This window comes from Narcine bancroftii, chromosome 2, assembly GCF_036971445.1.
Source record: "Narcine bancroftii isolate sNarBan1 chromosome 2, sNarBan1.hap1, whole genome shotgun sequence".
Classification (NCBI taxonomy): domain Eukaryota; kingdom Metazoa; phylum Chordata; class Chondrichthyes; order Torpediniformes; family Narcinidae; genus Narcine; species Narcine bancroftii.
In genome coordinates, this window is record NC_091470.1 from 259,622,241 (window position 1) to 259,694,329 (window position 72,089).

Here is a 72,089-nt window from a genome sequence, read left to right on the forward strand (position 1 = left end):
TCTGATTCCCCATCTATGAATCAACACCTCTGAATCACCACCTCTGATTCCCCATATCTGATTCCCCGCCTCTGTTTCCCCGCCTCAGATTCCCCGCCTCTGATTCCCGGACTCTGAGTCCCCACCTCTGATTCCCGGCCTCTGATTCCCGGCCTCTGATCCCCGGCCTCTGATTCCCGGCCTCTGATTCCCGGCCTCTGATTCCCCGCTTCTGATTCTGATTCCCTGCCTCTGATTCCCATCTCTGATTCCCCACATCTCATTCCATGCCTCTGATTCCCTGCCTCTGATCCCCACCTTTGATTCCCCGCCTCTGATTCCCAACCTCTGATTCCCCGCCTCTGATTCCCCGTGTCTGATTCCTTACCTCTGATTCCCAATCTATGATTCCCCACCTCTGATTCCCTATATCTGATTCTCCGCCTCTGTTTCCCAGCCTCTATTCTCTGACTCTGTTTCCCCATATCTGATTCCCCACCTCTGATTCCCCAACTCTGATTCCCCGCCTCTGATTCCCCAGCTCTGATTCCCCGCCTCTGATACCCCGCATCTGATTCCCTGCCTCTGATTTTCCTCCTCTGATCTCCAGCTCTGATTCCCCACCTCTGATTCCCCACGTCTGATTCCCTGCCTCTGATTCCCCGCCTCTGATTCCCCATTTCTGATTCATCACCTCTGATTCCCCACCTCTGATTCCCCATATCTGATTCCCCGCCTCTGTTTCCCCGACTCTGATTCCCCGCCTCTGATTCCCCATATCTGTTTCTCCGCTTCTGATTCCCCAACTCTGATTCCCCGCCTCTGATTCGCCAGCTATGATTCCCCGCCTCTGATTCCCCGCGTCTGATTCCCTGCCTCTGATTCCCCGCCTCTGAATCCCCATCTCTGATTCACCACCTCTGATTCCCTGCGTCTGATTCCCCGCCTCTGATTCCCCATCTCTGATGCCCCGCCTCTGATTCCCCGCCTCTGATTCCCCGCCTCTGTTTCCCCATATCTGATTCCCGGATTCTGATTCCTCACCTCTGATTCCCCATCTCTGATTCCGCACATCCGATTCCCTGCCTCTGATTCCCCGCCTCTGATTCCCCGTGTCTGATTCCTTACCTCTGATTCCCAATCTATGATTCCCCACCTCTGATTCCCTATATCATATTCTCCGCCTCTGTTTCCCAGCCTCTGATTCTCCGACTCTGTTTCCCCATATCTGATTCCCCACCTCTGATTCCCCAGCTCTTATTCCCCGCCTCTGATACCCCGCGTCTGATTCCCTGCCTCTGATTCCCCGCCTCTGATTCCCCAGCTCTGATTCCCCACCTCTGATTCCCCGCATCTGATTCCCTGCCTCTGATTCCCCGCCTCTGATTCCCCATCTATGAATCACCACCTCTGAATCCCCACCTCTGATTCCCCATATCTGATTCCCCGCCTCTGTTTTCCCATATCTCATTCCCGGACTCTGATTCCCCACATCTGATTCCCCAGCTCTGATTCCGCACATCCGATTCCCTGCCTCTGATACCCCGCCTCTGATTCCCCGCGTCTGATTCCCTACCTCTGATTCACAACCCTCGATTCCCCACCTCTGATTCCCTATATCTGATTCTCCGCCTCTGTTTCCCAGCCTCTGATTCTCTGACTCTGTTTCCCCATATCTGATTCCCCACCTCTGATTCCCCAACTCTGATTCCCCGCCTCTGATTCCCCAGCTCTGATTCCCCGCCTCTGATACCCCGCATCTGATTCCCTGCCTCTGATTCCCCGCCTCTGATCCCCAGCTCTGATTCCCCACCTCTGATTCCCCACGTCTGATTCCCTGCCTCTGATTCCCCGCCTCTGATTCCCCATCTCTGATTCATCACCTCTGATTCCCCACCTCTGATTCCCCATATCTGATTCCCCGCCTCTGTTTCCCCGACTCTGATTCCCCGCCTCTGATTCCCCATCTCTGATTCACCGCCTTTGATTCGCCACCTCTGATTCCCCATATCTGATTCTCCGCTTCTGATTCACCAACTCTGATTCCCCGCCTCTGATTCGCCAGCTATGATTCCCCGCCTCTGATTCCCCGCGTCTGATTCCCTGCCTCTGATTCCCCGCCTCTGAATCCCCATCTCTGATTCACCACCTCTGATTCCCTGCGTCTGATTCCCCGCCTCTGATTCCCCATCTCTGATGCCCCGCCTCTGATTCCCCGCCTCTGATTCCCCGTGTCTGATTCCTTACCTCTGATTCCCAATCTATGATTCCCCACCTCTGATTCCCTATATCATATTCTCCGCCTCTGTTTCCCAGCCTCTGATTCTCCGAATCTGTTTCCAAATATCTGATTCCCCACCTCTGATTCCCCAGCTCTGATTCCCCGCCTCTGTTTCCCCGCGTCTGATTCCCTGCCTCTGATTCCCCGCCTCTGATTCCCCAGCTCTGATTCCCCACCTCTGATTCCCCGCATCTGATTCCCTGCCTCTGATTCCCCGCCTCTGATTCGCCATCTCTGAATCACCACCTCTGATTCACCACCTCTGATTCCCCATATCTGATTCCCCGCCTCTGTTTCCCCATATCTCATTCCCGGACTCTGATTCCCCACCTCTGATTCCCCAGCTCTGATTCCGCACATCCGATTCCCTGCCTCTGATTCCCCGCCTCTGATTCCCCACGTCTGATTCCCTACCTCTGATTCACAACCCTTGATTCCCCACCTCTGATTCCCTATATCTGATTCTCCGCCTCTGTTTCCCAGCCTCTGATTCTCTGACTCTGTTTCCCCATATCTGATTCCCCACCTCTGATTCCCCAACTCTGATTCCCCGCCTCTGATTCCCCAGCTCTGATTCCCCGCCTCTGATACCCCGCATCTGATTCCCTGCCTCTGATTCCCCGCCTCTGATCCCCAGCTCTGATTCCCCACCTCTGATTCCCCACGTCTGATTCCCTGCCTCTGATTCCCCGCCTCTGATTCCCCATCTCTGATTCATCACCTCTGATTCCCCACCTCTGATTCCCCATATCTGATTCCCCGCCTCTGTTTCCCCGACTCTGATTCCCCGCCTCTGATTCCCCATCTCTGATTCACCGCCTTTGATTCGCCACCTCTGATTCCCCATATCTGATTCTCCGCTTCTGATTCACCAACTCTGATTCCCCGCCTCTGATTCGCCAGCTATGATTCCCCGCCTCTGATTCCCCGCGTCTGATTCCCTGCCTCTGATTCCCCGCCTCTGAATCCCCATCTCTGATTCACCACCTCTGATTCCCTGCGTCTGATTCCCCGCCTCTGATTCCCCATCTCTGATGCCCCGCCTCTGATTCCCCGCCTCTGATTCCCCGTGTCTGATTCCTTACCTCTGATTCCCAATCTATGATTCCCCACCTCTGATTCCCTATATCATATTCTCCGCCTCTGTTTCCCAGCCTCTGATTCTCCGAATCTGTTTCCAAATATCTGATTCCCCACCTCTGATTCCCCAGCTCTGATTCCCCGCCTCTGTTTCCCCGCGTCTGATTCCCTGCCTCTGATTCCCCGCCTCTGATTCCCCAGCTCTGATTCCCCACCTCTGATTCCCCGCATCTGATTCCCTGCCTCTGATTCCCCGCCTCTGATTCGCCATCTCTGAATCACCACCTCTGATTCACCACCTCTGATTCCCCATATCTGATTCCCCGCCTCTGTTTCCCCATATCTCATTCCCGGACTCTGATTCCCCACCTCTGATTCCCCAGCTCTGATTCCGCACATCCGATTCCCTGCCTCTGATTCCCCGCCTCTGATTCCCCACGTCTGATTCCCTACCTCTGATTCACAACCCTTGATTCCCCACCTCTGATTCCCTATATCTGATTCTCCGCCTCTGTTTCCCAGCCTCTGATTCTCTGACTCTGTTTCCCCATATCTGATTCGCCGCCTCTGATTCCCCAGCTCTGATTCCCCACCTCTGATTCCCCGCGTCTGATTCCCTGCCTCTGATTCCCCGTCTCTGATTCCCCATCTATGAATCACCACCTCTGAATCACCACCTCTGATTCCCCATATCTGATTCCCCGCCTCTGTTTCCCCGCCTCAGATTCCCCGCCTCTGATTCCCGGACTCTGAGTCCCCACCTCTGATTCCTGGCCTCTGATTCCCGGCCTCTGATCCCCGGCCTCTGATTCCCGGCCTCTGATTCCCGGCCTCTGATTCCCCGCTTCTGATTCTGATTCCCTGCCTCTGATTCCCATCTCTGATTCCCCACATCTCATTCCATGCCTCTGATTCCCTGCCTCTGATCCCCACCTTTGATTCCCCGCCTCTGATTCCCAACCTCTGATTCCCCGCCTCTGATTCCCCGCGTCTGATTCCTTACCTCTGATTCCCAATCTATGATTCCCCACCTCTGATTCCCTATATCTGATTCTCCGCCTCTGTTTCCCAGCCTCTATTCTCTGACTCTGTTTCCCCATATCTGATTCCCCACCTCTGATTCCCCAACTCTGATTCCCCGCCTCTGATTCCCCAGCTCTGATTCCCCGCCTCTGATACCCCGCATCTGATTCCCTGCCTCTGATTTTCCTCCTCTGATCTCCAGCTCTGATTCCCCACCTCTGATTCCCCACGTCTGATTCCCTGCCTCTGATTCCCCGCCTCTGATTCCCCATTTCTGATTCATCACCTCTGATTCCCCACCTCTGATTCCCCATATCTGATTCCCCGCCTCTGTTTCCCCGACTCTGATTCCCCGCCTCTGATTCCCCATATCTGATTCTCCGCTTCTGATTCCCCAACTCTGATTCCCCGCCTCTGATTCGCCAGCTATGATTCCCCGCCTCTGATTCCCCGCGTCTGATTCCCTGCCTCTGATTCCCCGCCTCTGAATCCCCATCTCTGATTCACCACCTCTGATTCCCTGCGTCTGATTCCCCGCCTCTGATTCCCCATCTCTGATGCCCCGCCTCTGATTCCCCGCCTCTGTTTCCCCATATCTGATTCCCGGATTCTGATTCCTCACCTCTGATTCCCCATCTCTGATTCCGCACATCCGATTCCCTGCCTCTGATTCCCCGCCTCTGATTCCCCGTGTCTGATTCCTTACCTCTGATTCCCAATCTATGATTCCCCACCTCTGATTCCCTATATCATATTCTCCGCCTCTGTTTCCCAGCCTCTGATTCTCCGACTCTGTTTCCCCATATCTGATTCCCCACCTCTGATTCCCCAGCTCTTATTCCCCGCCTCTGATACCCCGCGTCTGATTCCCTGCCTCTGATTCCCCGCCTCTGATTCCCCAGCTCTGATTCCCCACCTCTGATTCCCCGCATCTGATTCCCTGCCTCTGATTCCCCGCCTCTGATTCCCCATCTATGAATCACCACCTCTGAATCACCACCTCTGATTCCCCATATCTGATTCCCTGCCTCTGTTTTCCCATATCTCATTCCCGGACTCTGATTCCCCACCTCTGATTCCCTATATCTGATTCTCCGCCTCTGTTTCCCAGCCTCTGATTCTCTGACTCTGTTTCCCCATATCTGATTCCCCACCTCTGATTCCCCAACTCTGATTCCCCGCCTCTGATTCCCCAGCTCTGATTCCCCGCCTCTGATACCCCGCATCTGATTCCCTGCCTCTGATTCCCCGCCTCTGATCCCCAGCTCTGATTCCCCACCTCTGATTCCCCACGTCTGATTCCCTGCCTCTGATTCCCCGCCTCTGATTCCCCATCTCTGATTCATCACCTCTGATTCCCCACCTCTGATTCCCCATATCTGATTCCCCGCCTCTGTTTCCCCGAATCTGATTCCCCGCCTCTGATTCCCCATATCTGATTCTCCGCTTCTGATTCCCCAACTCTGATTCCCCGCCTCTGATTCGCCAGCTATGATTCCCCGCCACTGATTCCCCGCGTCTGATTCCCTGCCTCTGATTCCCCGCCTCTGAATCCCCATCTCTGATTCACCACCTCTGATTCCCTGCGTCTGATTCCCCGCCTCTGATTCCCCATCTCTGATGCCCCGCCTCTGATTCCCCGCCTCTGATTCCCCGCCTCTGTTTCCCCATATCTGATTCCCGGATTCTGATTCCTCACCTCTGATTCCCCATCTCTGATTCCGCACATCCGATTCCCTGCCTCTGATTCCCCGCCTCTGATTCCCCGTGTCTGATTCCTTACCTCTGATTCCCAATCTATGATTCCCCACCTCTGATTCCCTATATCATATTCTCCGCCTCTGTTTCCCAGCCTCTGATTCTCCGAATCTGTTTCCAAATATCTGATTCCCCACCTCTGATTCCCCAGCTCTGATTCCCCGCCTCTGATTCCCCGCGTCTGATTCCCTGCCTCTGATTCCCCGCCTCTGATTCCCCAGCTCTGATTCCCCACCTCTGATTCCCCGCATCTGATTCCCTGCCTCTGATTCCCCGCCTCTGATTCGCCATCTCTGAATCACCACCTCTGATTCACCACCTCTGATTCCCCATATCTGATTCCCCGCCTCTGTTTCCCCATATCTCATTCCCGGACTCTGATTCCCCACCTCTGATTCCCCAGCTCTGATTCGGCACATCCGATTCCCTGCCTCTGATACCCCGCCTCTGATTCCCCGCGTCTGATTCCCTACCTCTGATTCACAACCCTCGATTCCCCACCTCTGATTCCCTATATCTGATTCTCCGCCTCTGTTTCCCAGCCTCTGATTCTCTGACTCTGTTTCCCCATATCTGATTCGCCGCCTCTGATTCCCCAACTCTGATTCCCCGCCTCTGATTCCCCAGCTCTGATTCCCCGCCTCTGATACCCCGCGTCTGATTCCCTGCCTCTGATTCCCTGCCTCTGATTCCCCAGCTCTGATTCCCCACCTCTGATTCCCCGCGTCTGATTCCCTGCCTCTGATTCCCCGCCTCTGATTCCCCATCTATGAATCAACACCTCTGAATCACCACCTCTGATTCCCCATATCTGATTCCCCGCCTCTGTTTCCCCGCCTCAGATTCCCCGCCTCTGATTCCCGGACTCTGAGTCCCCACCTCTGATTCCCGGCCTCTGATTCCCGGCCTCTGATCCCCGGCCTCTGATTCCCGGCCTCTGATTCCCGGCCTCTGATTCCCCGCTTCTGATTCTGATTCCCTGCCTCTGATTCCCATCTCTGATTCCCCACATCTCATTCCATGCCTCTGATTCCCTGCCTCTGATCCCCACCTTTGATTCCCCGCCTCTGATTCCCAACCTCTGATTCCCCGCCTCTGATTCCCCGTGTCTGATTCCTTACCTCTGATTCCCAATCTATGATTCCCCACCTCTGATTCCCTATATCTGATTCTCCGCCTCTGTTTCCCAGCCTCTATTCTCTGACTCTGTTTCCCCATATCTGATTCCCCACCTCTGATTCCCCAACTCTGATTCCCCGCCTCTGATTCCCCAGCTCTGATTCCCCGCCTCTGATACCCCGCATCTGATTCCCTGCCTCTGATTTTCCTCCTCTGATCTCCAGCTCTGATTCCCCACCTCTGATTCCCCACGTCTGATTCCCTGCCTCTGATTCCCCGCCTCTGATTCCCCATTTCTGATTCATCACCTCTGATTCCCCACCTCTGATTCCCCATATCTGATTCCCCGCCTCTGTTTCCCCGACTCTGATTCCCCGCCTCTGATTCCCCATATCTGTTTCTCCGCTTCTGATTCCCCAACTCTGATTCCCCGCCTCTGATTCGCCAGCTATGATTCCCCGCCTCTGATTCCCCGCGTCTGATTCCCTGCCTCTGATTCCCCGCCTCTGAATCCCCATCTCTGATTCACCACCTCTGATTCCCTGCGTCTGATTCCCCGCCTCTGATTCCCCATCTCTGATGCCCCGCCTCTGATTCCCCGCCTCTGATTCCCCGCCTCTGTTTCCCCATATCTGATTCCCGGATTCTGATTCCTCACCTCTGATTCCCCATCTCTGATTCCGCACATCCGATTCCCTGCCTCTGATTCCCCGCCTCTGATTCCCCGTGTCTGATTCCTTACCTCTGATTCCCAATCTATGATTCCCCACCTCTGATTCCCTATATCATATTCTCCGCCTCTGTTTCCCAGCCTCTGATTCTCCGACTCTGTTTCCCCATATCTGATTCCCCACCTCTGATTCCCCAGCTCTTATTCCCCGCCTCTGATACCCCGCGTCTGATTCCCTGCCTCTGATTCCCCGCCTCTGATTCCCCAGCTCTGATTCCCCACCTCTGATTCCCCGCATCTGATTCCCTGCCTCTGATTCCCCGCCTCTGATTCCCCATCTATGAATCACCACCTCTGAATCCCCACCTCTGATTCCCCATATCTGATTCCCCGCCTCTGTTTTCCCATATCTCATTCCCGGACTCTGATTCCCCACATCTGATTCCCCAGCTCTGATTCCGCACATCCGATTCCCTGCCTCTGATACCCCGCCTCTGATTCCCCGCGTCTGATTCCCTACCTCTGATTCACAACCCTCGATTCCCCACCTCTGATTCCCTATATCTGATTCTCCGCCTCTGTTTCCCAGCCTCTGATTCTCTGACTCTGTTTCCCCATATCTGATTCCCCACCTCTGATTCCCCAACTCTGATTCCCCGCCTCTGATTCCCCAGCTCTGATTCCCCGCCTCTGATACCCCGCATCTGATTCCCTGCCTCTGATTCCCCGCCTCTGATCCCCAGCTCTGATTCCCCACCTCTGATTCCCCACGTCTGATTCCCTGCCTCTGATTCCCCGCCTCTGATTCCCCATCTCTGATTCATCACCTCTGATTCCCCACCTCTGATTCCCCATATCTGATTCGCCGCCTCTGTTTCCCCGACTCTGATTCCCCGCCTCTGATTCCCCATCTCTGATTCACCGCCTTTGATTCGCCACCTCTGATTCCCCATATCTGATTCTCCGCTTCTGATTCACCAACTCTGATTCCCCGCCTCTGATTCGCCAGCTATGATTCCCCGCCTCTGATTCCCCGCGTCTGATTCCCTGCCTCTGATTCCCCGCCTCTGAATCCCCATCTCTGATTCACCACCTCTGATTCCCTGCGTCTGATTCCCCGCCTCTGATTCCCCATCTCTGATGCCCCGCCTCTGATTCCCCGCCTCTGATTCCCCGTGTCTGATTCCTTACCTCTGATTCCCAATCTATGATTCCCCACCTCTGATTCCCTATATCATATTCTCCGCCTCTGTTTCCCAGCCTCTGATTCTCCGAATCTGTTTCCAAATATCTGATTCCCCACCTCTGATTCCCCAGCTCTGATTCCCCGCCTCTGTTTCCCCGCGTCTGATTCCCTGCCTCTGATTCCCCGCCTCTGATTCCCCAGCTCTGATTCCCCACCTCTGATTCCCCGCATCTGATTCCCTGCCTCTGATTCCCCGCCTCTGATTCGCCATCTCTGAATCACCACCTCTGATTCACCACCTCTGATTCCCCATATCTGATTCCCCGCCTCTGTTTCCCCATATCTCATTCCCGGACTCTGATTCCCCACCTCTGATTCCCCAGCTCTGATTCCGCACATCCGATTCCCTGCCTCTGATTCCCCGCCTCTGATTCCCCACGTCTGATTCCCTACCTCTGATTCACAACCCTTGATTCCCCACCTCTGATTCCCTATATCTGATTCTCCGCCTCTGTTTCCCAGCCTCTGATTCTCTGACTCTGTTTCCCCATATCTGATTCGCCGCCTCTGATTCCCCAGCTCTGATTCCCCACCTCTGATTCCCCGCGTCTGATTCCCTGCCTCTGATTCCCCGCCTCTGATTCCCCATCTATGAATCACCACCTCTGAATCACCACCTCTGATTCCCCATATCTGATTCCCCGCCTCTGTTTCCCCGCCTCAGATTCCCCGCCTCTGATTCCCGGACTCTGAGTCCCCACCTCTGATTCCTGGCCTCTGATTCCCGGCCTCTGATCCCCGGCCTCTGATTCCCGGCCTCTGATTCCCGGCCTCTGATTCCCCGCTTCTGATTCTGATTCCCTGCCTCTGATTCCCATCTCTGATTCCCCACATCTCATTCCATGCCTCTGATTCCCTGCCTCTGATCCCCACCTTTGATTCCCCGCCTCTGATTCCCAACCTCTGATTCCCCGCGTCTGATTCCTTACCTCTGATTCCCAATCTATGATTCCCCACCTCTGATTCCCTATATCTGATTCTCCGCCTCTGTTTCCCAGCCTCTATTCTCTGACTCTGTTTCCCCATATCTGATTCCCCACCTCTGATTCCCCAACTCTGATTCCCCGCCTCTGATTCCCCAGCTCTGATTCCCCGCCTCTGATACCCCGCATCTGATTCCCTGCCTCTGATTTTCCTCCTCTGATCTCCAGCTCTGATTCCCCACCTCTGATTCCCCACGTCTGATTCCCTGCCTCTGATTCCCCGCCTCTGATTCCCCATTTCTGATTCATCACCTCTGATTCCCCACCTCTGATTCCCCATATCTGATTCCCCGCCTCTGTTTCCCCGACTCTGATTCCCCGCCTCTGATTCCCCATATCTGATTCTCCGCTTCTGATTCCCCAACTCTGATTCCCCGCCTCTGATTCGCCAGCTATGATTCCCCGCCTCTGATTCCCCGCGTCTGATTCCCTGCCTCTGATTCCCCTCCTCTGAATCCCCATCTCTGATTCACCACCTCTGATTCCCTGCGTCTGATTCCCCGCCTCTGATTCCCCATCTCTGATGCCCCGCCTCTGATTCCCCGCCTCTGTTTCCCCATATCTGATTCCCGGATTCTGATTCCTCACCTCTGATTCCCCATCTCTGATTCCGCACATCCGATTCCCTGCCTCTTTTTCCCCGCCTCTGATTCCCCGTGTCTGATTCCTTACCTCTGATTCCCAATCTATGATTCCCCACCTCTGATTCCCTATATCATATTCTCCGCCTCTGTTTCCCAGCCTCTGATTCTCCGACTCTGTTTCCCCATATCTGATTCCCCACCTCTGATTCCCCAGCTCTTATTCCCCGCCTCTGATACCCCGCGTCTGATTCCCTGCCTCTGATTCCCCGCCTCTGATTCCCCAGCTCTGATTCCCCACCTCTGATTCCCCGCATCTGATTCCCTGCCTCTGATTCCCCGCCTCTGATTCCCCATCTATGAATCACCACCTCTGAATCACCACCTCTGATTCCCCATATCTGATTCCCTGCCTCTGTTTTCCCATATCTCATTCCCGGACTCTGATTCCCCACCTCTGATTCCCCAGCTCTGATTCCGCACATCTGATTCCCTGCCTCTGATACCCCGCCTCTGATTCCCCGCGTCTGATTCCCTACCTCTGATTCACAACCCTCGATTCCCCACCTCTGATTCCCTATATCTGATTCTCCGCCTCTGTTTCCCAGCCTCTGATTCTCTGACTCTGTTTCCCCATATCTGATTCCCCACCTCTGATTCCCCAACTCTGATTCCCCGCCTCTGATTCCCCAGCTCTGATTCCCCGCCTCTGATTCCCCAGCTCTGATTCCCCGCCTCTGATACCCCGCATCTGATTCCCTGCCTCTGATTCCCCGCCTCTGATCCCCAGCTCTGATTCCCCACCTCTGATTCCCCACGTCTGATTCCCTGCCTCTGATTCCCCGCCTCTGATTCCCCAGCTCTGATTCCCCACCTCTGATTCCCCGCATCTGATTCCCTGCCTCTGATTCCCCGCCTCTGATTCGCCATCTCTGAATCACCACCTCTGATTCACCACCTCTGATTCCCCATATCTGATTCCCCGCCTCTGTTTCCCCATATCTCATTCCCGGACTCTGATTCCCCACCTCTGATTCCCCAGCTCTGATTCCGCACATCCGATTCCCTGCCTCTGATTCCCCACGTCTGATTCCCTACCTCTGATTCACAACCCTTGATTCCCCACCTCTGATTCCCTATATCTGATTCTCCGCCTCTGTTTCCCAGCCTCTGATTCTCTGACTCTGTTTCCCCATATCTGATTCGCCGCCTCTGATTCCCCAGCTCTGATTCCCCACCTCTGATTCCCCGCGTCTGATTCCCTGCCTCTGATTCCCCGCCTCTGATTCCCCATCTATGAATCACCACCTCTGAATCACCACCTCTGATTCCCCATATCTGATTCCCCGCCTCTGTTTCCCCGCCTCAGATTCCCCGCCTCTGATTCCCGGACTCTGAGTCCCCACCTCTGATTCCCGGCCTCTGATTCCCGGCCTCTGATCCCCGGCCTCTGATTCCCGGCCTCTGATTCCCGGCCTCTGATTCCCCGCTTCTGATTCTGATTCCCTGCCTCTGATTCCCATCTCTGATTCCCCACATCTCATTCCATGCCTCTGATTCCCTGCCTCTGATCCCCACCTTTGATTCCCCGCCTCTGATTCCCAACCTCTGATTCCCCGCCTCTGATTCCCCGCGTCTGATTCCTTACCTCTGATTCCCAATCTATGATTCCCCACCTCTGATTCCCTATATCTGATTCTCTGCCTCTGTTTCCCAGCCTCTATTCTCTGACTCTGTTTCCCCATATCTGATTCCCCACCTCTGATTCCCCAACTCTGATTCCCCGCCTCTGATTCCCCAGCTCTGATTCCCCGCCTCTGATACCCCGCATCTGATTCCCTGCCTCTGATTTTCCTCCTCTGATCTCCAGCTCTGATTCCCCACCTCTGATTCCCCACGTCTGATTCCCTGCCTCTGATTCCCCGCCTCTGATTCCCCATTTCTGATTCATCACCTCTGATTCCCCACCTCTGATTCCCCATATCTGATTCCCCGCCTCTGTTTCCCCGACTCTGATTCCCCGCCTCTGATTCCCCATATCTGATTCTCCGCTTCTGATTCCCCAACTCTGATTCCCCGCCTCTGATTCGCCAGCTATGATTCCCCGCCTCTGATTCCCCGCGTCTGATTCCCTGCCTCTGATTCCCCGCCTCTGAATCCCCATCTCTGATTCACCACCTCTGATTCCCTGCGTCTGATTCCCCGCCTCTGATTCCCCATCTCTGATGCCCCGCCTCTGATTCCCCGCCTCTGATTCCCCGCCTCTGTTTCCCCATATCTGATTCCCGGATTCTGATTCCTCACCTCTGATTCCCCATCTCTGATTCCGCACATCCGATTCCCTGCCTCTGATTCCCCGCCTCTGATTCCCCGTGTCTGATTCCTTACCTCTGATTCCAAATCTATGATTCCCCACCTCTGATTCCCTATATCATATTCTCCGCCTCTGTTTCCCAGCCTCTGATTCTCCGACTCTGTTTCCCCATATCTGATTCCCCGCCTCTGATCCCCAGCTCTGATTCCCCACCTCTGATTCCCCACGTCTGATTCCCTGCCTCTGATTCCCCGCCTCTGATTCCCCAGCTCTGATTCCCCACCTCTGATTCCCCGCATCTGATTCCCTGCCTCTGATTCCCCGCCTCTGATTCGCCATCTCTGAATCACCACCTCTGATTCACCACCTCTGATTCCCCATATCTGATTCCCCGCCTCTGTTTCCCCATATCTCATTCCCGGACTCTGATTCCCCACCTCTGATTCCCCAGCTCTGATTCCGCACATCCGATTCCCTGCCTCTGATTCCCCGCCTCTGATTCCCCACGTCTGATTCCCTACCTCTGATTCACAACCCTTGATTCCCCACCTCTGATTCCCTATATCTGATTCTCCGCCTCTGTTTCCCAGCCTCTGATTCTCTGACTCTGTTTCCCCATATCTGATTCGCCGCCTCTGATTCCCCAACTCTGATTCCCCGCCTCTGATTCCCCAGCTCTGATTCCCCGCCTCTGATACCCCGCGTCTGATTCCCTGCCTCTGATTCCCTGCCTCTGATTCCCCAGCTCTGATTCCCCACCTCTGATTCCCCGCGTCTGATTCCCTGCCTCTGATTCCCCGCCTCTGATTCCCCATCTATGAATCAACACCTCTGAATCACCACCTCTGATTCCCCATATCTGATTCCCCGCCTCTGTTTCCCCGCCTCAGATTCCCCGCCTCTGATTCCCGGACTCTGAGTCCCCACCTCTGATTCCCGGCCTCTGATTCCCGGCCTCTGATCCCCGGCCTCTGATTCCCGGCCTCTGATTCCCGGCCTCTGATTCCCCGCTTCTGATTCTGATTCCCTACCTCTGATTCACAACCCTCGATTCCCCACCTCTGATTCCCTATATCTGATTCTCCGCCTCTGTTTCCCAGCCTCTGATTCTCTGACTCTGTTTCCCCATATCTGATTCCCCACCTCTGATTCCCCAACTCTGATTCCCCGCCTCTGATTCCCCAGCTCTGATTCCCCGCCTCTGATTCCCCAGCTCTGATTCCCCGCCTCTGATACCCCGCATCTGATTCCCTGCCTCTGATTCCCCGCCTCTGATCCCCAGCTCTGATTCCCCACCTCTGATTCCCCACGTCTGATTCCCTGCCTCTGATTCCCCGCCTCTGATTCCCCAGCTCTGATTCCCCACCTCTGATTCCCCGCATCTGATTCCCTGCCTCTGATTCCCCGCCTCTGATTCGCCATCTCTGAATCACCACCTCTGATTCACCACCTCTGATTCCCCTTATCTGATTCCCCGCCTCTGTTTCCCCATATCTCATTCCCGGACTCTGATTCCCCACCTCTGATTCCCCAGCTCTGATTCCGCACATCCGATTCCCTGCCTCTGATTCCCCGCCTCTGATTCCCCACGTCTGATTCCCTACCTCTGATTCACAACCCTTGATTCCCCACCTCTGATTCCCTATATCTGATTCTCCGCCTCTGTTTCCCAGCCTCTGATTCTCTGACTCTGTTTCCCCATATCTGATTCGCCGCCTCTGATTCCCCAGCTCTGATTCCCCACCTCTGATTCCCCGCGTCTGATTCCCTGCCTCTGATTCCCCGCCTCTGATTCCCCATCTATGAATCACCACCTCTGAATCACCACCTCTGATTCCCCATATCTGATTCCCCGCCTCTGTTTCCCCGCCTCAGATTCCCCGCCTCTGATTCCCGGACTCTGAGTCCCCACCTCTGATTCCCGGCCTCTGATTCCCGGCCACTGATCCCCGGCCTCTGATTCCCGGCCTCTGATTCCCGGCCTCTGATTCCCCGCTTCTGATTCTGATTCCCTGCCTCTGATTCCCATCTCTGATTCCCCACATCTCATTCCATGCCTCTGATTCCCTGCCTCTGATCCCCACCTTTGATTCCCCGCCTCTGATTCCCAACCTCTGATTCCCCGCCTCTGATTCCCCGCGTCTGATTCCTTACCTCTGATTCCCAATCTATGATTCCCCACCTCTGATTCCCTATATCTGATTCTCTGCCTCTGTTTCCCAGCCTCTATTCTCTGACTCTGTTTCCCCATATCTGATTCCCCACCTCTGATTCCCCAACTCTGATTCCCCGCCTCTGATTCCCCAGCTCTGATTCCCCGCCTCTGATACCCCGCATCTGATTCCCTGCCTCTGATTTTCCTCCTCTGATCTCCAGCTCTGATTCCCCACCTCTGATTCCCCACGTCTGATTCCCTGCCTCTGATTCCCCGCCTCTGATTCCCCATTTCTGATTCATCACCTCTGATTCCCCACCTCTGATTCCCCATATCTGATTCCCCGCCTCTGTTTCCCCGACTCTGATTCCCCGCCTCTGATTCCCCATATCTGATTCTCCGCTTCTGATTCCCCAACTCTGATTCCCCGCCTCTGATTCGCCAGCTATGATTCCCCGCCTCTGATTCCCCGCGTCTGATTCCCTGCCTCTGATTCCCCGCCTCTGAATCCCCATCTCTGATTCACCACCTCTGATTCCCTGCGTCTGATTCCCCGCCTCTGATTCCCCATCTCTGATGCCCCGCCTCTGATTCCCCGCCTCTGATTCCCCGCCTCTGTTTCCCCATATCTGATACCCGGATTCTGATTCCTCACCTCTGATTCCCCATCTCTGATTCCGCACATCCGATTCCCTGCCTCTGATTCCCCGCCTCTGATTCCCCGTGTCTGATTCCTTACCTCTGATTCCAAATCTATGATTCCCCACCTCTGATTCCCTATATCATATTCTCCGCCTCTGTTTCCCAGCCTCTGATTCTCCGACTCTGTTTCCCCATATCTGATTCCCCGCCTCTGATCCCCAGCTCTGATTCCCCACCTCTGATTCCCCACGTCTGATTCCCTGCCTCTGATTCCCCGCCTCTGATTCCCCAGCTCTGATTCCCCACCTCTGATTCCCCGCATCTGATTCCCTGCCTCTGATTCCCCGCCTCTGATTCGCCATCTCTGAATCACCACCTCTGATTCACCACCTCTGATTCCCCATATCTGATTCCCCGCCTCTGTTTCCCCATATCTCATTCCCGGACTCTGATTCCCCACCTCTGATTCCCCAGCTCTGATTCCGCACATCCGATTCCCTGCCTCTGATTCCCCGCCTCTGATTCCCCACGTCTGATTCCCTACCTCTGATTCACAACCCTTGATTCCCCACCTCTGATTCCCTATATCTGATTCTCCGCCTCTGTTTCCCAGCCTCTGATTCTCTGACTCTGTTTCCCCATATCTGATTCGCCGCCTCTGATTCCCCAGCTCTGATTCCCCACCTCTGATTCCCCGCGTCTGATTCCCTGCCTCTGATTCCCCGCCTCTGATTCCCCATCTATGAATCACCACCTCTGAATCACCACCTCTGATTCCCCATATCTGATTCCCCGCCTCTGTTTCCCCGCCTCAGATTCCCCGCCTCTGATTCCCGGACACTGAGTCCCCACCTCTGATTCCCGGCCTCTGATTCCCGGCCTCTGATCCCCGGCCTCTGATTCCCGGCCTCTGATTCCCGGCCTCTGATTCCCCGCTTCTGATTCTGATTCCCTGCCTCTGATTCCCATCTCTGATTCCCCACATCTCATTCCATGCCTCTGATTCCCTGCCTCTGATCCCCACCTTTGATTCCCCGCCTCTGATTCCCAACCTCTGATTCCCCGCCTCTGATTCCCCGCGTCTGATTCCTTACCTCTGATTCCCAATCTATGATTCCCCACCTCTGATTCCCTATATCTGATTCTCCGCCTCTGTTTCCCAGCCTCTATTCTCTGACTCTGTTTCCCCATATCTGATTCCCCACCTCTGATTCCCCAACTCTGATTCCCCGCCTCTGATTCCCCAGCTCTGATTCCCCGCCTCTGATACCCCGAATCTGATTCCCTGCCTCTGATTTTCCTCCTCTGATCTCCAGCTCTGATTCCCCACGTCTGATTCCCTGCCTCTGATTCCCCGCCTCTGATTCCCCATTTCTGATTCATCACCTCTGATTCCCTGCGTCTGATTCCCCGCCTCTGATTCCCCATCTCTGATGCCCCGCCTCTGATTCCCCGCCTCTGATTCCCCGCCTCTGTTTCCCCATATCTGATTCCCGGATTCTGATTCCTCACCTCTGATTCCCCATCTCTGATTCCGCACATCCGATTCCCTGCCTCTGATTCCCCGCCTCTGATTCCCCGTGTCTGATTCCTTACCTCTGATTCCCAATCTATGATTCCCCACCTCTGATTCCCTATATCATATTCTCCGCCTCTGTTTCCCAGCCTCTGATTCTCCGACTCTGTTTCCCCATATCTGATTCCCCACCTCTGATTCCCCAGCTCTTATTCCCCGCCTCTGATACCCCGCGTCTGATTCCCTGCCTCTGATTCCCCACCTCTGATTCCCCAGCTCTGATTCCCCAGCTCTGATTCCCCGCATCTGATTCCCTGCCTCTGATTCCCCGCCTCTGATTCCCCATCTATGAATCACCACCTCTGAATCACCACCTCTGATTCCCCATATCTGATTCCCCGCCTCTGTTTTCCCATATCTCATTCCCGGACTCTGATTCCCCACCTCTGATTCCCCAGCTCTGATTCCGCACATCCGATTCCCTGCCTCTGATACCCCGCCTCTGATTCCCCGCGTCTGATTCCCTACCTCTGATTCACAACCCTCGATTCCCCACCTCTGATTCCCTATATCTGATTCTCCGCCTCTGTTTCCCAGCCTCTGATTCTCTGACTCTGTTTCCCCATATCTGATTCCCCACCTCTGATTCCCCAACTCTGATTCCCCGCCTCTGATTCCCCAGCTCTGATTCCCCGCCTCTGATACCCCGCATCTGATTCCCTGCCTCTGATTCCCCGCCTCTGATCCCCAGCTCTGATTCCCCACCTCTGATTCCCCACGTCTGATTCCCTGCCTCTGATTCCCCGCCTCTGATTCCCCATCTCTGATTCATCACCTCTGATTCCCCACCTCTGATTCCCCATATCTGATTCCCCGCCTCTGTTTCCCCGACTCTGATTCCCCGCCTCTGATTCCCCATCTCTGATTCACCGCCTTTGATTCGCCACCTCTGATTCCCCATATCTGATTCTCCGCTTCTGATTCCCCAACTCTGATTCCCCGCCTCTGATTCGCCAGCTATGATTCCCCGCCTCTGATTCCCCGCGTCTTATTCCCTGCCTCTGATTCCCCGCCTCTGAATCCCCATCTCTGATTCACCACCTCTGATTCCCTGCGTCTGATTCCCCGCCTCTGATTCCCCATCTCTGATGCCCCGCCTCTGATTCCCCGCCTCTGATTCCCCGTGTCTGATTCCTTACCTCTGATTCCCAATCTATGATTCCCCACCTCTGATTCCCTATATCATATTCTCCGCCTCTGTTTCCCAGCCTCTGATTCTCCGAATCTGTTTCCAAATATCTGATTCCCCACCTCTGATTCCCCAGCTCTGATTCCCCGCCTCTGATTCCCCGCGTCTGATTCCCTGCCTCTGATTCCCCGCCTCTGATTCCCCAGCTCTGATTCCCCACCTCTGATTCCCCGCATCTGATTCCCTGCCTCTGATTCCCCGCCTCTGATTCGCCATCTCTGAATCACCACCTCTGATTCACCACCTCTGATTCCCCATATCTGATTCCCCGCCTCTGTTTCCCCATATCTCATTCCCGGACTCTGATTCCCCACCTCTGATTCCCCAGCTCTGATTCCGCACATCCGATTCCCTGCCTCTGATTCCCCGCCTCTGATTCCCCACGTCTGATTCCCTACCTCTGATTCACAACCCTTGATTCCCCACCTCTGATTCCTTATATCTGATTCTCCGCCTCTGTTTCCCAGCCTCTGATTCTCTGACTCTGTTTCCCCATATCTGATTCGCCGCCTCTGATTCCCCAGCTCTGATTCCCCACCTCTGATTCCCCGCGTCTGATTCCCTGCCTCTGATTCCCCGCCTCTGATTCCCCATCTATGAATCACCACCTCTGAATCACCACCTCTGATTCCCCATATCTGATTCCCCGCCTCTGTTTCCCCGCCTCAGATTCCCCGCCTCTGATTCCCGGACTCTGAGTCCCCACCTCTGATTCCCGGCCTCTGATTCCCGGCCTCTGATCCCCGGCCTCTGATTCCCGGCCTCTGATTCCCGGCCTCTGATTCCCCGCTTCTGATTCTGATTCCCTGCCTCTGATTCCCATCTCTGATTCCCCACATCTCATTCCATGCCTCTGATTCCCTGCCTCTGATCCCCACCTTTGATTCCCCGCCTCTGATTCCCAACCTCTGATTCCCCGCCTCTGATTCCCCGCGTCTGATTCCTTACCTCTGATTCACAATCTATGATTCCCCACCTCTGATTCCCTATATCTGATTCTCCGCCTCTGTTTCCCAGCCTCTATTCTCTGACTCTGTTTCCCCATATCTGATTCCCCACCTCTGATTCCCCAACTCTGATTCCCCGCCTCTGATTCCCCAGCTCTGATTCCCCGCCTCTGATACCCCGCATCTGATTCCCTGCCTCTGATTTTCCTCCTCTGATCTCCAGCTCTGATTCCCCACCTCTGATTCCCCACGTCTGATTCCCTGCCTCTGATTCCCCGCCTCTGATTCCCCATTTCTGATTCATCACCTCTGATTCCCCACCTCTGATTCCCCATATCTGATTCCCCGCCTCTGTTTCCCCGACTCTGATTCCCCGCCTCTGATTCCCCATATCTGATTCTCCGCTTCTGATTCCCCAACTCTGATTCCCCGCCTCTGATTCGCCAGCTATGATTCCCCGCCTCTGATTCCCCGCGTCTGATTCCCTGCCTCTGATTCCCCGCCTCTGAATCCCCATCTCTGATTCACCACCTCTGATTCCCTGCGTCTGATTCCCCGCCTCTGATTCCCCATCTCTGATGCCCCGCCTCTGATTCCCCGCCTCTGATTCCCCGCCTCTGTTTCCCCATATCTGATTCCCGGATTCTGATTCCTCACCTCTGATTCCCCATCTCTGATTCCGCACATCCGATTCCCTGCCTCTGATTCCCCGCCTCTGATTCCCCGTGTCTGATTCCTTACCTCTGATTCCCAATCTATGATTCCCCACCTCTGATTCCCTATATCATATTCTCCGCCTCTGTTTCCCAGCCTCTGATTCTCCGACTCTGTTTCCCCATATCTGATTCCCCACCTCTGATTCCCCAGCTCTTATTCCCCGCCTCTGATACCCCGCGTCTGATTCCCTGCCTCTGATTCCCCGCCTCTGATTCCCCAGCTCTGATTCCCCACCTCTGATTCCCCGCATCTGATTCCCTGCCTCTGATTCCCCGCCTCTGATTCCCCATCTATGAATCACCACCTCTGAATCACCACCTCTGATTCCCCATATCTGATTCCCTGCCTCTGTTTTCCCATATCTCATTCCCGGACTCTGATTCCCCACCTCTGATTCCCCAGCTCTGATTCCGCACATCCGATTCCCTGCCTCTGATACCCCGCCTCTGATTCCCCGCGTCTGATTCCCTACCTCTGATTCACAACCCTCGATTCCCCACCTCTGATTCCCTATATCTGATTCTCCGCCTCTGTTTCCCAGCCTCTGATTCTCTGACTCTGTTTCCCCATATCTGATTCCCCACCTCTGATTCCCCAACTCTGATTCCCCGCCTCTGATTCCCCAGCTCTGATTCCCCGCCTCTGATTCCCCAGCTCTGATTCCCCGCCTCTGATACCCCGCATCTGATTCCCTGCCTCTGATTCCCCGCCTCTGATCCCCAGCTCTGATTCCCCACCTCTGATTCCCCACGTCTGATTCCCTGCCTCTGATTCCCCGCCTCTGATTCCCCAGCTCTGATTCCCCACCTCTGATTCCCCGCATCTGATTCCCTGCCTCTGATTCCCCGCCTCTGATTCGCCATCTCTGAATCACCACCTCTGATTCACCACCTCTGATTCCCCATATCTGATTCCCCGCCTCTGTTTCCCCATATCTCATTCCCGGACTCTGATTCCCCACCTCTGATTCCCCAGCTCTGATTCCGCACATCCGATTCCCTGCCTCTGATTCCCCGCCTCTGATTCCCCACGTCTGATTCCCTACCTCTGATTCACAACCCTTGATTCCCCACCTCTGATTCCCTATATCTGATTCTCCTCCTCTGTTTCCCAGCCTCTGATTCTCTGACTCTGTTTCCCCATATCTGATTCGCCGCCTCTGATTCCCCAGCTCTGATTCCCCACCTCTGATTCCCCGCGTCTGATTCCCTGCCTCTGATTCCCCGCCTCTGATTCCCCATCTATGAATCACCACCTCTGAATCACCACCTCTGATTCCCCATATCTGATTCCCCGCCTCTGTTTCCCCGCCTCAGATTCCCCGCCTCTGATTCCCGGACTCTGAGTCCCCACCTCTGATTCCCGGCCTCTGATTCCCGGCCTCTGATCCCCGGCCTCTGATTCCCGGCCTCTGATTCCCGGCCTCTGATTCCCCGCTTCTGATTCTGATTCCCTGCCTCTGATTCCCATCTCTGATTCCCCACATCTCATTCCATGCCTCTGATTCCCTGCCTCTGATCCCCACCTTTGATTCCCCGCCTCTGATTCCCAACCTCTGATTCCCCGCCTCTGATTCCCCGCGTCTGATTCCTTACCTCTGATTCCCAATCTATGATTCCCCACCTCTGATTCCCTATATCTGATTCTCCGCCTCTGTTTCCCAGCCTCTATTCTCTGACTCTGTTTCCCCATATCTGATTCCCCACCTCTGATTCCCCACCTCTGATTCCCCAACTCTGATTCCCCGCCTCTGATTCCCCAGCTCTGATTCCCCGCCTCTGATACCCCGCATCTGATTCCCTGCCTCTGATTCCCCGCCTCTGATCCCCAGCTCTGATTCCCCACCTCTGATTCCCCACGTCTGATTCCCTGCCTCTGATTCCCCGCCTCTGATTCCCCATCTCTGATTCATCACCTCTGATTCCCCACCTCTGATTCCCCATATCTGATTCCCCGCCTCTGTTTCCCCGACTCTGATTCCCCGCCTCTGATTCCCCATCTCTGATTCACCGCCTTTGATTCGCCACCTCTGATTCCCCATATCTGATTCTCCGCTTCTGATTCCCCAACTCTGATTCCCCGCCTCTGATTCGCCAGCTATGATTCCCCGCCTCTGATTCCCCGCGTCTTATTCCCTGCCTCTGATTCCCCGCCTCTGAATCCCCATCTCTGATTCACCACCTCTGATTCCCTGCGTCTGATTCCCCGCCTCTGATTCCCCATCTCTGATGCCCCGCCTCTGATTCCCCGCCTCTGATTCCCCGTGTCTGATTCCTTACCTCTGATTCCCAATCTATGATTCCCCACCTCTGATTCCCTATATCATATTCTCCGCCTCTGTTTCCCAGCCTCTGATTCTCCGAATCTGTTTCCAAATATCTGATTCCCCACCTCTGATTCCCCAGCTCTGATTCCCCGCCTCTGATTCCCCGCGTCTGATTCCCTGCCTCTGATTCCCCGCCTCTGATTCCCCAGCTCTGATTCCCCACCTCTGATTCCCCGCATCTGATTCCCTGCCTCTGATTCCCCGCCTCTGATTCGCCATCTCTGAATCACCACCTCTGATTCACCACCTCTGATTCCCCATATCTGATTCCCCGCCTCTGTTTCCCCATATCTCATTCCCGGACTCTGATTCCCCACCTCTGATTCCCCAGCTCTGATTCCGCACATCCGATTCCCTGCCTCTGATTCCCCGCCTCTGATTCCCCACGTCTGATTCCCTACCTCTGATTCACAACCCTTGATTCCCCACCTCTGATTCCTTATATCTGATTCTCCGCCTCTGTTTCCCAGCCTCTGATTCTCTGACTCTGTTTCCCCATATCTGATTCGCCGCCTCTGATTCCCCAGCTCTGATTCCCCACCTCTGATTCCCCGCGTCTGATTCCCTGCCTCTGATTCCCCGCCTCTGATTCCCCATCTATGAATCACCACCTCTGAATCACCACCTCTGATTCCCCATATCTGATTCCCCGCCTCTGTTTCCCCGCCTCAGATTCCCCGCCTCTGATTCCCGGACTCTGAGTCCCCACCTCTGATTCCCGGCCTCTGATTCCCGGCCTCTGATCCCCGGCCTCTGATTCCCGGCCTCTGATTCCCGGCCTCTGATTCCCCGCTTCTGATTCTGATTCCCTGCCTCTGATTCCCATCTCTGATTCCCCACATCTCATTCCATGCCTCTGATTCCCTGCCTCTGATCCCCACCTTTGATTCCCCGCCTCTGATTCCCAACCTCTGATTCCCCGCCTCTGATTCCCCGCGTCTGATTCCTTACCTCTGATTCACAATCTATGATTCCCCACCTCTGATTCCCTATATCTGATTCTCCGCCTCTGTTTCCCAGCCTCTATTCTCTGACTCTGTTTCCCCATATCTGATTCCCCACCTCTGATTCCCCAACTCTGATTCCCCGCCTCTGATTCCCCAGCTCTGATTCCCCGCCTCTGATACCCCGCATCTGATTCCCTGCCTCTGATTTTCCTCCTCTGATCTCCAGCTCTGATTCCCCACCTCTGATTCCCCACGTCTGATTCCCTGCCTCTGATTCCCCGCCTCTGATTCCCCATTTCTGATTCATCACCTCTGATTCCCCACCTCTGATTCCCCATATCTGATTCCCCGCCTCTGTTTCCCCGACTCTGATTCCCCGCCTCTGATTCCCCATATCTGATTCTCCGCTTCTGATTCCCCAACTCTGATTCCCCGCCTCTGATTCGCCAGCTATGATTCCCCGCCTCTGATTCCCCGCGTCTGATTCCCTGCCTCTGATTCCCCGCCTCTGAATCCCCATCTCTGATTCACCACCTCTGATTCCCTGCGTCTGATTCCCCGCCTCTGATTCCCCATCTCTGATGCCCCGCCTCTGATTCCCCGCCTCTGATTCCCCGCCTCTGTTTCCCCATATCTGATTCCCGGATTCTGATTCCTCACCTCTGATTCCCCATCTCTGATTCCGCACATCCGATTCCCTGCCTCTGATTCCCCGCCTCTGATTCCCCGTGTCTGATTCCTTACCTCTGATTCCCAATCTATGATTCCCCACCTCTGATTCCCTATATCATATTCTCCGCCTCTGTTTCCCAGCCTCTGATTCTCCGACTCTGTTTCCCCATATCTGATTCCCCACCTCTGATTCCCCAGCTCTTATTCCCCGCCTCTGATACCCCGCGTCTGATTCCCTGCCTCTGATTCCCCGCCTCTGATTCCCCAGCTCTGATTCCCCACCTCTGATTCCCCGCATCTGATTCCCTGCCTCTGATTCCCCGCCTCTGATTCCCCATCTATGAATCACCACCTCTGAATCACCACCTCTGATTCCCCATATCTGATTCCCTGCCTCTGTTTTCCCATATCTCATTCCCGGACTCTGATTCCCCACCTCTGATTCCCCAGCTCTGATTCCGCACATCCGATTCCCTGCCTCTGATACCCCGCCTCTGATTCCCCGCGTCTGATTCCCTACCTCTGATTCACAACCCTCGATTCCCCACCTCTGATTCCCTATATCTGATTCTCCGCCTCTGTTTCCCAGCCTCTGATTCTCTGACTCTGTTTCCCCATATCTGATTCCCCACCTCTGATTCCCCAACTCTGATTCCCCGCCTCTGATTCCCCAGCTCTGATTCCCCGCCTCTGATTCCCCAGCTCTGATTCCCCGCCTCTGATACCCCGCATCTGATTCCCTGCCTCTGATTCCCCGCCTCTGATCCCCAGCTCTGATTCCCCACCTCTGATTCCCCACGTCTGATTCCCTGCCTCTGATTCCCCGCCTCTGATTCCCCAGCTCTGATTCCCCACCTCTGATTCCCCGCATCTGATTCCCTGCCTCTGATTCCCCGCCTCTGATTCGCCATCTCTGAATCACCACCTCTGATTCACCACCTCTGATTCCCCATATCTGATTCCCCGCCTCTGTTTCCCCATATCTCATTCCCGGACTCTGATTCCCCACCTCTGATTCCCCAGCTCTGATTCCGCACATCCGATTCCCTGCCTCTGATTCCCCGCCTCTGATTCCCCACGTCTGATTCCCTACCTCTGATTCACAACCCTTGATTCCCCACCTCTGATTCCCTATATCTGATTCTCCTCCTCTGTTTCCCAGCCTCTGATTCTCTGACTCTGTTTCCCCATATCTGATTCGCCGCCTCTGATTCCCCAGCTCTGATTCCCCACCTCTGATTCCCCGCGTCTGATTCCCTGCCTCTGATTCCCCGCCTCTGATTCCCCATCTATGAATCACCACCTCTGAATCACCACCTCTGATTCCCCATATCTGATTCCCCGCCTCTGTTTCCCCGCCTCAGATTCCCCGCCTCTGATTCCCGGACTCTGAGTCCCCACCTCTGATTCCCGGCCTCTGATTCCCGGCCTCTGATCCCCGGCCTCTGATTCCCGGCCTCTGATTCCCGGCCTCTGATTCCCCGCTTCTGATTCTGATTCCCTGCCTCTGATTCCCATCTCTGATTCCCCACATCTCATTCCATGCCTCTGATTCCCTGCCTCTGATCCCCACCTTTGATTCCCCGCCTCTGATTCCCAACCTCTGATTCCCCGCCTCTGATTCCCCGCGTCTGATTCCTTACCTCTGATTCCCAATCTATGATTCCCCACCTCTGATTCCCTATATCTGATTCTCCGCCTCTGTTTCCCAGCCTCTATTCTCTGACTCTGTTTCCCCATATCTGATTCCCCACCTCTGATTCCCCAACTCTGATTCCCCGCCTCTGATTCCCCAGCTCTGATTCCCCGCCTCTGATACCCCGCATCTGATTCCCTGCCTCTGATTTTCCTCCTCTGATCTCCAGCTCTGATTCCCCACCTCTGATTCCCCACGTCTGATTCCCTGCCTCTGATTCCCCGCCTCTGATTCCCCATTTCTGATTCATCACCTCTGATTCCCCACCTCTGATTCCCCATATCTGATTCCCCGCCTCTGTTTCCCCGACTCTGATTCCCCGCCTCTGATTCCCCATATCTGATTCTCCGCTTCAGATTCCCCAACTCTGATTCCCCGCCTCTGATTCGCCAGCTATGATTCCCCGCCTCTGATTCCCCGCGTCTGATTCCCTGCCTCTGATTCCCCGCCTCTGAATCCCCATCTCTGATTCACCACCTCTGATTCCCTGCGTCTGATTCCCCACCTCTGATTCCCCATCTCTGATGCCCCGCCTCTGATTCCCCGCCTCTGATTCCCCGCCACTGTTTCCCCATATCTGATTCCCGGATTCTGATTCCTCACCTCTGATTCCCCATCTCTGATTCCGCACATCCGATTCCCTGCCTCTGATTCCCCGCCTCTGATTCCCCGTGTCTGATTCCTTACCTCTGATTCCCAATCTATGATTCCCCACCTCTGATTCCCTATATCATATTCTCCGCCTCTGTTTCCCAGCCTCTGATTCTCCGACTCTGTTTCCCCATATCTGATTCCCCGCCTCTGATCCCCAGCTCTGATTCCCCACCTCTGATTCCCCACGTCTGATTCCCTGCCTCTGATTCCCCGCCTCTGATTCCCCAGCTCTGATTCCCCACCTCTGATTCCCCGCATCTGATTCCCTGCCTCTGATTCCCCGCCTCTGATTCGCCATCTCTGAATCACCACCTCTGATTCACCACCTCTGATTCCCCATATCTGATTCCCCGCCTCTGTTTCCCCATATCTCATTCCCGGACTCTGATTCCCCACCTCTGATTCCCCAGCTCTGATTCCGCACATCCGATTCCCTGCCTCTGATACCCCGCCTCTGATTCCCCGCGTCTGATTCCCTACCTCTGATTCACAACCCTCGATTCCCCACCTCTGATTCCCTATATCTGATTCTCCGCTTCTGTTTCCCAGCCTCTGATTCTCTGACTCTGTTTCCCCATATCTGATTCCCCACCTCTGATTCCCCAACTCTTATTCCCCGCCTCTGATTCCCCAGCTCTGATTCCCCGCCTCTGATTCCACAGCTCTGATTCCCCGCCTCTGATACCCCGCATCTGATTCCCTGCCTCTGATTCCCCGCCTCTGATCCCCAGCTCTGATTCCCCACCTCTGATTCCCCACGTCTGATTCCCTGCCTCTGATTCCCCGCCTCTGATTCCCCAGCTCTGATTCCCCACCTCTGATTCCCCGCATCTGATTCCCTGCCTCTGATTCCCCGCCTCTGATTCGCCATCTCTGAATCACCACCTCTGATTCACCACCTCTGATTCCCCATATCTGATTCCCCGCCTCTGTTTCCCCATATCTCATTCCCGGACTCTGATTCCCCACCTCTGATTCCCCAGCTCTGATTCCGCACATCCGATTCCCTGCCTCTGATTCCCCGCCTCTGATTCCCCACGTCTGATTCCCTACCTCTGATTCACAACCCTTGATTCCCCACCTCTGATTCCCAATATCTGATTCTCCGCCTCTGTTTCCCAGCCTCTGATTCTCTGACTCTGTTTCCCCATATCTGATTCGCCGCCTCTGATTCCCCAGCTCTGATTCCCCACCTCTGATTCCCCGCGTCTGATTCCCTGCCTCTGATTCCCCGCCTCTGATTCCCCATCTATGAATCACCACCTCTGAATCACCACCTCTGATTCCCCATATCTGATTCCCCGCCTCTGTTTCCCCGCCTCAGATTCCCCGCCTCTGATTCCCCAGCTCTGATTCCCCACCTCTGATTCCCCGCATCTGATTCCCTGCCTCTGATTCCCCGCCTCTGATTCCCCATCTATGAATCACCACCTCTGAATCACCACCTCTGATTCCCCATATCTGATTCCCTGCCTCTGTTTTCCCATATCTCATTCCCGGACTCTGATTCCCCACCTCTGATTCCCCAGCTCTGATTCCGCACATCCGATTCCCTGCCTCTGATACCCCGCCTCTGATTCCCCGCGTCTGATTCCCTACCTCTGATTCACAACCCTCGATTCCCCACCTCTGATTCCCTATATCTGATTCTCCGCCTCTGTTTCCCAGCCTCTGATTCTCTGACTCTGTTTCCCCATATCTGATTCCCCACCTCTGATTCCCCAACTCTGATTCCCCGCCTCTGATTCCCCAGCTCTGATTCCCCACCTCTGATTCCCCAGCTCTGATTCCCCGCCTCTGATACCCCGCATCTGATTCCCTGCCTCTGATTCCCCGCCTCTGATCCCCAGCTCTGATTCCCCACCTCTGATTCCCCACGTCTGATTCCCTGCCTCTGATTCCCCGCCTCTGATTCCCCAGCTCTGATTCCCCACCTCTGATTCCCCGCATCTGATTCCCTGCCTCTGATTCCCCGCCTCTGATTCGCCATCTCTGAATCACCACCTCTGATTCACCACCTCTGATTCCCCATATCTGATTCCCCGCCTCTGTTTCCCCATATCTCATTCCCGGACTCTGATTCCCCACCTCTGATTCCCCAGCTCTGATTCCGCACATCCGATTCCCTGCCTCTGATTCCCCGCCTCTGATTCCCCACGTCTGATTCCCTACCTCTGATTCACAACCCTTGATTCCCCACCTCTGATTCCCTATATCTGATTCTCCGCCTCTGTTTCCCAGCCTCTGATTCTCTGACTCTGTTTCCCCATATCTGATTCGCCGCCTCTGATTCCCCAGCTCTGATTCCCCACCTCTGATTCCCCGCGTTTGATTCCCTGCCTCTGATTCCCCGCCTCTGATTCCCCATCTATGAATCACCACCTCTGAATCACCACCTCTGATTCCCCATATCTGATTCCCCGCCTCTGTTTCCCCGCCTCAGATTCCCCGCCTCTGATTCCCGGACTCTGAGTCCCCACCTCTGATTCCCGGCCTCTGATTCCCGGCCTCTGATCCCCGGCCTCTGATTCCCGGCCTCTGATTCCCGGCCTCTGATTCCCCGCTTCTGATTCTGATTCCCTGCCTCTGATTCCCATCTCTGATTCCCCACATCTCATTCCATGCCTCTGATTCCCTGCCTCTGATCCCCACCTTTGATTCCCCGCCTCTGATTCCCAACCTCTGATTCCCCGCCTCTGATTCCCCGCGTCTGATTCCTTACCTCTGATTCCCAATCTATGATTCCCCACCTCTGATTCCCTATATCTGATTCTCCGCCTCTGTTTCCCAGCCTCTATTCTCTGACTCTGTTTCCCCATATCTGATTCCCCACCTCTGATTCCCCAACTCTGATTCCCCGCCTCTGATTCCCCAGCTCTGATTCCCCGCCTCTGATACCCCGCATCTGATTCCCTGCCTCTGATTTTCCTCCTCTGATCTCCAGCTCTGATTCCCCACCTCTGATTCCCCACGTCTGATTCCCTGCCTCTGATTCCCCGCCTCTGATTCCCCATTTCTGATTCATCACCTCTGATTCCCCACCTCTGATTCCCCATATCTGATTCCCCGCCTCTGTTTCCCCGACTCTGATTCCCCGCCTCTGATTCCCCATATCTGATTCTCCGCTTCAGATTCCCCAACTCTGATTCCCCGCCTCTGATTCGCCAGCTATGATTCCCCGCCTCTGATTCCCCGCGTCTGATTCCCTGCCTCTGATTCCCCGCCTCTGAATCCCCATCTCTGATTCACCACCTCTGATTCCCTGCGTCTGATTCCCCGCCTCTGATTCCCCATCTCTGATGCCCCGCCTCTGATTCCCCGCCTCTGATTCCCCGCCACTGTTTCCCCATATCTGATTCCCGGATTCTGATTCCTCACCTCTGATTCCCCATCTCTGATTCCGCACATCCGATTCCCTGCCTCTGATTCCCCGCCTCTGATTCCCCGTGTCTGATTCCTTACCTCTGATTCCCAATCTATGATTCCCCACCTCTGATTCCCTATATCATATTCTCCGCCTCTGTTTCCCAGCCTCTGATTCTCCGACTCTGTTTCCCCATATCTGATTCCCCGCCTCTGATCCCCAGCTCTGATTCCCCACCTCTGATTCCCCACGTCTGATTCCCTGCCTCTGATTCCCCGCCTCTGATTCCCCAGCTCTGATTCCCCACCTCTGATTCCCCGCATCTGATTCCCTGCCTCTGATTCCCCGCCTCTGATTCGCAATCTCTGAATCACCACCTCTGATTCACCACCTCTGATTCCCCATATCTGATTCCCCGCCTCTGTTTCCCCATATCTCATTCCCGGACTCTGATTCCCCACCTCTGATTCCCCAGCTCTGATTCCGCACATCCGATTCCCTGCCTCTGATACCCCGCCTCTGATTCCCCGCGTCTGATTCCCTACCTCTGATTCACAACCCTCGATTCCCCACCTCTGATTCCCTATATCTGATTCTCCGCCTCTGTTTCCCAGCCTCTGATTCTCTGACTCTGTTTCCCCATATCTGATTCCCCACATCTGATTCCCCAACTCTTATTCCCCGCCTCTGATTCCCCAGCTCTGATTCCCCGCCTCTGATTCCACAGCTCTGATTCCCCGCCTCTGATACCCCGCATCTGATTCCCTGCCTCTGATTCCCCGCCTCTGATCCCCAGCTCTGATTCCCCACCTCTGATTCCCCACGTCTGATTCCCTGCCTCTGATTCCCCGCCTCTGATTCCCCAGCTCTGATTCCCCACCTCTGATTCCCCGCATCTGATTCCCTGCCTCTGATTCCCCGCCTCTGATTCGCCATCTCTGAATCACCACCTCTGATTCACCACCTCTGATTCCCCATATCTGATTCCCCGCCTCTGTTTCCCCATATCTCATTCCCGGACTCTGATTCCCCACCTCTGATTCCCCAGCTCTGATTCCGCACATCCGATTCCCTGCCTCTGATTCCCCGCCTCTGATTCCCCACGTCTGATTCCCTACCTCTGATTCACAACCCTTGATTCCCCACCTCTGATTCCCTATATCTGATTCTCCGCCTCTGTTTCCCAGCCTCTGATTCTCTGACTCTGTTTCCCCATATCTGATTCGCCGCCTCTGATTCCCCAGCTCTGATTCCCCACCTCTGATTCCCCGCGTCTGATTCCCTGCCTCTGATTCCCCGCCTCTGATTCCCCATCTATGAATCACCACCTCTGAATCACCACCTCTGATTCCCCATATCTGATTCCCCGCCTCTGTTTCCCCGCCTCAGATTCCCCGCCTCTGATTCCCGGACTCTGAGTCCCCACCTCTGATTCCCGGCCTCTGATTCCCGGCCTCTGATCCCCGGCCTCTGATTCCCGGCCTCTGATTCCCGGCCTCTGATTCCCCGCTTCTGATTCTGATTCCCTGCCTCTGATTCCCATCTCTGATTCCCCACATCTCATTCCATGCCTCTGATTCCCTGCCTCTGATCCCCACCTTTGATTCCCCGCCTCTGATTCCCAACCTCTGATTCACCGCCTCTGATTCCCCGCGTCTGATTCCTTACCTCTGATTCCCAATCTATGATTCCCCACCTCTGATTCCCTATATCTGATTCTCCGCCTCTGTTTCCCAGCCTCTATTCTCTGACTCTGTTTCCCCATATCTGATTCCCCACCTCTGATTCCCCAACTCTGATTCCCCGCCTCTGATTCCCCAGGTCTGATTCCCCGCCTCTGATACCCCGCATCTGATTCCCTGCCTCTGATTTTCCTCCTCTGATCTCCAGCTCTGATTCCCCACCTCTGATTCCCCATTTCTGATTCATCACCTCTGATTCCCCACCTCTGATTCCCTTTATCTGATTCCCCGCCTCTGTTTCCCCGACTCTGATTCCCCGCCTCTGATTCCCCATATCTGATTCTCCGCTTCTGATTCCCCAACTCTGATTCCCCGCCTCTGATTCGCCAGCTATGATTCCCCGCCTCTGATTCCCCGCGTCTGATTCCCTGCCTCTGATTCCCCGCCTCTGAATCCCCATCTCTGATTCACCACCTCTGATTCCCTGCGTCTGATTCCCCGCCTCTGATTCCCCATCTCTGATGCCCTGCCTCTGATTCCCCGCCTCTGATTCCCCGCCTCTGTTTCCCCATAATTGATTCCCGGATTCTGATTCCTCACCTCTGATTCCCCATCTCTGATTCCGCACATCCGATTCCCTGCCTCTGATTCCCCGCCTCTGATTCCCCGTGTCTGATTCCTTACCTCTGATTCCCAATCTATGATTCCCCACCTCTGATTCCCTATATCATATTCTCCGCCTCTGTTTCCCAGCCTCTGATTCTCCGACTCTGTTTCCCCATATCTGATTCCCCACCTCTGATTCCCCAGCTCTTATTCCCCGCCTCTGATACCCCGCGTCTGATTCCCTGCCTCTGATTCCCCGCCTCTGATTCCCCAGCTCTGATTCCCCACCTCTGATTCCCCGCATCTGATTCCCTGCCTCTGATTACCCGCCTCTGATTCCCCATCTATGAATCACCACCTCTGAATCACCACCTCTGATTCCCCATATCTGATTCCCCGCCTCTGTTTTCCCATATCTCATTCCCGGACTCTGATTCCCCACCTCTGATTCCCCAGCTCTGATTCCGCACATCCGATTCCCTGCCTCTGATACCCCGCCTCTGATTCCCCGCGTCTGATTCCCTACCTCTGATTCACAACCCTCGATTCCCCACCTCTGATTCTCTATATCTGATTCTCCGCCTCTGTTTCCCAGCCTCTGATTCTCTGACTCTGTTTCCCCATATCTGATTCCCCACCTCTGATTCCCCAACTCTGATTCCCCGCCTCTGATTCCCCAGCTCTGATTCCCCGCCTCTGATACCCCGCATCTGATTCCCTGCCTCTGATTCGCCGCCTCTGATCTCCAGCTCTGATTCCCCACCTCTGATTCCCCACGTCTGATTCCCTGCCTCTGATTCCCCGCCTCTGATTCCCCATCTCTGATTCATCACCTCTGATTCCCCACCTCTGATTCCCCATATCTGATTCCCCGCCTCTGTTTCCCCGACTCTGATTCCCCGCCTCTGATTCCCCATATCTGATTCTCCGCTTCTGATTCCCCAACTCTGATTCCCCGCCTCTGATTCGCCAGCTATGATTCCCTGCCTCTGATTCCCCGCGTCTGATTCCCTGCCTCTGATTCCCCGCCTCTGAATCCCCATCTCTGATTCACCACCTCTGATTCCCTGCGTCTGATTCCCCGCCTCTGATTCCCCATCTCTGATGCCCCGCCTCTGATTCCCCACCTCTGATTCCCCGTGTCTGATTCCTTACCTCTGATTCCCTATATCATATTCTCCGCCTCTGTTTCCCAGCCTCTGATTCTCCGAATCTGTTTCCAAATATCTGATTCCCCACCTCTGATTCCCCAGCTCTGATTCCCCGCCTCTGATTCCCCGCGTCTGATTCCCTGCCTCTGATTCCCCGCCTCTGATTCCCCAGCTCTGATTCCCCACCTCTGATTCCCCGCATCTGATTCCCTGCCTCTGATTCCCCGCCTCTGATTCGCCATCTCTGAATCACCACCTCTGATTCACCACCTCTGATTCCCCATATCTGATTCCCCGCCTCTGTTTCCCCATATCTCATTCTCGGACTCTGATTCCCCACCTCTGATTCCCCAGCTCTGATTCCGCACATCCGATTCCCTGCCTCTGATTCCCCGCCTCTGATTCCCCACGTCTGATTCCCTACCTCTGATTCACAACCCTTGATTCCCCACCTCTGATTCCCTATATCTGATTCTCCGCCTCTGTTTCCCAGCCTCTGATTCTCTGACTCTGTTTCCCCATATCTGATTCCCCACCTCTGATTCCCCAGCTCTTATTCCCCGCCTCTGATACCCCGCGTCTGATTCCCTGCCTCTGATTCCCCGCCTCTGATTCCCCAGCTCTGATTCCCCACCTCTGATTCCCCGCATCTGATTCCCTGCCTCTGATTCCCCGCCTCTGATTCCCCATCTATGAATCACCACCTCTGAATCACCACCTCTGATTCCCCATATCTGATTCCCCGCCTCTGTTTCCCCATATCTCATTCCCGGACTCTGATTCCCCACCTCTGATTCCCCAGCTCTGATTCCGCACATCCGATTCCCTGCCTCTGATACCCCGCCTCTGATTCCCCGCGTCTGATTCCCTACCTCTGATTCACAACCCTCGATTCCCCACCTCTGATTCCCTATATCTGATTCTCCGCCTCTGTTTCCCAGCCTCTGATTCTCTGACTCTGTTTCCCCATATCTGAGTCCCCACCTCTGATTCCCCAACTCTGATTCCCCGCCTCTGATTCCCCAGCTCTGATTCCCCGCCTCTGATACCCCGCATCTGATTCCCTGCCTCTGATTCCCCGCCTCTGATCCCCAGCTCTGATTCCCCACCTCTGATTCCCCACGTCTGATTCCCTGCCTCTGATTCCCCGCCTCTGATTCCCCATCTCTGATTCATCACCTCTGATTCCCCACCTCTGATTCCCCATATCTGATTCCCCGCCTCTGTTTCCCCGACTCTGATTCCCCGCCTCTGATTCCCCATATCTGATTCTCCGCTTCTGATTCCCCAACTCTGATTCCCCGCCTCTGATTCGCCAGCTATGATTCCCCGCCTCTGATTCCCCGCGTCTGATTCCCTGCCTCTGATTCCCCGCCTCTGAATCCCCATCTCTGATTCACCACCTCTGATTCCCTGCGTCTGATTCCCCGCCTCTGATTCCCCATCTCTGATGCCCCGCCTCTGATTCCCCGCCTCTGTTTCCCCGCCTCTGTTTCCCCATATCTGATTCCCGGATTCTGATTCCTCACCTCTGATTCCCCATCTCTGATTCCGCACATCCGATTCCCTGCCTCTGATTCCCCGCCTCTGATTCCCCGTGTCTGATTCCTTACCTCTGATTCCCAATCTATGATTCCCCACCTCTGATTCCCTATATCATATTCTCCGCCTCTGTTTCCCAGCCTCTGATTCTCCGAATCTGTTTCCAAATATCTGATTCCCCACCTCTGATTCCCCAGCTCTGATTCCCCGCCTCTGATTCCCCGCGTCTGATTCCCTGCCTCTGATTCCCCGCCTCTGATTCCCCAGCTCTGATTCCCCACCTCTGATTCCCCGCATCTGATTCCCTTCCTCTGATTCCCCGCCTCTGATTCGCCATCTCTGAATCACCACCTCTGATTCACCACCTCTGATTCCCCATATCTGATTCCCCGCCTCTGTTTCCCCATATCTCATTCCCGGACTCTGATTCCCCACCTCTGATTCCCCAGCTCTGATTCCGCACATCCGATTCCCTGCCTCTGATACCCCGCCTCTGATTCCCCGCGTCTGATTCCCTACCTCTGATTCACAACCCTCGATTCCCCACCTCTGATTCCCTATATCTGATTCTCCGCCTCTGTTTCCCAGCCTCTGATTCTCTGACTCTGTTTCCCCATATCTGATTCGCCGCCTCTGATTCCCCAACTCTGATTCCCCGCCTCTGATTCCCCAGCTCTGATTCCCCGCCTCTGATACCCCGCGTCTGATTCCCTGCCTCTGATTCCCTGCCTCTGATTCCCCAGCTCTGATTCCCCACCTCTGATTCCCCGCGTCTGATTCCCTGCCTCTGATTCCCCGCCTCTGATTCCCCATCTCTGATTCATCACCTCTGATTCCCCACCTCTGATTCCCCATATCTGATACCCCGCCTCTGTTTCCCCGACTCTGATTCCCCGCCTCTGATTCCCCATATCTGATTCTCCGCTTCTGATTCCCCAACTCTGATTCCCCGCCTCTGATTCACCAGCTATGATTCCCCGCCTCTGATTCCCCGCGTCTGATTCCCTGCCTCTGATTCCCCGCCTCTGAATCCCCATCTCTGATTCACCACCTCTGATTCCCTGCGTCTGATTCCCCGCCTCTGATTCCCCATCTCTGATTCCCCATCTCTGATTCCCCAATTCTGATTCCCCGCCTCTGATTCCCCAGCTCTGATACCCCGCCTCTGATTCCCTGCCCCTGATTCTCAACCTGTGATTCCCCACCTCTGATTCCCCATATCTGATTCCCCGCATCTGTTTCCCCACCTCTGATTCCCGGCCTCTGATTCCAGGCCTCTGATTCCCGGCCTCTGATTCCCGGCCTCTGATTCCCCGCTTCTGATTCTGATTCCCTGCCTCTGATTTCCCATCTCTGATTCCCCACATCTGATTCCCTGCCTCTGATACCCTGCCTCTGATTCCCCGCCTCTGATTCCCCGCCTCTGATTCCCCACCTCTGATTCCCCATATCTGATTACCCACCTCTGTTTCCCCGCCTCTGATTCCGCGCCTCTGTTTCCCCATATCTGATTCCCGGACTCTGATTCCCCAGCTCAGATTACCCATCTCTGATTCTGGACATCCGATTCCCAGCCTCTGATTCCCCGCCTCTGTTTCCCCATATCTGATTCCCCGCCTCTGATTCCCCAACTCTGATTCCCTGCCCCTGATTCCCCAGCTCTAATTCCCCACCTCTGATACACCGCGTCTGATTCCCCGCGTCTGATTCCCTACCTCTGATTCACAACCCTCTATTCCCCACCTCTGATTCCCTATATCTGATTCTCCGCCTCTGTTTCCCAGCCTCTGATTCTCTGACTCTGTTTCCCCATATCTGATTCCCCAACTCTGATTCCCCAACTCTGATTCCCCGCCTCTGATTCCCCAGCTCTGATTCCCCGCCTCTGATACCCCGCATCTGATTCCCTGCCTCTGATTCCCCGCCTCTGATCTCCAGCTCTGATTCCCCACCTCTGATTCCCCACGTCTGATTCCCTGCCTCTGATTCCCCGCCTCTGATTCCCCATCTCTGATTCATCACCTCTGATTCCCCACCTCTGATTCCCCATATCTGATTCCCCGCCTCTGTTTCCCCGACTCTGATTCCCCGCCTCTGATTCCCCATATCTGATTCTCCGCTTCTGATTCCCCAACTCTGATTCCCCGCCTCTGATTCGCCAGCTATGATTCCCTGCCTCTGATTCCCCGCGTCTGATTCCCTGCCTCTGATTCCCCGCCTCTGAATCCCCATCTCTGATTCACCACCTCTGATTCCCTGCGTCTGATTCCCCGCCTCTGATTCCCCATCTCTGATGCCCCGCCTCTGATTCCCCGCCTCTGATTCCCCGTGTCTGATTCCTTACCTCTGATTCCCTATATCATATTCTCCGCCTCTGTTTCCCAGCCTCTGATTCTCCGAATCTGTTTCCAAATATCTGATTCCCCATCTCTGATTCCCCAGCTCTGATTCCCCGCCTCTGATTCCCCGCGTCTGATTCCCTGCCTCTGATTCCCCGCCTCTGATTCCCCAGCTCTGATTCCCCACCTCTGATTCCCCGCATCTGATTCCCTGCCTCTGATTCCCCGCCTCTGATTCGCCATCTCTGAATCACCACCTCTGATTCACCACCTCTGATTCCCCATATCTGATTCCCCGCCTCTGTTTCCCCATATCTCATTCTCGGACTCTGATTCCCCACCTCTGATTCCCCAGCTCTGATTCCGCACATCCGATTCCCTGCCTCTGATTCCCCGCCTCTGATTCCCCACGTCTGATTCCCTACCTCTGATTCACAACCCTTGATTCCCCACCTCTGATTCCCTATATCTGATTCTCCGCCTCTGTTTCCCAGCCTCTGATTCTCTGACTCTGTTTCCCCATATCTGATTCCCCACCTCTGATTCCCCAGCTCTTATTCCCCGCCTCTGATACCCCGCGTCTGATTCCCTGCCTCCGATTCCCCGCCTCTGATTCCCCAGCTCTGATTCCCCACCTCTGATTCCCCGCATCTGATTCCCTGCCTCTGATTCCCCGCCTCTGATTCCCCATCTATGAATCACCACCTCTGTATCACCACCTCTGATTCCCCATATCTGATTCCCCGCCTCTGTTTCCCCATATCTCATTCCCGGACTCTGATTCCCCACCTCTGATTCCCCAGCTCTGATTCCGCACATCCGATTCCCTGCCTCTGATACCCCGCCTCTGATTCCCCGCGTCTGATTCCCTACCTCTGATTCACAACCCTCGATTCCCCACCTCTGATTCCCTATATCTGATTCTCCGCCTCTGTTTCCCAGCCTCTGATTCTCTGACTCTGTTTCCCCATATCTGAGTCCCCACCTCTGATTCCCCAACTCTGATTCCCCGCCTCTGATTCCCCAGCTCTGATTCCCCGCCTCTGATACCCCGCATCTGATTCCCTGCCTCTGATTCCCCGCCTCTGATCCCCAGCTCTGATTCCCCACCTCTGATTCCCCACGTCTGATTCCCTGCCTCTGATTCCCCGCCTCTGATTCCCCATCTCTGATTCATCACCTCTGATTCCCCACCTCTGATTCCCCATATCTGATTCCCCGCCTCTGTTTCCCCGACTCTGATTCCCCGCCTCTGATTCCCCATATCTGATTCTCCGCTTCTGATTCCCCAACTCTGATTCCCCGCCTCTGATTCGCCAGCTATGATTCCCCGCCTCTGATTCCCCGCGTCTGATTCCCTGCCTCTGATTCCCCGCCTCTGAATCCCCATCTCTGATTCACCACCTCTGATTCCCTGCGTCTGATTCCCCGCCTCTGATTCCCCATCTCTGATGCCCCGCCTCTGATTCCCCGCCTCTGATTCCCCGCCTCTGTTTCCCCATATCTGATTCCCGGATTCTGATTCCTCACCTCTGATTCCCCATCTCTGATTCCGCACATCCGATTCCCTGCCTCTGATTCCCCGCCTCTGATTCCCCGTGTCTGATTCCTTACCTCTGATTCCCAATCTATGATTCCCCACCTCTGATTCCCTATATCATATTCTCCGCCTCTGTTTCCCAGCCTCTGATTCTCCGAATCTGTTTCCAAATATCTGATTCCCCACCTCTGATTCCCCAGCTCTGATTCCCCGCCTCTGATTCCCCGCGTCTGATTCCCTGCCTCTGATTCCCCGCCTCTGATTCCCCAGCTCTGATTCCCCACCTCTGATTCCCCGCATCTGATTCCCTGCCTCTGATTCCCCGCCTCTGATTCGCCATCTCTGAATCACCACCTCTGATTCACCACCTCTGATTCCCCATATCTGATTCCCCGCCTCTGTTTCCCCATATCTCATTCCCGGACTCTGATTCCCCACCTCTGATTCCCCAGCTCTGATTCCGCACATCCGATTCCCTGCCTCTGATACCCCGCCTCTGATTCCCCGCGTCTGATTCCCTACCTCTGATTCACAACCCTCGATTCCCCACCTCTGATTCCCTATATCTGATTCTCCGCCTCTGTTTCCCAGCCTCTGATTCTCTGACTCTGTTTCCCCATATCTGATTCGCCGCCTCTGATTCCCCAACTCTGATTCCCCGCCTCTGATTCCCCAGCTCTGATTCCCCGCCTCTGATACCCCGCGTCTGATTCCCTGCCTCTGATTCCCTGCCTCTGATTCCCCAGCTCTGATTCCCCACCTCTGATTCCCCGCGTCTTATTCCCTGCCTCTGATTCCCCGCCTCTGATTCCCCATCTCTGATTCATCACCTCTGATTCCCCACCTCTGATTCCCCATATCTGATACCCCGCCTCTGTTTCCCAGACTCTGATTCCCCGCCTCTGATTCCCCATATCTGATTCTCCGCTTCTGATTCCCCAACTCTGATTCCCCGCCTCTGATTCACCAGCTATGATTCCCTGCCTCTGATTCCCCGCCTCTGAATCCCCATCTCTGATTCACCACCTCTGATTCCCTGCGTCTGATTCCCCGCCTCTGATTCCCCATCTCTGATTCCCCATCTCTGATTCCCCAATTCTGATTCCCCGCCTCTGATTCCCCAGCTCTGATACCCCGCCTCTGATTCCCTGCCTCTGATTCTCAACCTGTGATTCCCCACCTCTGATTCCCCATATCTGATTCCCCGCGTCTGTTTCCCCACCTCTGATTCCCGGCCTCTGATTCCAGGCCTCTGATTCCCGGCCTCTGATTCCCGGCCTCTGATTCCCCGCTTCTGATTCTGATTCCCTGCCTCTGATTCCCCATCTCTGATTCCCCACATCTGATTCCCTGCCTCTGATACCCTGCCTCTGATTCCCCGCCTCTGATTCCCCGCCTCTGATTCCCCACCTCTGATTCCCCATATCTGATTACCCACCTCTGTTTCCCCGCCTCTGATTCCGCGCCTCTGTTTCCCCATATCTGATTCCCGGACTCTGATTCCCCAGCTCAGATTACCCATCTCTGATTCTGGACATCCGATTCCCAGCCTCTGATTCCCCGCCTCTGTTTCCCCATATCTGATTCCCCGCCTCTGATTCCCCAACTCTGATTCCCTGCCCCTGATTCCCCAGCTCTAATTCCCCACCTCTGATACACCGCGTCTGATTCCCTGCCTCTGATGCCCTGCCTCTGATTCCTAATCTCTGATTCCCTGCCTCTGATTCCCCGCCTCTGATTCCCCGCCTCTGATTCGCCAACTCTGATTCCCCGCCTCTGATTCCCCAGCTCTGATTCCCCGCCTCTGATTCCCCGCGTCTGATTCCCCGCCTCTGATTCCCCGCCTCTGATTCACCATCTCTGATTCACCACCTCTGATTCCCCACCTCTGATTCCCCATATCTGATTCCCCGCCTCTGTTTCCCCGCCTCAGATTCCCCGCCTCTGATTCCCGGACTCTGAGTCCCCACCTCTGATTCCCGGCCTCTGATTCCCGGCCTCTGAACCCCGGCCTCAGATTCCCGGCCTCTGATTCCCGGCCTCTGATTCCCCGCTTCTGATTCTGATTCCCTGCCTCTGATTCCCATCTCTGATTCCCCACATCTCATTCCATGCCTCTGATTCCCTGCCTCTGATCCCCACCTTTGATTCCCCGCCTCTGATTCCCAACCTCTGATTCCTCACCTCTGATTCCCCATATCTGATGCCCCGACTCTGTTTCCCCGCCTCTGATTCCCCACCTCTGTTTCCCCATATCTGATTCCCGGATTCTGATTCCCCACCTCTGATTCCCCATCTCTGATTCCGCACATCCGATTCCCTGCCTCTGATTCCCCGCCTCTGATTCCCCGCGTCTGATTCCTTACCTCTGATTCCCAATATATGATTCCCCACCTCTGATTCCCTATATCTGATTCTCCGCCTCTGTTTCCCAGCCTCTGATTCTCTGACTCTGTTTCCCAATATCTGATTCCCCACCTCTGATTCCCCAACTCTGATTCCCCGCCTCTGATTCCCCAGCTCTGATTCCCCGCCTCTGATACCCCGCATCTGATTCCCTGCCTCTGATTCCCCGCCTCTGATACCCAGCTCTGATTCCCCACCTCTGATTCCCCACGTCTGATTCCCTGCCTCTGATTCCCCGCCTCTGATTCCCCATCTCTGATTCCCCATATCTGATTCTCCTCTTCTGATTCCCCAACTCTGATTCCACGCCTCTGATTCGCCAGCTATGATTCCCCGCCTCTGATTCCCCGCGTCTGATTCCCTGCCTCTGATTCCCCACCTCGTAATCCCCATCTCTGATTCACCACCTCTGATTCCCTGCGTCTGATTCCCCGCCTCTGATTCCCCATCTCTGATGCCCCACCTCTGATTCCCCGCCTCTGATTCCCCGCCTCTGTTTCCCCATATCTGATTCCCGGCTTCTGATTCCCCACCTCTGATTCCCCATCTCTGATTCCTCACATCCGATTCCCTGCCTCTGACTCCCCGCCTCTGATTCCCCGTGTCTGATTCCTTACCTCTGATTCCCAATCTATGATTCCCCACCTCTGATTCCCTATATCATATTCTCCGCCTCTGTTTCCCAGCCTCTGATTCTCCGACTCTGTTTCCCCATATCTGATTCCCCACCTCTGATTCCCCAGCTCTGATTCCCCGCCTCTGATACCCCGCGTCTGATTCCCTGCCTCTGATTCCCCGCCTCTGATTCCCCAGCTCTGATTCCCCAGCTCTGATTCCCCGCATCTGATTCCCTGCCTCTGATTTCCCGCCTCTGATTCCCCATCTCTGAATCACCACCTCTGATTCACCACCTCTGATTCCCCATATCTGATTCCCCGCCTCTGTTTCCCCATATCTCATTCCCGGACTCTGATTCCCCACCTCTGATTTCCAAGCTCTGATTCCGCACATCCGATTCCCTGCCTCTGATACCCCGCGTCTGATTCCCCGCATCTGATTCCCTACCTCTGATTCACAACCCTTGATTCCCCACCTCTGATTCCCTATATCTGATTCTCCGCCTCTGATTCCCCGCCTCTGATACCCCGCATCTGATTCCCTGCCTCTGATTTTCCGCCTCTGATCCCCAGCTCTGATTCCCCACCTCTGATTCCCCACGTCTGATTCCCTGCCTCTGATTCCCCGCCTCTGATTCCCCATCTCTGATTCATCACCTCTGATTCCCCACCTCTGATTCCCCATATCTGATTCCCCGCCTCTGTTTCCCCGACTCTGATTCCCCGCCTCCGATTCCCCATATCTGATTCTCCGCTTCTGATTCCCCAACTCTGATTCCCCGCCTCTGATTCGCCAGCTATGATTCCCCGCCTCTGATTCCCCGCGTCTGATTCCCTGCCTCTGATTCCCCGCCTCTGAATCCCCATCTCTGATTCACCACCTCTGATTCCCTGCGTCTGATTCCCCGCCTCTGATTCCCCATCTCTGATGCCCCGCCTCTGATTCCACGCCTCTGATTCCCCGCCTCTGTTTCCCCATATCTGATTCCCGGATTCTGATTCCTCACCTCTGATTCCCCATCTCTGATTCCGCACATCCGATTCCTTACCTCTGATTCCCAATCTATGATTCCCCACCTCTGATTCCCTATATCATATTCTCCGCCTCTGTTTCCCAGCCTCTGATTCTCCGCGTCTGATTCCCTACCTCTGATTCACAACCCTCGATTCCCCACCTCTGATTCCCTATATCTGATTCTCCGCCTCTGTTTCCCAGCCTCTGATTCTCTGACTCTGTTTCCCCATATCTGATTCGCCGCCTCTGATTCCCCAACTCTGATTCCCCGCCTCTGATTCCCCAGCTCTGATTCCCCGCCTCTGATACCCCGCGTCTGATTCCCTGCCTCTGATTCCCTGCCTCTGATTCCCCAGCTCTGATTCCCCACCTCTGATTCCCCGCGTCTTATTCCCTGCCTCTGATTCCCCGCCTCTGATTCCCCATCTCTGATTCATCACCTCTGATTCCCCACCTCTGATTCCCCATATCTGATACCCCGCCTCTGTTTCCCCGACTCTGATTCCCCGCCTCTGATTCCCCATATCTGATTCTCCGCTTCTGATTCCCCAACTCTGATTCCCCGCCTCTGATTCACCAGCTATGATTCCCTGCCTCTGATTCCCCGCCTCTGAATCCCCATCTCTGATTCACCACCTCTGATTCCCTGCGTCTGATTCCCCGCCTCTGATTCCCCATCTCTGATTCCCCATCTCTGATTCCCCAATTCTGATTCCCCGCCTCTGATTCCCCAGCTCTGATACCCCGCCTCTGATTCCCTGCCTCTGATTCTCAACCTGTGATTCCCCACCTCTGATTCCCCATATCTGATTCCCCGCGTCTGTTTCCCCACCTCTGATTCCCGGCCTCTGATTCCAGGCCTCTGATTCCCGGCCTCTGATTCCCGGCCTCTGATTCCCCGCTTCTGATTCTGATTCCCTGCCTCTGATTCCCCATCTCTGATTCCCCACATCTGATTCCCTGCCTCTGATACCCTGCCTCTGATTCCCCGCCTCTGATTCCCCGCCTCTGATTCCCCACCTCTGATTCCCCATATCTGATTACCCACCTCTGTTTCCCCGCCTCTGATTCCGCGCCTCTGTTTCCCCATATCTGATTCCCGGACTCTGATTCCCCAGCTCAGATTACCCATCTCTGATTCTGGACATCCGATTCCCAGCCTCTGATTCCCCGCCTCTGTTTCCCCATATCTGATTCCCCGCCTCTGATTCCCCAACTCTGATTCCCTGCCCCTGATTCCCCAGCTCTAATTCCCCACCTCTGATACACCGCGTCTGATTCCCTGCCTCTGATGCCCTGCCTCTGATTCCTAATCTCTGATTCCCTGCCTCTGATTCCCCGCCTCTGATTCCCCGCCTCTGATTCACCAACTCTGATTCCCCGCCTCTGATTCCCCAGCTCTGATTCCCCGCCTCTGATTCCCCGCGTCTGATTCCCCGCCTCTGATTCCCCGCCTCTGATTCACCATCTCTGATTCACCACCTCTGATTCCCCACCTCTGATTCCCCATATCTGATTCCCCGCCTCTGTTTCCCCGCCTCAGATTCCCCGCCTCTGATTCCCGGACTCTGAGTCCCCACCTCTGATTCCCGGCCTCTGATTCCCGGCCTCTGAACCCCGGCCTCAGATTCCCGGCCTCTGATTCCCGGCCTCTGATTCCCCGCTTCTGATTCTGATTCCCTGCCTCTGATTCCCATCTCTGATTCCCCACATCTCATTCCATGCCTCTGATTCCCTGCCTCTGATCCCCACCTTTGATTCCCCGCCTCTGATTCCCAACCTCTGATTCCTCACCTCTGATTCCCCATATCTGATGCCCCGACTCTGTTTCCCCGCCTCTGATTCCCCACCTCTGTTTCCCCATATCTGATTCCCGGATTCTGATTCCCCACCTCTGATTCCCCATCTCTGATTCCGCACATCCGATTCCCTGCCTCTGATTCCCCGCCTCTGATTCCCCGCGTCTGATTCCTTACCTCTGATTCCCAATATATGATTCCCCACCTCTGATTCCCTATATCTGATTCTCCGCCTCTGTTTCCCAGCCTCTGATTCTCTGACTCTGTTTCCCAATATCTGATTCCCCACCTCTGATTCCCCAACTCTGATTCCCCGCCTCTGATTCCCCAGCTCTGATTCCCCGCCTCTGATACCCCGCATCTGATTCCCTGCCTCTGATTCCCCGCCTCTGATCCCCAGCTCTGATTCCCCACCTCTGATTCCCCACGTCTGATTCCCTGCCTCTGATTCCCCGCCTCTGATTCCCCATCTCTGATTCCCCATATCTGATTCTCCGCTTCTGATTCCCCAACTCTGATTCCCCGCCTCTGATTCGCCAGCTATGATTCCCCGCCTCTGATTCCCCGCGTCTGATTCCCTGACTCTGATTCCCCACCTCGTAATCCCCATCTCTGATTCACCACCTCTGATTCCCTGCGTCTGATTCCCCGCCTCTGATTCCCCATCTCTGATGCCCCACCTCTGATTCCCCGCCTCTGATTCCCCGCCTCTGTTTCCCCATATCTGATTCCCGGCTTCTGATTCCCCACCTCTGATTCCCCATCTCTGATTCCGCACATCCGATTCCCTGCCTCTGACTCCCCGCCTCTGATTCCCCGTGTCTGATTCCTTACCTCTGATTCCCAATCTATGATTCCCCACCTCTGATTCCCTATATCATATTCTCCGCCTCTGTTTCCCAGCCTCTGATTCTCCGACTCTGTTTCCCCATATCTGATTCCCCACCTCTGATTCCCCAGCTCTGATTCCCCGCCTCTGATACCCCGCGTCTGATTCCCTGCCTCTGATTCCCCGCCTCTGATTCCCCAGCTCTGATTCCCCAGCTCTGATTCCCCGCATCTGATTCCCTGCCTCTGATTTCCCGCCTCTGATTCCCCATCTCTGAATCACCACCTCTGATTCACCACCTCTGATTCCCCATATCTGATTCCCCGCCTCTGTTTCCCCATATCTCATTCCCGGACTCTGATTCCCCACCTCTGATTTCCAAGCTCTGATTCCGCACATCCGATTCCCTGCCTCTGATACCCCGCGTCTGATTCCCCGCATCTGATTCCCTACCTCTGATTCACAACCCTTGATTCCCCACCTCTGATTCCCTATATCTGATTCTCCGCCTCTGATTCCCCGCCTCTGATACCCCGCATCTGATTCCCTGCCTCTGATTTTCCGCCTCTGATCCCCAGCTCTGATTCCCCACCTCTGATTCCCCACGTCTGATTCCCTGCCTCTGATTCCCCGCCTCTGATTCCCCATCTCTGATTCATCACCTCTGATTCCCCACCTCTGATTCCCCATATCTGATTCCCCGCCTCTGTTTCCCCGACTCTGATTCCCCGCCTCCGATTCCCCATATCTGATTCTCCGCTTCTGATTCCCCAACTCTGATTCCCCGCCTCTGATTCGCCAGCTATGATTCCCCGCCTCTGATTCCCCGCGTCTGATTCCCTGCCTCTGATTCCCCGCCTCTGAATCCCCATCTCTGATTCACCACCTCTGATTCCCTGCGTCTGATTCCCCGCCTCTGATTCCCCATCTCTGATGCCCCGCCTCTGATTCCACGCCTCTGATTCCCCGCCTCTGTTTCCCCATATCTGATTCCCGGATTCTGATTCCTCACCTCTGATTCCCCATCTCTGATTCCGCACATCCGATTCCTTACCTCTGATTCCCAATCTATGATTCCCCACCTCTGATTCCCTATATCAAATTCTCCGCCTCTGTTTCCCAGCCTCTGATTCTCCGACTCTGTTTCCCCATATCTGATTCCCCACCTCTGATTCCCCAGCTCTGAATCCCCGCCTCTGATACCCCGTGTCTGACTCCCTGCCTCTGATTCCCCGCCTCTGATTCCCCAGCTCTGATTCCCCACCTCTGATTCTCCGCCTCTGTTTCCCAGCCTCTGATTCTCTGACTCTGTTTCCCCATATCTGATTCCCCACCTCTGATTCCCCAACTCTGATTCCCCGCCTCTGATTCCCCAGCTCTGATTCCCCGCCTCTGATACCCCGCATCTGATTCCCTGCCTCTGATTCCCCGCCTCTGATCCCCAGCTCTGATTCCCCACCTCTGATTCCCCACGTCTGATTCCCTGCCTCTGATTCCCCGCCTCTGATTCCCCATCTCTGATTCATCACCTCTGATTCCCCACCTCTGATTCCCCTTATCTGATTCTCCGCTTCTGATTCCCCAACTCTGATTCCCCGCCTCTGATTCGCCAGCTATGATTCCCCGCCTCTGATTCCCCGCGTCTGATTCCCTGCCTCTGATTCCCCGCCTCTGAATCCCCATCTCTGATTCACCACCTCTGATTCCCTGCGTCTGATTCCCCGCCTCTGATTCCCCATCTCTGATGCGCCGCCTCTGATTCCCCGCCTCTGATTCCCCGCCTCTGTTTCCCCATATCTGATTCCCGGATTCTGATTCCTCACCTCTGATTCCCCATCTCTGATTCCGCACATCCGATTCCCTGCCTCTGATTCCCCGCCTCTGATTCCCCGTGTCTGATTCCTTACCTCTCATTCCCAATCTATGATTCCCCACCTCTGATTCCCTATATCATATTCTCCGCCTCTGTTTCCCAGCCTCTGATTCTCCGACTCTGTTTCCCCATATCTGATTCCCCACCTCTGATTCCCCAGCTCTGATTCCACGCCTCTGATACCCCGCGTCTGATTCCCTGCCTCTGATTCCCCGCCTCTGATTCCCCAGCTCTGATTCCCCACCTCTGATTCCCCGCATCTGATTCCCTGCCTCTGATTCCCCGCCTCTGATTCCCCATCTCTGAATCACCACCTCTGATTCCCCAGCTCTGATTCCCCGCCTCTGATACCCCGCGTCTGATTCCCTGCCTCTGATTCCCTGCCTCTGATTCCCCAGCTCTGATTCCCCACCTCTGATTCCCCGCGTCTGATTCCCTGCCTCTGATTCCCCTCCTCTGATTCCCCATCTCTGATTCATCACCTCTGATTCCCCACCTCTGATTCCCCATATCTGATACCCCGCCTCTGTTTCCCCGACTCTGATTCCCCGCCTCTGATTCCCCATATCTGATTCTCCGCTTCTGATTCCCCAACTCTGATTCCCCGCCTCTGATTCGCCAGCTATGATTCCCCGCCTCTGATTCCCCGCGTCTGATTCCCTGCCTCTGATTCCCCGCCTCTGAATCCCCATCTCTGATTCACCACCACTGATTCCCTGCGTCTGATTCCCCGCCTCTGATTCCCCATCTCTGATTCCCCAATTCTGATTCCCCGCCTCTGATTTCCCAGCTCTGATACCCCGCCTCTGATTCCCTGCCTCTGATTCTCAACCTCTGATTCCCCACCTCTGATTCCCCATATCTGATTCCCCGCGTCTGTTTCCCCACCTCTGATTCCCGGCCTCTGATTCCAGGCCTCTGATTCCCGGCCTCTGATTCCCGGCCTCTGATTCCCCGCTTCTGATTCTGATTCCCTGCCTCTGATTCCCCATCTCTGATTCCCCATATCTGATTCCCTGCCTCTGATACCCTGCCTCTGATTCCCCGCCTCTGATTCCCCGCCTCTGATTCCCCACCTCTGATTCCCCATATCTGATTACCCGCCTCTGTTTCCCCGCCTCTGATTCCGCGCCTCTATTTCCCCATATCTGATTCCCGAACTCTGATTCCCCAGCTCAGATTACCCATCTCTGATTCTGCACATCCGATTCCCAGCCTCTGATTCCCCGCCTCTGTTTCCCCATATCTGATTCCCCGCCTCTGATTCCCCAACTCTGATTCCCTGCCCCTGATTCCCCAGCTCTAATTCCCCACCTCTGATACACCGCGTCTGATTCCCTGCCTCTGATGCCCTGCCTCTGATTCCTAATCTCTGATTCCCTGCCTCTGATTCCCCGCCTCTGATTCCCCAACTCTGATTCCCCGCCTCTGATTCCCCAGCTCTGATTCCCCGCCTCTGATTCCCCGCGTCTGATTCCCCGCCTCTGATTCCCCGCCTCTGATTCACCATCTCTGATTCACCACCTCTGATTCCCCACCTCTGATTCCCCATATCTGATTCCCCGCCTCTGTTTCCCCGCCTCAGATTCCCCGCCTCTGATTCCCGGACTCTGAGTCCCCACCTCTGATTCCCGGCCTCTGATCCCCGGCCTCTGATTCCCGGCCTCTGATTCCCGGCCTCTGATTCCCCGCTTCTGATTCTGATTCCCTGCCTCTGATTCCCATCTCTGATTCCCCACATCTCATTCCATGCCTCTGATTCCCTGCCTCTGATCCCCACCTTTGATTCCCCGCCTCTGATTCCCAACCTCTGATTCCCCGCCTCTGATTCCCCGCGTCTGATTCCTTACCTCTGATTCCCAATCTATGATTCCCCACCTCTGATTCCCTATATCTGATTCTCCGCCTCTGTTTCCCAGCCTCTATTCTCTGACTCTGTTTCCCCATATCTGATTCCCCACCTCTGATTCCCCAACTCTGATTCCCCGCCTCTGATTCCCCAGCTCTGATTCCCCGCCTCTGATACCCCGCATCTGATTCCCTGCCTCTGATTTTCCGCCTCTGATCTCCAGCTCTGATTCCCCACCTCTGATTCCCAACGTCTGATTCCCTGCCTCTGATTCCCCGCCTCTGATTCCCCATCTCTGATTCATCACCTCTGATTCCCCACCTCTGATTCCCCATATCTGATTCCCCGCCTCTGTTTCCCCGACTCTGATTCCCCGCCTCTGATTCCCCATATCTGCTTCTCCGCTTCTGATTCCCCAACTCTGATTCCCCGCCTCTGATTCGCCAGCTATGATTCCCCGCCTCTGATTCCCCGCGTCTGATTCCCTGCCTCTGATTCCCAGCCTCTGAATCCCCATCTCTGATTCACCACCTCTGATTCCCTGCGTCTGATTCCCCGCCTCTGATTCCCCATCTCTGATGCCCCGCCTCTGATTCCCCGCCTCTGATTCCCCACCTCTGTTTCCCCATATCTGATTCCCGGATTCTGATTCCTCACCTCTGATTCCCCATCTCTGATTCCGCACATCCGATTCCCTGCCTCTGATTCCCCGCCTCTGATTCCCCGTGTCTGATTCCTTACCTCTGATTCCCAATCTATGATTCCCCACCTCTGATTCCCTATATCATATTCTCCGCCTCTGTTTCCCAGCCTCTGATTCTCCGACTCTGTTTCCCCATATCTGATTCCCCACCTCTGATTCCCCAGCTCTGATTCCCCGCCTCTGATACCCCGCGTCTGATTCCCTGCCTCTGATTCCCCGCCTCTGATTCCCCAGCTCTGATTCCCCACCTCTGATTCCCCGCATCTGATTCCCTGCCTCTGATTCCCCGCCTCTGATTCCCCATCTATGAATCACCACCTCTGATTCACCACCTCTGATTCCCCATATCTGATTCCCCGCCTCTGTTTCCCCATATCTCATTCCCGGACTCTGATTCCCCACCTCTGATTCCCCAGCTCTGATTCCGCACATCCGATTCCCTGCCTCTGATACCCCGCCTCTGATTCCCCGCGTCTGATTCCCTACCTCTGATTCACAACCCTCGATTCCCCACCTCTGATTCCCTATATCTGATTCTCCGCCTCTGTTTCCCAGCCTCTGATTCTCTGACTCTGTTTCCCCATATCTGATTCCCCACCTCTGATTCCCCAACTCTGATTCCCCGCCTCTGATTCCCCAGCTCTGATTCCCCGCCTCTGATACCCCACATCTGATTCCCTGCCTCTGATTCCCCGCCTCTGATCCCCAGCTCTGATTCCCCACCTCTGATTCCCCACGTCTGATTCCCTGCCTCTGATTCCCCGCCTCTGATTCCCCATCTCTGATTCATCACCTCTGATTCCCCACCTCTGATTCCCCATATCTGATTCCCCGCCTCTGTTTCCCCGACTCTGATTCCCCGCCTCTGATTCCCCATATCTGATTCTCCGCTTCTGATTCCCCAACTCTGATTCCCCGCCTCTGATTCGCCAGCTATGATTCCCCGCCTCTGATTCCCCGCGTCTGTTTCCCTGCCTCTGATTCCCCGCCTCTGAATCCCCATCTCTGATTCACCACCTCTGATTCCCTGCGTCTGATTCCCCGCCTCTGATTCCCCATCTCTGATGCCCCGCCTCTGATTCCCCGCCTCTGATTCCCCGCCTCTGTTTCCCCATATCTGATTCCCGGATTCTGATTCCTCACCTCTGATTCCCCATCTCTGATTCCGCACATCCGATTCCCTGCCTCTGATTCCCCGCCTCTGATTCCCCGTGTCTGATTCCTTACCTCTGATTCCCAATCTATGATTCCCCACCTCTGATTCCCTATATCATATTCTCCGCCTCTGTTTCCCAGCCTCTGATTCTACGACTCTGTTTCCAAATATCTGATTCCCCACCTCTGATTCCCAAGCTCTGATTCCCCGCCTCTGATACCCCGCGTCTGATTCCCTGCCTCTGATTCCCCGCCTCTGATTCCCCAGCTCTGATTCCCCACCTCTGATTCCCCGCATCTGATTCCCTGCCTCTGATTCCCCGCCTCTGATTCCCCATCTCTGAATCACCACCTCTGATTCACCAGCTCTGATTCCCCATATCTGATTCCCCGCCTCTGTTTCCCCATATCTCATTCCCGGACTCTGATTCCCCACCTCTGATTCCCCAGCTCGGATTCCGCACATCCGATTCCCTGCCTCTGATACCCCGCCTCTGATTCCCCGCGTCTGATTCCCTACCTCTGATTCACAACCCTCGATTCCCCACCTCTGATTCCCTATATCTGATTCTCCGCCTCTGTTTCCCAGCCTCTGATTCTCTGACTCTGTTTCCCCATATCTGATTCGCCGCCTCTGATTCCCCAACTCTGATTCCCCGCCTCTGATTCCCCAGCTCTGATTCCCCGCCTCTGATACCCCGCGTCTGATTCCCTGCCTCTGATTCCCTGCCTCTGATTCCCCAGCTCTGATTCCCCACCTCTGATTCCCCGCGTCTGATTCCCTGCCTCTGATTCCCCGCCTCTGATTCCCCATCTCTGATTCATCACCTCTGATTCCCCACCTCTGATTCCCCATATCTGATACCCCGCCTCTGTTTCCCCGACTCTGATTCCCCGCCTCTGATTCCCCATATCTGATTCTCCGCTTCTGATTCCCCAACTCTGATTCCCCGCCTCTGATTCGCCAGCTATGATTCCCCGCCTCTGATTCCCCGCGTCTGATTCCCTGCCTCTGATTCCCCGCCTCTGAATCCCCATCTCTGATTCACCACCTCTGATTCCCTGCGTCTGATTCCCCGCCTCTGATTCCCCATCTCTGATTCCCCATCTCTGATTCCCCAATTCTGATTCCCCGCCTCTGATTCCCCAGCTCTGATACCCCGCCTCTGATTCCCTGCCTCTGATTCTCAACCTGTGATTCCCCACCTCTGATTCCCCATATCTGATTCCCCGCATCTGTTTCCCCACCTCTGATTCCCGGCCTCTGATTCCAGGCCTCTGATTCCTGGCCTCTGATTCCCGGCCTCTGATTCCCCGCTTCTGATTCTGATTCCCTGCCTCTGATTCCCCATCTCTGATTCCCCACATCTGATTCCCTGCCTCTGATTCCCTGCCTCTGATTCCCCGCCTCTGATTCCCCGCCTCTGATTCCCCACCTCTGATTCCCCATATCTGATTACCCACCTCTGTTTCCCCACCTCTGATTCCGCGCCTCTGTTTCCCCATATCTGATTCCCGGACTCTGATTCCCAAGCTCAGATTACCCATCTCTGATTCTGGACATCCGATTCCCAGCCTCTGATTCCCCGCCTCTGTTTCCCCATATCTGATTCCCCGCCTCTGATTCCCCAACTCTGATTCCCTGCCCCTGATTCCCCAGCTCTAATTCCCCACCTCTGATACACCGCGTCTGATTCCCTGCCTCTGATGCCCTGCCTCTGATTCCTAATGTCTGATTCCCTGCCTCTGATTCCCCGCCTCTGATTCCCCTCCTCTGATTCGCCAACTCTGATTCCCCGCCTCTGATTCCCCAGCTCTGATTCCCCGCCTCTGATTCCCCGCGTCTGATTCCCCGCCTCTGATTCCCCACCTCTGATTCACCATCTCTGATTCACCACCTCTGATTCCCCACCTCTGATTCCCCATATCTGATTCCCCGCCTCTGTTTCCCCGCCTCAGATTCCCCGCCTCTGATTCCCGGACTCTGAGTCCCCACCTCTGATTCCCGGCCTCTGATTCCCGGCCTCTGAACCCCGGCCTCTGATTCCCGGCCTCTGATTCCCGGCCTCTGATTCCCCGCTTCTGATTCTGATTCCCTGCCTCTTATTTCCATCTCTGATTCCCCACATCTCATTCCATGCCTCTGATTCCCTGCCTCTGATCCCCACCTTTGATTCCCCGCCTCTGATTCCCAACCTCTGATTCCCCACCTCTGATTCCCCATATCTGATGCCCCGACTCTGTTTCCCCGCCTCTTATTCCCCGCCTCTGTTTCCCCATATCTGATTCCCGAATTCTGATTCCCCACCTCTGATTCCCCATCTCTGATTCCGCACATCCGATTCCGTGCCTCTGATTCCCCGCCTCTGATTCCCCGCGTCTGATTCCTTACCTCTGATTCCCAATCTATGATTCCCCACCTCTGATTCCCTATATCTGATTCTCCGCCTCTGTTTCCCAGCCTCTGATTCTCTGACTCTGTTTCCCCATATCTGATTCCCCACCTCTGATTCCCCAACTCTGATTCCCCGCCTCTGATTCCCCAGCTCTGATTCCCCGCCTCTGATACCCCGCATCTGATTCCCTGCCTCTAATTCCCCGCCTCTGATCCCCAGCTCTGATTCCCCACCTCTGATTCCCCACGTCTGATTCCCTGCCTCTGATTCCCCGCCTCTGATTCCCCATCTCTGATTCCCCATATCTGATTCTCCGCTTCGGATTCCCCAACTCTGATTCCCCGCCTCTGATTCGCCAGCTATGATTCCCCGCCTCTGATTCCCCGCGTCTGATTCCCTGCCTCTGATTCCCCGCCTCGTAATCCCCATCTCTGATTCACCACCTCTGATTCGCTGCGTCTGATTCCCCTCCTCTGATTCCCCATCTCTGATGCCCCGCCTCTGATTCCCCGCCTCTGATTCCCCACCTCTGTTTCCCCATATCTGATTCCCGGATTCTGATTCCCCACCTCTGATTCCCCAACTCTGATTCCCCGCCTCTGATTCCCCAGCTCTGATTCCCCGCCTCTGATACCCCGCATCTGATTCCCTGCCTCTGATTCCCCGCCTCTGATCCCCAGCTCTGATTCCCCACCTCTGATTCCCCACGTCTGATTCCCTGCCTCTGATTCCCCGCCTCTGATTCCCCATCTCTGATTCATCACCTCTGATTCCCCACCTCTGATTCCCCATATCTGATTCCCCGCATCTGTTTCCCCGACTCTGATTCCCCGCCTCTGATTCCCCATATCTGATTCTCCGCTTCTGATTCCCCAACTCTGATTCCCCGCCTCTGATTCGCCAGCTATGATTCCCCGCCTCTGATTCCCCGCGTCTGTTTCCCTGCCTCTGATTCCCCGCCTCTGAATCCCCATCTCTGATTCACCACCTCTGATTCCCTGCGTCTGATTCCCCGCCTCTGATTCCCCATCTCTGATGCCCCGCCTCTGATTCCCCGCCTCTGATTCCCCGCCTCTGTTTCCCCATATCTGTTTCCCGGATTCTGATTCCTCACCTCTGATTCCCCATCTCTGATTCCGCACATCCGATTCCCTGCCTCTGATTCCCCGCCTCTGATTCCCCGTGTCTGATTCCTTACCTCTGATTCCCAATCTATGATTCCCCACCTCTGATTCCCTATATCATATTCTCCGCCTCTGTTTCCCAGCCTCTGATTCTCCTACTCTGTTTCCAAATATCTGATTCCCCACCTCTGATTCCCCAGCTCTGATTCCCCGCCTCTGATACCCCGCGTCTGATTCCCTGCCTCTGATTCCCCGCCTCTGATTCCCCAGCTCTGATTCCCCACCTCTGATTCCCCGCATCTGATTCCCTGCCTCTGATTCCCCGCCTCTGATTCCCCATCTCTGAATCACCACCTCTGATTCACCACCTCTGATTCCCCATATCTGATTCCCCGCCTCTGTTTCCCCATATCTCATTCCCGGACTCTGATTCCCCACCTCTGATTCCCCAGCTCTGATTCCGCACATCCGATTCCCTGCCTCTGATACCCCGCCTCTGATTCCCCGCGTCTGATTCCCTACCTCTGATTCACAACCCTCGATTCCCCACCTCTGATTCCCCATATCTGATTCGCCGCCTCTGATTCCCCAACTCTGATTCCCCGCCTCTGATTCCCCAGCTCTGATTCCCCGCCTCTGATACCCCGCGTCTGATTCCCTGCCTCTGATTCCCTGCCTCTGATTCCCCAGCTCTGATTCCCCACCTCTGATTCCCCGCGTCTGATTCCCTGCCTCTGATTCCCCGCCTCTGATTCCCCATCTCTGATTCATCACCTCTGATTCCCCACCTCTGATTCCCCATATCTGATACCCCGCCTCTGTTTCCCCGACTCTGATTCCCCGCCTCTGATTCCCCATATCTGATTCTCCGCTTCTGATTCCCCAACTCTGATTCCCCGCCTCTGATTCGCCAGCTATAATTCCCCGCCTCTGATTCCCCGCGTCTGATTCCCTGCCTCTGATTCCCCGCCTCTGAATCCCCATCTCTGATTCACCACCTCTGATTCCCTGCGTCTGATTCCCCGCCTCTGATTCCCCATCTCTGATTCCCCATCTCTGATTCCCCAATTCTGATTCCCCGCCTCTGATTCCCCAGCTCTGATACCCCGCCTCTGATTCCCTGCCTCTGATTCTCAACCTGTGATTCCCCACCTCTGATTCCCCATATCTGATTCCCCGCGTCTGTTTCCCCACCTCTGATTCCCGGCCTCTGATTCCAGGCCTCTGATTCCTGGCCTCTGATTCCCGGCTTCTGATTCCCCGCTTCTGATTCTGATTCCCTGCCTCAGATTCCCCATCTCTGATTCCCCACATCTGATTCCCTGCCTCTGATACCCTGCCTCTGATTCCCCGCCTCTGATTCCCCGCCTCTGATTCCCCACCTCTGATTCCCCATATCTGATTACCCACCTCTGTTTCCCCGCCTCTGATTCCGCGCCTCTGTTTCCCCATATCTGATTCCCGGACTCTGATTCCCCAGCTCAGATTACCCATCTCTGATTCTGGACATCCGATTCCCAGCCTCTGATTCCCCGCCTCTGTTTCCCCATATCTGATTCCCCGCCTCTGATTCCCCAACTCTGATTCCCTGCCCCTGATTCCCCAGCTCTAATTCCCCACCTCTGATACACCGCGTCTGATTCCCTGCCTCTGATGCCCTGCCTCTGATTCCTAATGTCTGATTCCCTGCCTCTGATTCCCCGCCTCTGATTCCCCGCCTCTGATTCGCCAACTCTGATTCCCCGCCTCTGATTCCCCAGCTCTGATTCCCCGCCTCTGATTCCCCGCGTCTGATTCCCCGCCTCTTATTCCCCGCCTCTGATTCACCATCTCTGATTCACACCCTCTGATTCCCCACCTCTGATTCCCCATATCTGATTCCCCGCCTTTGTTTCCCCGCCTCAGATTCCCCGCCTCTGATTCCCGGACTCTGAGTCCCCACCTCTGATTCCCGGCCTCTGATTCCCGGCCTCTGAACCCCGGCCTCTGATTCCCGGCCTCTGATTCCCGGCCTCTGATTCCCAGCTTCTGATTCTGATTCCCTGCCTCTGATTCCCATCTCTGATTCCCCACATCTCATGCCATGCCTCTGATTCCCTGCCTCTGATCCCCACATTTGATTCCCCGCCTCTGATTCCCAACCTCTGATTCCCCACCTCTGATTCCCCATATCTGATGCCCCGACTCTGTTTCCCCGCCTCTTATTCCCCGCCTCTGTTTCCCCATATCTGATTCCCGGATTCTGATTCCCCACCTCTGATTCCCCATCTCTGATTCCGCACATCCGATTCCCTGCCTCTGATTCCCCGCCTCTGATTCCCCGCATCTGATTCCTTACCTCTGATTCCCAATCTATGATTCCCCACCTCTGATTCCCTATATCTGATTCTCCGCCTCTGTTTCCCAGCCTCTGATTCTCTGACTCTGTTTCCCAATATCTGATTCCCCACCTCTGATTCCCCAACTCTGATTCCCCGCCTCTGATTCCCCAGCTCTGATTCCCCGCCTCTGATACCCCGCATCTGATTCCCTGCCTCTGATTCCCCGCCTCTGATCCCCAGCTCTGATTCCCCACCTCTGATTCCCCACGTCTGATTCCCTGCCTCTGATTCCCCGCCTCTGATTCCCCATCTCTGATTCCCCATATCTGATTCTCCGCTTCTGATTCCCCAACTCTGATTCCCCGCCTCTGATTCGCCAGCTATGATTCCCCGCCTCTGATTCCCCGCGTCTGATTCCCTGCCTCTGATTCCCCGCCTCGTAATCCCCATCTCTGATTCACCACCTCTGATTCGCTGCGTCTGATTCCCCGCCTCTGATTCCCCATCTCTGATGCCCCGCCTCTGATTCCCCGCCTCTGATTCCCCGCCTCTGTTTCCCCATATCTGATTCCCGGATTCTGATTCCCCACCTCTGATTCCCCATCTCTGAATCACCACCTCTGATTCACCACCTCTGATTCCCCATATCTGATTCCCCGCCTCTGTTTCCCCATATCTCATTCCCGGACTCTGATTCCCCACCTCTGATTCCCCAGCTCGGATTCCGCACATCCGATTCCCTGCCTCTGATTCCCCGCCTCTGATTCCCCAGCTCTGATTCCCCAGCTCTGATTCCCCGCATCTGATTCCCTGCCTCTGATTTCCCGCCTCTGATTCCCCATCTCTGAATCACCACCTCTGATTCACCACCTCTGATTCCCCATATCTGATTCCCCGCCTCTGTTTCCCCATATCTCATTCCCGGACTCTGATTCCCCACCTCTGATTTCCAAGCTCTGATTCCGCACATCCGATTCCCTGCCTCTGATACCCCGCGTCTGATTCCCTACCTCTGATTCACAACCCTTGATTCCCCACCTCTGATTCCCTATATCTGATTCTCCGCCTCTGATTCCCCGCCTCTGATACCCCGCATCTGATTCCCTGCCTCTGATTTTCTGCCTCTGATCCCCAGCTCTGATTCCCCACCTCTGATTCCCCACGTCTGATTCCCTGCCTCTGATTCCCCGCCTCTGATTCCCCATCTCTGATTCATCACCTCTGATTCCCCACCTCTGATTCCCCATATCTGATTCCCCGCCTCTGTTTCCCCGACTCTGATTCCCCGCCTCCGATTCCCCATATCTGATTCTCCGCTTCTGATTCCCCAACTCTGATTCCCCGCCTCTGATTCGCCAGCTATGATTCCCCGCCTCTGATTCCCCGCGTCTGATTCCCTGCCTCTGATTCCCCGCCTCTGAATCCCCATCTCTGATTCACCACCTCTGATTCCCTGCGTCTGATTTCCCGCCTCTGATTCCCCATCTCTGATGCCCCGCCTCTGATTCCCCGCCTCTGATTCCCCGCCTCTGTTTCCCCATATCTGATTCCCGGATTCTGATTCCTCACCTCTGATTCCCCATCTCTGATTCCGCACATCCGATTCCTTACCTCTGATTCCCAATCTATGATTCCCCACCTCTGATTCCCTATATCATATTCTCCGCCTCTGTTTCCCAGCCTCTGATTCTCCGACTCTGTTTCCCCATATCTGATTCCCCACCTCTGATTCCCCAGCTCTGAATCCCCGCCTCTGATACCCCGTGTCTGACTCCCTGCCTCTGATTCCCCGCCTCTGATTCCCCAGCTCTGATTCCCCACCTCTGATTCTCCGCCTCTGTTTCCCAGCCTCTGATTCTCTGACTCTGTTTCCCCATATCTGATTCCCCACCTCTGATTCCCCAACTCTGATTCCCCGCCTCTGATTCCCCAGCTCTGATTCCCTGCCTCTGATACCCCGCATCTGATTCCCTGCCTCTGATTCCCCGCCTCTGATCCCCAGCTCTGATTCCCCACCTCTGATTCCCCACGTCTGATTCCCTGCCTCTGATTCCCCGCCTCTGATTCCCCATCTCTGATTCATCACCTCTGATTCCCCACCTCTGATTCCCCATATCTGATTCTCCGCTTCTGATTCCCCAACTCTGATTCCCCGCCTCTGATTCGCCAGCTATGATTCCCCGCCTCTGATTCCCCGCGTCTGATTCCCTGCCTCTGATTCCCCGCCTCTGAATCCCCATCTCTGATTCACCACCTCTGATTCCCTGCGTCTGATTCCCCGCATCTGATTCCCCATCTCTGATGCGCCGCCTCTGATTCCCCTCCTCTGATTCCCCGCCTCTGTTTCCCCATATCTGATTCCCGGATTCTGATTCCTCACCTCTGATTCCCCATCTCTGATTCCGCACATCCGATTCCCTGCCTCTGATTCCCCGCCTCTGATTCCCCGTGTCTGATTCCTTACCTCTCATTCCCAATCTATGATTCCCCACCTCTGATTCCCTATATCATATTCTCCGCCTCTGTTTCCCAGCCTCTGATTCTCCGACTCTGTTTCCCCATATCTGATTCCCCACCTCTGATTCCCCAGCTCTGATTCCCCGCCTCTGATACCCCGCGTCTGATTCCCTGCCTCTGATTCCCCGCCTCTGATTCCCCAGCTCTGATTCCCCACCTCTGATTCCCCACATCTGATTCCCTGCCTCTGATTCCCCGCCTCTGATTCCCCATCTCTGAATCACCACCTCTGATTCCCCAGCTCTGATTCCCCGCCTCTGATACCCCGCGTCTGATTCCCTGCCTCTGATTCCCTGCCTCTGATTCCCCAGCTCTGATTCCCCACCTCTGATTCCCCGCGTCTGATTCCCTGCCTCTGATTCCCCTCCTCTGATTCCCCATCTCTGATTCATCACCTCTGATTCCCCACCTCTGATTCCCCATATCTGATACCCCGCCTCTGTTTCCCCGACTCTGATTCCCCGCCTCTGATTCCCCATATCTGATTCTCCGCTTCTGATTCCCCAACTCTGATTCCCCGCCTCTGATTCGCCAGCTATGATTCCCCGCCTCTGATTCCCCGCGTCTGATTCCCCGCCTCTGAATCCCCATCTCTGATTCACCACCACTGATTCCCTGCGTCTGATTCCCCGCCTCTGATTCCCCATCTCTGATTCCCCAATTCTGATTCCCCGCCTCTGATTCCCCAGCTCTGATACCCCGCCTCTGATTCCCTGCCTCTGATTCTCAACCTCTGATTCCCCACCTCTGATTCCCCATATCTGATTCCCCGCGTCTGTTTCCCCACCTCTGATTCCCGGCCTCTGATTCCAGGCCTCTGATTCCCGGCCTCTGATTCCCGGCCTCTGATTCCCCGCTTCTGATTCTGATTCCCTGCCTCTGATTCCCCATCTCTGATTCCCCATATCTGATTCCCTGCCTCTGATACCCTGCCTCTGATTCCCCGCCTCTGATTCCCCGCCTCTGATTCCCCACCTCTGATTCCCCATATCTGATTACCCGCCTCTGTTTCCCCGCCTCTGATTCCGCGCCTCTATTTCCCCATATCTGATTCCCGAACTCTGATTCCCCAGCTCAGATTACCCATCTCTGATTCTGCACATCCGATTCCCAGCCTCTGATTCCCCGCCTCTGTTTCCCCATATCTGATTCCCCGCCTCTGATTCCCCAACTCTGATTCCCTGCCCCTGATTCCCCAGCTCTAATTCCCCACCTCTGATAAACCGCGTCTGATTCCCTGCCTCTGATGCCCTGCCTCTGATTCCTAATCTCTGATTCCCTGCCTCTGATTCCCCGCCTCTGATTCCCCAACTCTGATTCCCCGCCTCTGATTCCCCAGCTCTGATTCCCCGCCTCTGATTCCCCGCGTCTGATTCCCCGCCTCTGATTCCCCGCCTCTGATTCACCATCTCTGATTCACCACCTCTGATTCCCCACCTCTGATTCCCCATATCTGATTCCCCGCCTCTGTTTCCCCGCCTCAGATTCCCCGCCTCTGATTCCCGGACTCTGAGTCCGCACCTCTGATTCCTGGCCTCTGATCCCCGGCCTCTGATTCCCGGCCTCTGATTCCCGGCCTCTGATTCCCCGTTTCTGATTCTGATTCCCTGCCTCTGATTCCCATCTCTGATTCCCCACATCTCATTCCATGCCTCTGATTCCCTGCCTCTGATCCCCACCTTTGATTCCCCGCCTCTGATTCCCAACCTCTGATTCCCCGCCTCTGATTCCCCGCGTCTGATTCCTTACCTCTGATTCCCAATCTATGATTCCCCACCTCTGATTCCCCATATCTGATTCCCCACCTCTGATTCCCCAACTCTGATTCCCCGCCTCTGATTCCCCAGCTCTGATTCCCCGCCTCTGATACCCCGCATCTGATTCCCTGCCTCTGATTTTCCGCCTCTGATCTCCAGCTCTGATTCCCCACCTCTGATTCCCCACGTCTGATTCCCTGCCTCTGATTCCCCGCCTCTGATTCCCCATCTCTGATTCATCACCTCTGATTCCCCACCTCTGATTCCCCATATCTGATTCCCCGCCTCTGTTTCCCCGACTCTGATTCCCCGCCTCTGATTCCCCATATCTGATTCTCCGCTTCTGATTCCCCAACTCTGATTCCCCGCCTCTGATTCGCCAGCTATGATTCCCCGCCTCTGATTCCCCGCGTCTGATTCCCTGCCTCTGATTCCCCGCCTCTGAATCCCCATCTCTGATGCCCCGCCTCTGATTCCCCGCCTCTGATTCCCAACCTCTGTTTCCCCATATCTGATTCCCGGATTCTGATTCCTCACCTCTGATTCCCCATCTCTGATTCCGCACATCCGATTCCCTGCCTCTGATTCCCCGCCTCTGATTCCCCGTGTCTGATTCCTTACCTCTGATTCCCAATCTATGATTCCCCACCTCTGATTCCCTATATCATATTCTCCGCCTCTGTTTCCCAGCCTCTGATTCTCCGACTCTGTTTCCCCATATCTGATTCCCCACCTCTGATTCCCCAGCTCTGATTCCCCGCCTCTGATACCCCGCGTCTGATTCCCTGCCTCTGATTCCCCGCCTCTGATTCCCCAGCTCTGATTCCCCACCTCTGATTCCCCGCATCTGATTCCCTGCCTCTGATTCCCCGCCTCTGATTCCCCATCTATGAATCACCACCTCTGATTCACCACCTCTGATTCCCCATATCTGATTCCCCGCCTCTGTTTCCCCATATCTCATTCCCGGACTCTGATTCCCCACCTCTGATTCCCCAGCTCTGATTCCGCACATCCGATTCCCTGCCTCTGATACCCCGCCTCTGATTCCCCGCGTCTGATTCCCTACCTCTGATTCACAACCCTCGATTCCCCACCTCTGATTCCCTATATCTGATTCTCCGCCTCTGTTTCCCAGCCTCTGATTCTCTGACTCTGTTTCCTCATATCTGATTCCCCACCTCTGATTCCCCAACTCTGATTCCCCGCCTCTGATTCCCCAGCTCTGATTCCCCGCCTCTGATACCCCGCATCTGATTCCCTGCCTCTGATTCCCCGCCTCTGATCCCCAGCTCTGATTCCCCACCTCTGATTCCCCACGTCTGATTCTCTGCCTCTGATTCCCCGCCTCTGATTCCCCATTTCTGATTCATCACCTCTGATTCCCCACCTCTGATTCCCCATATCTGATTCCCCGCCTCTGTTTCCCCGACTCTGATTCCCCGCCTCTGATTCCCCATATCTGATTCTCCGCTTCTGATTCCCCAACTCTGATTCCCCGCCTCTGATTCGCCAGCTATGATTCCCCGCCTCTGATTCCCCGCGTCTGTTTCCCTGCCTCTGATTCCCCGCCTCTGAATCCCTATCTCTGATTCACCACCTCTGATTCCCTGCGTCTGATTCCCCGCCTCTGATTCCCCATCTCTGATGCCCCGCCTCTGATTCCCCGCCTCTGATTCCCCGCCTCTGTTTCCCCATATCTGATTCCCGGATTCTGATTCCTCACCTCTGATTCCCCATCTCTGATTCCGCACATCCGATTCCCTGCCTCTGATTCCCCACCTCTGATTCCCCGTGTCTGATTCCTTACCTCTGATTCCCAATCTATGATTCCCCACCTCTGATTCCCTATATCATATTCTCCGCCTCTGTTTCCCAGCCTCTGATGCTACGACTCTGTTTCCAAATATCTGATTCCCCACCTCTGATTCCCAAGCTCTGATTCCCCGCCTCTGATACCCCGCGTCTGATTCCCTGCCTCTGATTCCCCGCCTCTGATTCCCCAGCTCTGATTCCCCACCTCTGATTCCCCGCATCTGATTCCCTGCCTCTGATTCCCCGCCTCTGATTCCCCATCTCTGAATCACCACCTCTGATTCACCACCTCTGATTCCCCATATCTGATTCCCCGCCTCTGTTTCCCCATATCTCATTCCCGGACTCTGATTCCCCACCTCTGATTCCCCAGCTCGGATTCCGCACATCCGATTCCCTGCCTCTGATACCCCGCCTCTGATTCCCCGCGTCTGATTCCCTACCTCTGATTCACAACCCTCGATTCCCCACCTCTGATTCCCTATATCTGATTCTCCGCCTCTGTTTCCCAGCCTCTGATTCTCTGACTCTGTTTACCCATATCTGATTCGCCGCCTCTGATTCCCCAACTCTGATTCCCCGCCTCTGATTCCCCAGCTCTGATTCCCCGCCTCTGATACCCCGAGTCTGATTCCCTGCCTCTGATTCCCTGCCTCTGATTCCCCAGCTCTGATTCCCCACCTCTGATTCCCCGCGTCTGATTCCCTGCCTCTGATTCCCCGCCTCTGATTCCCCATCTCTGATTCATCACCTCTGATTCCCCACCTCTGATTCCCCATATCTGATACCCCGCCTCTGTTTCCCCGACTCTGATTCCCCGCCTCTGATTCCCCATATCTGATTCTCCGCTTCTGATTCCCCAACTCTGATTCCCCGCCTCTGATTCGCCAGCTATGATTCCCCGCCTCTGATTCCCCGCGTCTGATTCCCTGCCTCTGATTCCCCGCCTCTGAATCCCCATCTCTGATTCACCACCTCTGATTCCCTGCGTCTGATTCCCCGCCTCTGATTCCCCATCTCTGATTCCCCATCTCTGATTCCCCAATTCTGATTCCCCGCCTCTGATTCCCCAGCTCTGATACCCCGCCTCTGATTCCCTGCCTCTGATTCTCAACCTGTGATTCCCCACCTCTGATTCCCCATATCTGATTCCCCGCATCTGTTTCCCCACCTCTGATTCCCGGCCTCTGATTCCAGGCCTCTGATTCCTGGCCTCTGATTCCCGGCCTCTGATTCCCCGCTTCTGATTCTGATTCCCTGCCTCTGATTCCCCATCTCTGATTCCCCACATCTGATTCCCTGCCTCTGATTCCCTGCCTCTGATTCCCCGCCTCTGATTCCCCGCCTCTGATTCCCCACCTCTGATTCCCCATATCTGATTACCCACCTCTGTTTCCCCACCTCTGATTCCGCGCCTCTGTTTCCCCATATCTGATTCCCGGACTCTGATTCCCAAGCTCAGATTACCCATCTCTGATTCTGGACATCCGATTCCCAGCCTCTAATTCCCCGCCTCTGTTTCCCCATATCTGATTCCCCGCCTCTGATTCCCCAACTCTGATTCCCTGCCCCTGATTCCCCAGCTCTAATTCCCCACCTCTGATACACCGCGTCTGATTCCCTGCCTCTGATGCCCTGCCTCTGATTCCTAATGTCTGATTCCCTGCCTCTGATTCCCCGCCTCTGATTCCCCGCCTCTGATTCGCCAACTCTGATTCCCCGCCTCTGATTCCCCAGCTCTGATTCCCCGCCTCTGATTCCCCGCGTCTGATTCCCCGCCTCTGATTCCCCGCCTCTGATTCACCATCTCTGATTCACCACCTCTGATTCCCCACCTCTGATTCCCCATATCTGATTCCCCGCCTCTGTTTCCCCGCCTCAGATTCCCCGCCTCTGATTCCCGGACTCTGAGTCCCCACCTCTGATTCCCGGCCTCTGATTCCCGGCCTCTGAACCCCGGCCTCTGATTCCCGGCCTCTGATTCCCCGCTTCTGATTCTGATTCCCTGCCTCTTATTTCCATCTCTGATTCCCCACATCTCATTCCATGCCTCTGATTCTCTGCCTCTGATCCCCACCTTTGATTCCCCGCCTCTGATTCCCAACCTCTGATTCCCCACCTCTGATTCCCCATATCTGATGCCCCGACTCTGTTTCCCCGCCTCTTATTCCCCGCCTCTGTTTCCCCATATCTGATTCCCGGATTCTGATTCCCCACCTCTGATTCCCCATCTCTGATTCCGCACATCCGATTCCGTGCCTCTGATTCCCCGCCTCTGATTCCCCGCGTCTGATTCCTTACCTCTGATTCCGAATCTATGATTCCCCACCTCTGATTCCCTATATCTGATTCTCCGCCTCTGATCTCCAGCTCTGATTCCCCACCTCTGATTCCCCACGTCTGATTCCCTGCCTCTGATTCCCCGCCTCTGATTCCCCATCTCTGATTCATCACCTCTGATTCCCCACCTCTGATTCCCCATATCTGATTCCCCGCCTCTGTTTCCCCGACTCTGATTCCCCGCCTCTGATTCCCCATATCTGATTCTCCGCTTCTGATTCCCCAACTCTGATTCCCCGCCTCTGATTCGCCAGCTATGATTCCCCGCCTCTGATTCCCCGCGTCTGATTCCCTGCCTCTGATCCCCGGCCTCTGATTCCCGGCCTCTGATTCCCGGCCTCTGATTCCCCGCTTCTGATTCTGATTCCCTGCCTCTGATTCCCATCTCTGATTCCCCACATCTCATTCCATGCCTCTGATTCCCTGCCTCTGATCCCCACCTTTGATTCCCCGCCTCTGATTCCCAACCTCTGATTCCCCGCCTCTGATTCCCCGCGTCTGATTCCTTACCTCTGATTCCCAATCTATGATTCCCCACCTCTGATTCCCTATATCTGATTCTCCGCCTCTGTTTCCCAGCCTCTATTCTCTGACTCTGTTTCCCCATATCTGATTCCCCACCTCTGATTCCCCAACTCTGATTCCCCGCCTCTGATTCCCCAGCTCTGATTCCCCGCCTCTGATACCCCGCATCTGATTCCCTGCCTCTGATTTTCCGCCTCTGATCTCCAGCTCTGATTCCCCACCTCTGATTCCCCACGTCTGATTCCCTGCCTCTGATTCCCCGCCTCTGATTCCCCATCTCTGATTCATCACCTCTGATTCCCCACCTCTGATTCCCCATATCTGATTCCCCGCCTCTGTTTCCCCGACTCTGATTCCCCGCCTCTGATTCCCCATATCTGATTCTCCGCTTCTGATTCCCCAACTCTGATTCCCCGCCTCTGATTCGCCAGCTATGATTCCCCGCCTCTGATTCCCCGCGTCTGATTCCCTGCCTCTGATTCCCCGCCTCTGAATCCCCATCTCTGATTCACCACCTCTGATTCCCTGCGTCTGATTCCCCGCCTCTGATTCCCCATCTCTGATGCCCCGCCTCTGATTCCCCGCCTCTGATTCCCCACCTCTGTTTCCCCATATCTGATTCCCGGATTCTGATTCCTCACCTCTGATTCCCCATCTCTGATTCCGCACATCCGATTCCCTGCCTCTGATTCCCCGCCTCTGATTCCCCGTGTCTGATTCCTTACCTCTGATTCCCAATCTATGATTCCCCACCTCTGATTCCCTATATCATATTCTCCGCCTCTGTTTCCCAGCCTCTGATTCTCCGACTCTGTTTCCCCATATCTGATTCCCCACCTCTGATTCCCCAGCTCTGATTCCCCGCCTCTGATACCCCGCGTCTGATTCCCTGCCTCTGATTCCCCGCCTCTGATTCCCCAGCTCTGATTCCCCACCTCTGATTCCCCGCATCTGATTCCCTGCCTCTGATTCCCCGCCTCTGATTCCCCATCTATGAATCACCACCTCTGATTCACCACCTCTGATTCCCCATATCTGATTCCCCGCCTCTGTTTCCCCATATCTCATTCCCGGACTCTGATTCCCCACCTCTGATTCCCCAGCTCTGATTCCGCACATCCGATTCCCTGCCTCTGATACCCCGCCTCTGATTCCCCGCGTCTGATTCCCTACCTCTGATTCACAACCCTCGATTCCCCACCTCTGATTCCCTATATCTGATTCTCCGCCTCTGATTCCCCACCTCTGATTCCCCAACTCTGATTCCCCGCCTCTGATTCCCCAGCTCTGAATCCCCGCCTCTGATACCCCGCATCTGATTCCCTGCCTCTGATTCCCCGCCTCTGATCCCCAGCTCTGATTCCCCACCTCTGATTCCCCACGTCTGATTCCCTGCCTCTGATTCCCCGCCTCTGATTCCCCATCTCTGATTCATCACCTCTGATTCCCCACCTCTGATTCCCCATATCTGATTCCCCGCCTCTGTTTCCCCGACTCTGATTCCCCGCCTCTGATTCCCCATATCTGATTCTCCGCTTCTGATTCCCCAACTCTGATTCCCCGCCTCTGATTCGCCAGCTATGATTCCCCGCCTCTGATTCCCCGCGTCTGTTTCCCTGCCTCTGATTCCCCGCCTCTGAATCCCTATCTCTGATTCACCACCTCTGATTCCCTGCGTCTGATTCCCCGCCTCTGATTCCCCATCTCTGATGCCCCGCCTCTGATTCCCCGCCTCTGATTCCCCGCCTCTGTTTCCCCATATCTGATTCCCGGATTCTGATTCCTCACCTCTGATTCCCCATCTCTGATTCCGCACATCCGATTCCCTGCCTCTGATTCCCCGCCTCTGATTCCCCGTGTCTGATTCCTTACCTCTGATTCCCAATCTATGATTCCCCACCTCTGATTCCCTATATCATATTCTCCGCCTCTGTTTCCCAGCCTCTGATTCTACGACTCTGTTTCCAAATATCTGATTCCCCACCTCTGATTCCCAAGCTCTGATTCCCCGCCTCTGATACCCCGCGTCTGATTCCCTGCCTCTGATTCCCCGCCTCTGATTCCCCAGCTCTGATTCCCCACCTCTGATTCCCCGCATCTGATTCCCTGCCTCTGATTCCCCGCCTCTGATTCCCCATCTCTGAATCACCACCTCTGATTCACCACCTCTGATTCCCCATATCTGATTCCCCGCCTCTGTTTCCCCATATCTCATTCCCGGACTCTGATTCCCCACCTCTGATTCCCCAGCTCGGATTCCGCACATTTGATTCCCTGCCTCTGATACCCCGCCTCTGATTCCCCGCGTCTGATTCCCTACCTCTGATTCACAACCCTCGATTCCCCACCTCTGATTCCCTATATCTGATTCTCCGCCTCTGTTTCCCAGCCTCTGATTCTCTGACTCTGTTTCCCCATATCTGATTCGCCGCCTCTGATTCCCCAACTCTGATTCCCCGCCTCTGATTCCCCAGCTCTGATTCCCCGCCTCTGATACCCCGCGTCTGATTCCCTGCCTCTGATTCCCTGCCTCTGATTCCCCAGCTCTGATTCCCCACCTCAGATTCCCCGCGTCTGATTCCCTGCCTCTGATTCCCTGCCTCTGATTCCCCATCTCTGATTCATCACCTCTGATTCCCCACCTCTGATTCCCCATATCTGATACCCTGCCTCTGTTTCCCCGACTCTGATTCCCCGCCTCTGATTCCCCATATCTGATTCTCCGCTTCTGATTCCCCAACTCTGATTCCCCGCCTCTGATTCGCCAGCTATGATTCCCCGCCTCTGATTCCCCGCGTCTGATTCCCTGCCTCTGATTCCCCGCCTCTGAATCCCCATCTCTGATTCACCACCTCTGATTCCCTGCGTCTGATTCCCCGCCTCTGATTCCCCATCTCTGATTCCCCATCTCTGATTCCCCAATTCTGATTCCCCGCCTCTGATTCCCCAGCTCTGATACCCCGCCTCTGATTCCCTGCCTCTGATTCTCAACCTGTGATTCCCCACCTCTGATTCCCCATATCTGATTCCCCGCATCTGTTTCCCCACCTCTGATTCCCGGCCTCTGATTCCAGGCCTCTGATTCCTGGCCTCTGATTCCCGGCCTCTGATTCCCCGCTTCTGATTCTGATTCCCTGCCTCTGATTCCCCATCTCTGATTCCCCACATCTGATTCCCTGCCTCTGATTCCCTGCCTCTGATTCCCCGCCTCTGATTCCCCGCCTCTGATTCCCCACCTCTGATTCCCCATATCTGATTACCCACCTCTGTTTCCCCACCTCTGATTCCGCGCCTCTGTTTCCCCATATCTGATTCCCGGACTCTGATTCCCAAGCTCAGATTACCCATCTCTGATTCTGGACATCCGATTCCCAGCCTCTGATTCCCCGCCTCTGTTTCCCCATATCTGATTCCCCGCCTCTGATTCCCCACCTCTGATTCCCTGCCCCTGATTCCCCAGCTCTAATTCCCCACCTCTGATACACCGCGTCTGATTCCCTGCCTCTGATGCCCTGCCTCTGATTCCTAATGTCTGATTCCCTGCCTCTGATTCCCCGCCTCTGATTCCCCGCCTCTGATTCGCCAACTCTGATTCCCCGCCTCTGATTCCCCAGCTCTGATTCCCCGCCTCTGATTCCCCGCGTCTGATTCCCCGCCTCTGATTCCCCGCCTCTGATTCACCATCTCTGATTCACCACCTCTGATTCCCCACCTCTGATTCCCCATATCTGACTCCCCGCCTCTGTTTCCCCGCCTCAGATTCCCCGCCTCTGATTCCCGGACTCTGAGTCCCCACCTCTGATTCCCGGCCTCTGATTCCCGGCCTCTGAACCCCGGCCTCTGATTCCCGGCCTCTGATTCCCCGCTTCTGATTCTGATTCCCTGCCTCTTATTTCCATCTCTGATTCCCCACATCTCATTCCATGCCTCTGATTCCCTGCCTCTGATCCCCACCTTTGATTCCCCGCCTCTGATTCCCAACCTCTGATTCCCCACCTCTGATTCCCCATATCTGATGCCCCGACTCTGTTTCCCCGCCTCTTATTCCCCGCCTCTGTTTCCCCATATCTGATTCCCGGATTCTGATTCCCCACCTCTGATTCCCCATCTCTGATTCCGCACATCCGATTCCGTGCCTCTGATTCCCCGCCTCTGATTCCCCGCGTCTGATTCCTTACCTCTGATTCCCAATCTATGATTCCCCACCTCTGATTCCCTATATCTGATTCTCCGCCTCTGTTTCCCAGCCTCTGATTCTCTGACTCTGTTTCCCAATATCTGATTCCCCACCTCTGATTCCCCAACTCTGATTCCCCGCCTCTGATTCCCCAGCTCTGATTCCCCGCCTCTGATACCCCGCATCTGATTCCCTGCCTCTAATTCCCCGCCTCTGATCCCCAGCTCTGATTCCCCACCTCTGATTCCCCACGTCTGATTCCCTGCCTCTGATTCCCCGCCTCTGATTCCCCATCTCTGATTCCCCATATCTGATTCTCCGCTTCTGATTCCCCAACTCTGATTCCCCGCCTCTGATTCGCCAGCTATGATTCCCCGCCTCTGATTCCCCGCGTCTGATTCCCTGCCTCTGATTCCCCGCCTCGTAATCCCCATCTCTGATTCACCACCTCTGATTCGCTGCGTCTGATTCCCCGCCTCTGATTCCCCATCTCTGATGCCCCGCCTCTGATTCCCCGCCTCTGATTCCCCGCCTCTGTTTCCCCATATCTGATTCCCGGATTCTGATTCCCCACCTCTGATTCCCCAACTCTGATTCCCCGCCTCTGATTCCCCAGCTCTGATTCCCCGCCTCTGATACCCCGCATCTGATTCCCTGCCTCTGATTCCCCGCCTCTGATCCCCAGCTCTGATTCCCCACCTCTGATTCCCCACGTCTGATTCCCTGCCTCTGATTCCCCGCCTCTGATTCCCCATCTCTGATTCATCACCTCTGATTCCCCACCTCTGATTCCCCATATCTGATTCCCCGCATCTGTTTCCCCGACTCTGATTCCCCGCCTCTGATTCCCCACATCTGATTCTCCGCTTCTGATTCCCCAACTCTGATTCCCCGCCTCTGATTCGCCAGCTATGATTCCCCGCCTCTGATTCCCCGCGTCTGTTTCCCTGCCTCTGATTCCCCGCCTCTGAATCCCCATCTCTGATTCACCACCTCTGATTCCCTGCGTCTGATTCCCCGCCTCTGATTCCCCATCTCTGATGCCCCGCCTCTGATTCCCCGCCTCTGATTCCCCGCCTCTGTTTCCCCATATCTGATTCCCGGATTCTGATTCCTCACCTCTGATTCCCCATCTCTGATTCCGCACATCCGATTCCCTGCCTCTGATTCCCCGCCTCTGATTCCCCGTGTCTGATTCCTTACCTCTGATTCCCAATCTATGATTCCCCACCTCTGATTCCCTATATCATATTCTCCGCCTCTGTTTCCCAGCCTCTGATTCTCCGACTCTGTTTCCAAATATCTGATTCCCCACCTCTGATTCCCCAGCTCTGATTCCCCGCCTCTGATACCCCGCGTCTGATTCCCTGCCTCTGATTCCCCGCCTCTGATTCCCCAGCTCTGATTCCCCACCTCTGATTCCCCGCATCTGATTCCCTGCCTCTGATTCCCCGCCTCTGATTCCCCATCTCTGAATCACCACCTCTGATTCACCACCTCTGATTCCCCATATCTGATTCCCCGCCTCTGTTTCCCCATATCTCATTCCCGGACTCTGATTCCCCACCTCTGATTCCCCAGCTCTGATTCCGCACATCCGATTCCCTGCCTCTGATACCCCGCCTCTGATTCCCCGCGTCTGATTCCCTACCTCTGATTCACAACCCTCGATTCCCCACCTCTGATTCCCCATATCTGATTCGCCGCCTCTGATTCCCCAACTCTGATTCCCCGCCTCTGATTCCCCAGCTCTGATTCCCCGCCTCTGATACCCCGCGTCTGATTCCCTGCCTCTGATTCCATGCCTCTGATTCCCCAGCTCTGATTCCCCACCTCTGATTCCCCGCGTCTGATTCCCTGCCTCTGATTCCCCGCCTCTGATTCCCCATCTCTGATTCATCACCTCTGATTCCCCACCTCTGATTCCCCATATCTGATACCCCGCCTCTGTTTCCCCGACTCTGATTCCCCGCCTCTGATTCCCCATATCTGATTCTCCGCTTCTGATTCCCCAACTCTGATTCCCCGCCTCTGATTCGCCAGCTATAATTCCCCGCCTCTGATTCCCCGCGTCTGATTCCCTGCCTCTGAT